The sequence below is a fragment of the Rhyacophila brunnea genome, unplaced genomic scaffold (assembly GCF_057557595.1).
Source record: "Rhyacophila brunnea isolate RB1 unplaced genomic scaffold, BYU_Rbru_1.0 scaffold_4, whole genome shotgun sequence".
NCBI classification, from domain to species: Eukaryota; Metazoa; Arthropoda; class Insecta; order Trichoptera; family Rhyacophilidae; genus Rhyacophila; species Rhyacophila brunnea.
The window spans coordinates 23168367-23220822 of record NW_028233068.1 but is presented as its reverse complement, the minus strand read 5'-3'; the positions used below and the strand labels follow the sequence as shown (position 1 = coordinate 23220822).

At 33.8% G+C, this 52456-nt stretch overlaps 2 protein-coding genes across 2 annotated transcripts; both read left to right on the top strand.

Annotated features, from left to right (window-relative positions):
* Positions 1-3815: 3815 nt before the first annotated feature.
* LOC147067102 (retinol dehydrogenase 12-like) lies at positions 3816-12950 on the top strand. Its single transcript, XM_085953924.1, has 6 exons — positions 3816-4182; positions 4622-4752; positions 5523-5721; positions 9912-10097; positions 10803-10909; positions 12486-12950. Exons 1-6 carry the CDS (start codon positions 4023-4025, stop codon positions 12699-12701), a joined length of 999 nt encoding a protein of 332 aa, XP_085810050.1. The 5' UTR covers positions 3816-4022; the 3' UTR covers positions 12702-12950.
* A 16122-nt stretch (positions 12951-29072) lies between these two features.
* Positions 29073-39903, top strand: LOC147067101 (retinol dehydrogenase 14-like). The gene is made up of 6 exons (XM_085954830.1): positions 29073-29157; positions 30643-30773; positions 31307-31505; positions 34670-34855; positions 37004-37113; positions 39709-39903. The coding sequence occupies exons 1-6, from the start codon at positions 29073-29075 to the stop codon at positions 39901-39903; spliced, it is 906 nt and encodes a 301-aa protein (XP_085810956.1).
* Positions 39904-52456: the final 12553 nt, after the last annotated feature.

The following is a 52456-nucleotide window of genomic DNA, read 5'->3' as shown; positions in this document are numbered from 1 at the left end:
ACAGAGATACAAAAGTGGGCGGTATTTATAAAAAGGTTGACTTCCCCTGCTTTATATATAGCATGTAAGCATTGCATAGTTTGTCTACCCCCACGAGAGAAAAACAGACGATTTCCCAACTGAATTTTGACAAAGTGTGAGATGTTTTGCGGGCAGTACAAATAAATTATTTATTCACAGTTTTGATCAATTCAACAATATTTTTATTATTAGAGCTAGGCAGCCTATAGGAAATATATTACATACAATTAAAACACCGGCGTAAGTAATTGTTCTCTGGGTCCCTACTCCTTATGTATGATCTACATTTTTTTTAATATGATAATAATATCACGGATGTAAACGTATTAAACTAACACGTATAATATATTCATAAAATCCAGAGCGTTGGAGCGGAGCTCAGAGCAGGAGCACGGAGCAGTGGGGTTTTACCCTTAGCAGGAGCGGAGCTGGAGCATTGAAAATTTGTGGTGCTCCACTGCTCCGGATGTTTTTTTAAATATTAAATTTTCGTTCTAAAATCTAATGAAAATCCTATATTTGCCACTTTGCAACACTGGAATTATTTGAAATACGGGTTGCCGTGTGATAAACAAACTCAAATTTTTGACAGAAGGGCAAATAATAAAAAAAGATTTGCTGTCGACAATTTTGTTCAATCGAATTAATAATGTAAAAGATGAATAATAAACTTTATTTCAAAACAACTTTTTTTTAAAATAATGTAGGTATTATACACTATAATACATATTAAATCTTTTTACCCGAATCGGAGCAATCCCTGTAGCGGAGCTGAAGCAAGTATTAGGTACCGGAGCGGAGCTGGAGAGAAGCAACTCAAAAAGGGTCTGCTCCAACCCTCTGATGAAATCATTCATTTTCGTTTCCCCAGTTAGTTGTGGGCTTTGAGACGTAGAGACATGATGTAGGTACTGAATAATTTTCAGGCCCCCACGATAAAAAATAAAGTAACATAAGTAAATTCTTTATCGTAAGTATCTCTTTCCTAGAACCACATCATTAAACTAATAATAATAATAAGATAACAAACTATTTTTTTATTCAACTAATAAATCATAGGATTTTAATATTAATTAAAAACATAACATTCTTTATTGAACATACTCTCTGCGGTGTTTCTCTGAGGAGTGAGGTGTTTTAAAAAATGTAGGTAACTTTGTGAAATAAGACGTGGTATATTTATTTTGTTGTGTATGTAATACGTATATTATGTTTTAGTGACTATATTTTATTATGTCTCACTTTAATGTTAGGTATATATTATGTTATGCATTGTGTAGGTAACATACTATTATACATATTTAATATGTGAAAAATACGTACCTATTTAATAATTATATGATTATAATTTATTAATTATATGATTGACTGGAGCTGTTTCGAGGTTCTCTATTAAGGCTATACTTCAGCTGAGGCATGGTCTAAAAAGATCGTGACTAGGCGATGCGCGGATTGTCATAAAAAATTTGTCATAAAAAATCAACATGCGTCCTTTTAATATTATGTTTATTATTATATTCGTAATAATAATAGTATATTCATTGACATGTTTTCTTTTTCAAGTACATGCGGTACGTTTTTTAGTCATCTTTACACGATTTAAGAATATATTCCTCCGACGCCATCACAGAACAAATTGACGTGCGAACAGGTCGACTATCGCTATCCGACTGGCGACGACTGCGAAATTTCGTTCCATATACTGTTGGAAATTATTTGCTGTTTCACTTATGTACGCTCTTCGATTGCGCCATTTGCGTCAAAGAAAATCACCGCTGCCCTCAGTGCTATATCCCAGCACGCTATTTCCCCTCTTTCATGACAGCCCTCCACCGACTCCTGTCCTGTAGTAACAAGGCCGATCCAAATATGATTATCGATGTAATAAATAAAACTACGCTGAGATTAAATCTACAGCGGTAAACAAAATTACCCTAGTAAGTGGCTATGGGTTTCTTTTTGTTATTATCTCGGTGAAAATCTCGTGCCGCATGTCGTGCGCGGTTCTTCGCTTGGTTGCTTCAGCTCTTTAGCATGAGTTCAGCCTTAGGAAGAAACCACAGGTGGCTAAGTACAGCGGCGCCTCACACGCGCGCAGCTCTGCCGCTTTTGGCTGCGAGTTGGGACCGGTGGCTGAGAACAACCACCGATGTTCGCCCATTATGTTTAACCATCCATTTATGACTTTATGCTATGTGCACTCACGTATAGTCATCACAGTGATGTCCTGTGGGGGTAAGCATGGCATGCGTTGCACAAGGGCGGCACATCATAATGGGTGGCGTATGAAGGAACAGATACAAATATGACAACTTTTGAGAACGGTTTTCAATGAAATAGACATACGGTCGCTTTATTTGAAAGTATCGACATTTTAGTTTAAAAACTATTCGAAGCATAAAAAATCTGAGAACATCACTATTTTTGTACTGTAATGGCGGTTTATTACACAGGCAAAATTTTCACAATGGTGCCTCTAATCCTGTCAGCGCCACAGGCCATGTACCCAAAGCCAACACTGTTTGAGAGTTAGTTTCGTGGAAAAGCTCTAATTATCAGTAGATGGTGTGTACCTATATCAATTTTACATTATTCAGTGTATTTGTCTGTTTAAGCTTAAAATAATTAATAAAATAGCTAACCTAATCTAACCTAACGAATTTGCAGACAATTTAAAACTAAAAATGAAAGGGAATGGCATTCTAAGTCTGCTTAAAGGCAGCACTTTGCCTAAAGACGTCACTGAGTCGTCATCAGGGAACACGACATTAACGGGTTAAGTAGGTTTCATTCCGGGCGAGGCTAAAACAAGGTTGAAGTCGAAGTCGAGTGTGAAGAAATATGGGATAAACTTAAACATATTGTCTTAAAATGTGTTGTTATAATAGTCACTCCTGTATGTATTAAAGGTAGTCACGTAAACGAAACGCGCATTCAATATTGGCAATATTATGGCATCATCGTTATTAAGCCATAGGCATAGATCAAATATCACTTCAAATTATTCGCCTGGTAGTACATTGGAAATCATCTCGATTGGGATATACTCATAAATCAAAACTGTGCGCAATGTTGCAACTTTCTTCCGTGCACATAGGCGAGGCCATGCCAGGACAGTGACATCACGCGGCTAGTCGAAATGATTGAAAAAGTATTGCACTTCTGCCGATGCGACATTTTGGTATTATATGCGCCCCATGTCCAGTGAAATTTGTTCCTTGCGTTTTTTACAAACTAACATGTCGTGTGTGTGCGGAGGTACATTAAATTACATGTGTTTTGTGAATACCAACAAAATCACATCGACATATTTGACGTATTGCAATCGAGACGAGTTTAGATGTGCGACACGGTTAAGTCTATGGCGACTGTCATCTTTTATTTTAATTTATATTTATTTATTAATCTGTAGTGATGTAGTGTGATCATGATGAATGTTGACGCCTTTTGTCACCATTTTGGATATCTTCTTTGTTATAAAAATTAATAACAAAACATAAATGCGAATGTCTTGAGTGCAAACAATACGTATAAATTACTACAAAAAATTGTATAAGAAAATATTAATATAGTCTGCACCATATGTTATCAACCACATTTATTGGTAAATGAGTCTGCAGTGGCACCATGAGTGTTGGAAAAACGATTTGTAGTTGCATTGGTATTGTTTGCTAGCATTGAAAAATACATTGTAGCAAATGATACGAATACACTTGCGAATCGCCTATAATGTCACTGTATAAATTTAATGATTTACAAACATTATCTATGCGCGCCTCATAGAAAAATACCTCATTGTTGGTCGCGTCTCGTTAGCGTTGCCTTCATTCGCCATTTCGGCCCACTGTGGTTTCAGCTTGACTTAATTACCGTACATTTTCATCGTGTAATTGTAATATTTTTGCAACAGGTGGAAGAGAAGTGGTTTAGTTATTTGTTTATTTTACGATGTGATGATATTCTATTTCGTTCATTAGTTAGCCGTCAATCAAAGAATTAATATGATCTTGGAACCAGTTTGGTCGATTGCCATGATTCTCCTGGGAATTGTTGGAGGACTATTGATTCTTTTAAAGGTTTACATCAAAACTTCAACAGCAATATACAAAGGGACCGAAAAACTTACTGGAAAAACTGTTGTGGTAACTGGCGCTAATTCAGGTAAGTTGGATCTATTATTTAGGTACTTACATTATTGTATATTACTATAAAACTGAAGACAATATGCGATATGTTTTTAGGCTGTCATGGTTCTATGACATAATATTATTGTTATCTCTTTATTGACAATTTTCATTTTAAATAATAAATATTAACATTTTATTATTATCAAAATTAAAATAATATAAACTTACAATTTTATTTTAAAAAAAAAACTATATAAAATGTGCGTTTATTCGAAGTCAGATTTGTGTTTACGCACTGCGATGCGTATTGGTTATCAGTAAAATGTTTTAAATTGCAATGCTTGCCAAATACATTACTCTCACCTTTAATTGGATACATATAATACTTCGATAAGTTTGAGTAGGTACTAAAGTCGTATATGGGAAGTTTTTGATAATTGAAACCTACATATTATTATGTTTTATTTTTTTAGGAATTGGATTTGAATCAGTAAAAGATTTCGCTAAAAGAGGAGCTAGACTCGTCATGGTTTGTAGAGATATGGAAAAAGGCGAAAGTGCAAAACAAATTATTTGTCGTGAGACTGGAAATAAGGATATTTCTGTAAGTATCACCATACAATCTAAATCATGATTTACTTATATTATGTTAAGTTTATGTTGAGTTTGTTTTAAATGCTATTGTTTTATTGAAACTTGTGAATCTTTGTTTATTTTATCACAATGAGGCGCAATTATTACTTTTAGTTAAAATTACATACATACCAGGAAATTAATATTATTTATATATACCCATATAGGTATGTTATTAGTTGCTCGTGCTGTAATTTTACTATTTACATACAAACATAATAGTAATATGTCATAATAAAACAATTTTCACTGTTTATAAATTAGCTACGAATTTTATGTTTAGCATTTTCTCATAATATTTAAATACTCGTACCTAATGATAAGTCAAAGTAAAATTTAAACAATCGTGAAGTAGTGTCTTTGCTACTGTAACGTATGTATATTATTTTAAATATTATAGAATGTTTTATATATGATATGGTCATAGGTATAGCTAGATTAATTAACAAGTCGACTTGGATTGTTGTCATTTAAACGGATATTTTGAGACATTGGCACATTATTATTCAAATATTTAATACAAAATTATGAAATTATTATAAGCAAATTAAATCTTAAAGTATTAAAAAATATTAGTGCTGAAATACAACGATATTAATATATTTCTTCGCTAAGTCCTCTTGGTTTCGCTATTTTTCTAATAGGTATGCGTTAGGTTAATTCACATTATTAATATTTGTGGACGTTTTAAAAGAATGATAGTTATAATTAATAAGCATGTAATAATAATTTATGTTATAGGTGGTACATGCGGATTTCGCGGTATTGTCCAGTGTAAGAAAATGCGCGGAGACAATCCTGAAAAGTGAAACAAGGATCGATGTTTTACTGAACAACGCAGGTTCTTGCTGGGAGGGTTCGAGGAACACGGAAGACGGGCTGGAGTACCTCATGCAGACAAATTATTTTGGACCGTTCCTTCTCACAAATCTTCTTCTAGGTTAGTCATTATTTTTCTCTCTCCAGTGTACAAAAGTCAGTAGGTACCTCGGGTTTCAAGTTCCGAAACCCGCCACTGCAGCTGGTTAATAAAATATAGTAGGTATTTTGGAATACAATTTAATACTTATAACAAAGGATTTTGTCACATTATGGATACAGACGATCATTGTGTAGGTACCTATATTATTATGTTTTGTGTTGGTTCGTATAATTATTATAATAGTTTCATAGTTTTTACGAAAAAAGAGTAAGGCATAGTGAGTGTGAGCCTTACTTAGCAAATTGTATTTTTTCAGAGTTTTCCAAATTTTCCTAGATTCCACTTGGGAACCACTGATTTATAACATTATTAAAATGTTATAGCCACTTCTATAACATGTTAATCTTATAAATTTAGTTCTGTGGCATATGTTGTCCCTTGGGATTTTTAATGAAGAAGTTGAACGGTTACCTGGAAATTATCCCACGGAATAATATTTTTATTATTTATGTCCTAGGACTAAATTGATATTTTTAACTTTGTATGCATTTAATATTGGCTTAAGTTTTAACCTTTACCATCAGCGATTTCATGGAATTTTTATGGCCGTTTTTTCAATACCGCCGGGGTATTATTTATTTTTCTCTTTTGCATTTATATCGTTTAATTATTTCTGTCATTTATGTATGTCAGAAGTTTTTAGGGATTTCGTTGTTTTAGGATTTAATTTGGAGTAATGTTCACAATAATAAAATTGTAATTTAATTATTGTTAAGAGGATTCCATAGATTAGCGAGGAAAGGTTCTGGAAAAATTGCTAAATATAACTTACGGTTTAAATGTCTTGTTGAACTTATTGAAAAATTTTCAAGGTCGAGATAATTATGTAAAGTCGATTTAAAAATACAAAATTAATAGTTTTTGAATATGCATTATAGATTTACTTAAGACAACTTTTTACTTTGAAGAAAAACAGGTTAAACTATTTTTATCATTCTATGAATAATTTACAAGATTTGAGAATGTAACATTTATTAAATTATTAGCAAGTGCAAGTAGGTTGGAGGAATCTTGACACTGGCTTTGTAGGTGTAGGTATATTGAAGATGTGGAAGACACTATCACGTGTGAGGGGGCCACTAATCATATATATTACATAATTACATACAATTCAGAAAAATATCTGAAACACCACGGGACAGGTAATTATTAGTACCTACCTTGATTGAAACCACAAACGCCTGTCGCGAATATTATCGAAATCTGTGTAGCGTTTCAGTTGCATGACTGTTGCATAACTACCCAATTTCGTTGTAATTAGGTAGAACGCAGGTGGATAAATAGGTCAAGCATAGGGATTGCAATACCGAATGAATATATTATTAATACCGGTATTTCGGTATTTCTTATTGAATATCGGTATTAATACCGGTATTCGTCAAAACTTATTATAGAAAAAAAGAAGTAAGTACCTATCAATAAATATAACTATTAAAATCTATTTGAAATACTATTTTTTTGCAATCTACCTACATTTATTATGTTGACCTTTATAAATATGTATAGATGATAATATTTTAGAACTGTTAATTTTTATAAAATACTAGTCCGGGTAGAGGAAAATCTCTCTGAAATACAACGTTTGTTGGATGTACTACGAGGGTGGGTCAATAATTCCTTAGAAAAAAGCATTAAAACAGTTTTTATTTTTGTATTTTTTTTTTATTTCTCAACATAATCTTCTTGGAGCTCAATACACTTGGTTAGACGTTTCTCAATTTTTTTTAAACCGTCAGAAAAATAAGTTTTCGGAAGGTCCTCAAAATAAGCATTTGTCCGATCGATGACTTCTTCATTTGAAAAAAAACGTTGTCCACTTAGCCATTTTTTTAAGTTTGGGAAAAGGAAAAAGTCACTGGGGGCTAAATCTGGCGAATACGGTGGGTGGTCGACCAATTCGAACTTCAATTCTTCAATTTTAGCCATTGATCGTAAACATGTGTGAGCACGGGCATTGTCCTGATGAAAGAGGATTTTTTTCCTGTTTAAATGAGGCCGTTTTTCTTCAATTTTGTTTTTTAGCTGGTCCAATAAAGATGCATAATAATCCCCTGTTATTGTTTTTCCTTTTTCCAAATAGTCAACGAAAATAATTTCACGTGCATCGCAAAATACAGTAGCCATAACCTTACCAGCTGATTTTACGGGTTTCGCCTTCTTTGGACATGGTTTGCCTTCGCAATCCACTGCTTTGACTGTTCTTTCGTCTCGGGAGTATAGTGGTGTATCCATGTTTCATCTACAGTCACAAAGCGACGAAAAAATTCATCCGGATTGCGTTGCATGAGCGACAACAGGGCTTTAGAGGCCACCACCCTATTGCGTTTATTGTCGACTGTGAGCAAACGCGGCACCCATCTTGCAGAAATATTTTTCATGCCCAATTTGTCATGTAAAATAGAAATGACGCTACCTTTTGAGATCCCTGTAACCTCAAATATCTCACTCAACTTTAATCTTCGGTCACTTAACACCATATCGTGGATTTTATTGATCATTTCTGGTGTAGTCACCTCTACAGGACGTCCTGAGCGTGGTTCATCCTTTGTTGATGTACGACCACGTTTAAATTCATTTAACCAGTTATAAATAGTTGCAAGTGAAGGAGCAGATATGCCGTGAACTAAATCCAACTCATTTTTTATTTCCTTTGCTGTTAACCCTTTTATATTAAAATGTTTAATAACAGCTCTAAACTCAATTTTCTCCATTTTCCATTTTTCCATTTTTTTTTTAAATGTACGAGAAACACACAACAACCCGACCAATCTGATTGAAACTTCGCAGCATACTGAATCGGTAGTGCCGCTGCATGAAAACAAACCGCTTACAGTACTAGTCGCGCCACCTGTCGGCTTTTCTAAGGACTTATTGACCCACCCTCGTATCAACGTTGGATCAATAGTTGTAGAATAATTGGAGACATTTGCCACAAATGCCATGATTTAATATTATGTCACTTTTATTGGTTTCAGTCAATATATTTGCGTTTTGGCAGCATACAATTTATACACTATATATTTATACAATATAGTAGTAAATAATGAAAAAATAACATTAATTCTTTTTCGAAAACATAAACGTGTATGCTTTCTTCATACCGAAAATACCGGTATTTCGGATTTTTGAAACCGGTATTTCGGTATCGATAAATAATTTAATACCGGTTTTGTAATACCGGTATTGCAATCCCTAGTCAAGTACATTGGCCGGAATCCGATGGATACAGGTTTGTGTAGCGTGCGTCATATTTTTTTTCAAGATTTTTATAATAGTTTATAAGATGTTTCCAAATTATGTATAAAACCAGATACTTGGTATAATCTCCTTAGAGAATAATACGTGTTTAGGACTTACCCACGAATAAATAAAGTTAACTCCACTACTCCGGATGTTTTTTTTTTATTATGAATTTTTCGTCCTAAAATCCAATGAAAATATCATATTTTGACACTTTGCATTGCATTTTTAACATGAATTATTATTCGAGATACAGCAACACTGCCGAATTCTGAATAACTTCACTTTTTTCGATAGAAGAGGCAGACAATGAAAGACGATTTGATGTCGGTATTTTGTTTAATAGAATTAATAATGAAAATGACGAATAATCAACATTATTTCAAAACTATATTATATACCTATTAAAACATGAAGACCCGGAGCGGAGCAGACCCTGGAGCGTAGCTGGAGCAGGTATTACGCCCCAGAGCGGAGCTGGAGCAGAGCAACTCAAAAAAGGATCTGCTCCAACCCTCTGGTTATATGTACCTACATCAAAGGTATATTCTATAGTGGGGAAACAATGGTTTGGATCAATGGTCAATAATTTGGAGCTTCACAACCTCTTTCGCGTCACGGCATATTATTATTAAAATATAAAAATTTTATGTCATACTGAAGACTATTTCATACCTATCTAAATATAATTATCAGAATCATAGTAAGATTTTTTCCGATGTTACGAGTAGAATATACTGAATAAAATTATTATATTTATAGACACGGTATCGACAACGTCTTCATCGTTTTATCTACTGGTTATACTAAGTAGGCAGCTGCTCAATGGTTGTTTGAGTTTCTTTTGATATTTGAATAGTTGAAATGTTTCAGAATGTGAAATCATTTCATTAATTTTTCTTTTACAGATCGCATAAAAAAATCAGCTCCCAGCAGGATCGTCAACGTGTCGTCACAGTGCCACAATCTTGAGAAATTGAATACGAAACGTCTGGATATGGCAAATGAAACTTCTGAAATGCGAATATACTGCAATACAACGTTTTGTACAGTTTTGTTCACAAAAGAATTGGCTAAGAATTTAAAAGGATCAGGTAAATCATCGGTTTCAACCAGGGATTGCTACTAGAGGTTGTGACCGAGAAATCTTTTTTTCAAGAATTCTCGAGAAATAATCAGGTGAATCTCGAATCTCGAGAATTTTCTAAAATTTCGAGAATTCTCATTTCTCGAAAATTTCATATAAGTTATTAATTAATAAATAATTTTAGGAATTTTCGGAGGATCGAATTATAAGAATCTCGATAATTGGAAAAATTGTTACTAGACAAAAATAAGAAAAGGAAGTTGAAAAGGAAAAAAAAGCAACTGGCCGGAACTGGTTTATAAAAAAAATCGCCGGTTAAACAATATAGACGGAATACCGGAAAGGAATTACTTACTTAATTTCATCGGTGATTTTTTTTGTCAAGACAAGCTGGAAAAATGTCTCGACTTTCACCCAGAACGAAATTTCGTAATTCCCCAATATTTTTTTTCCTTAAGGCGATGTCTGAAAAATACGAAGCTGAGACATTTTTAATTTAATTTTATAATTTTAATTAATAATTATGTACCTACCTATCTGAAAACATTAAAAAGAAAAATATTTTTTATTTTAAGTCAAAGATAAACTTAGAATAATTGTAAACTGTCTTCAATCTCTAAATATATATACAAAAAAAAATATTAGATTACTTATTAAATTTTATTAGGTAGGTACCTACCTTTTATTTTTCATGACCCATAATATTTTTCAGGTGTGACTGTAAATAGCCTTGATCCTGGATTCGTGCGAACTGCTTTTACAAAAAAAGCGCCATTATTGATGAAATTAGGATGGAATATAATTTCTCCAATCTTTAAGGTGACTTTTTTGTGATGGTTTTGAAATATTTTATGTTAATTTTGTAAAAAATAAATGTGTTTGATTTATTGTTATATGATGTTCCTGATGGCCACATTTTGAAGCGGGCCCCCAAGCCAGGATCTTTGGCGCCCTCCCTACCCATCGCTAGGGTTAAAGGCAGTCAGTGGGATGCTTTACAGAATCGTTTTCTAAATGTTGGTTCAAGTAAAATTAAGGGTATTAGGTGTATATTTAGCGATTTTTTTGTATTGTTGAATAAATATACTTGCATTATGTAGTTGTCGAATATCGCCACACAGTAATAAAAAATTGAATCACACAACTAGATATTTTTAAATGTTAAGACTCGATAAATAAAATAGCACCCGCAGGCGACTTTTCCCCATTAGAGAAAATCTGTGATATGTGTTTACCTCGCTAACCAGATCGACCCAACACGCCCCCCAGAGCCCTGTCAGCCCCCCCCCCTTGTGGGGGCCATGACCCACCTAGCTCAGACACTCAAATATTTTCACGAGAAAGAACGATAATCTCGGGCATTTCATCCACCGGAGCCATGCTCCTTTGCGCTCCAGTCAATTTCGAACCCTGTAAATTGGATGACAATAAGTAGATACTAATTTATAAATTTGTGATTGTCAAAAAAACATGTTACCCATATAAGATACAATTTATCGGAGTTATCGCTACATACTAATGTATGTATACTTATAACAATAATTATTCTGAAAATCTTAATAATATCATCACAAAATCTTAATTAAATTTTGGTACATATAAACAAATTTTGTTTATATGTACCAAAATTCTTTAATATGTATTTGAATATCGCGTATGTTCTTGAAACCAGATTTTAATGGATTTTTCACTTTGGCTAATATAAGAATAGAGATCCTCACAAATTTATCTAGCTCTACTATCCGTAGTTTCAAAAACAATGGTTAATAATGGTATCTAGCGTCAGACAACAAGCCGACATATATTTTAAAAATATATATACACCAAGAGATAGAGATACCTTCGTTGCTATGATTTTTTGGATGCGATGGATAATGGTTACAATAAAAATATTTTACTTATAGTATGGAATGGGTAGCGAATCCTTTTCATCACGTGAGTTAGTATTATACAAATATATAATATATTATATTAAATATTATATAACCGTGTCAGTATTGTGATAAAAACTCTTGAATTTAAATGCCAAAAGCTCCATTCCGAAAGACACAAGAGTTTTTTCTAAAAGCTCCGTACGAGCGTAAATCTCCTTCCAAATTCGGAGCTCGAAAGCTTTTTGTACTGTTTCTTTAGAAATTAATCCGTCTAAATTATGATTAGAGACCTGGTTCTTATTAGGTGTTTTTACCTACGGTTTCCCACTTTCACCATGTGCTGCGTATTGCATATTAACCCAGTATAACATTGAAAATCGTCTCGACTGGGATATAGTCATAAATCAAAATTAGGCGCAACTTTCTTTGCAACTGTCTTCCGCAGGGAACTCAGAATTAATATTTGTTCTCTGGTCTTTCGTGGCAAGGCCATATACAATAACCTTCTTATTCTTTTTCAGACTGCTGCGGAAGGAGCACAGACAAGTATTTATTTGTGCGTTTCGCCGGACGTGGAAAATGTGACCGGAGAATACTTTGCTGAATGCAAAAGGGCGACAATGGCAAAGAGATCCAACGACGCTGAAATGTCAAATATGCTTTGGATATTGAGTGAGGAGGCTGTCAAATTGAGGCGTGTCGAAGTTATGAGAAAACGTTACAATGCTGGAGGTTAATTTTATTCATAGCTAAACAATAATTATTTGTATGATATATGACGAGTAAACGCACCTACTATTGAAATAATTATATTTACGGTTATGAAAAGATATGAGAATGAAATTTGAATGGTGATAGTTAATATATTAGTCATTTAATTTTATTGTAGATTTAGGGTAGATAAATGTTAGTTATTTTCAATATGACGATGGGTTTTACTATTTTCTTGTGATAAATAAATAATAAAATACTAATTCAAACAGCATAAAATGTATTTTTGAACATACTGCACATATCTACCTACCTATTCCTTTCTCGAAAATAAAAGTGAAAAGTAAAAAAAAAACGTAGAATACAGAAGTCCCTCTGTCTTTTTTAAAAACTTTAATTCAGTGTCTAGTTATTTATACACCTAGCCTAATTGCTGTGCGTAATGATAAAGTAATTTGGATAAGTGCGTAAGCACTCTTTTATATTGTGTTTGATACTTTCACGTAGTTATGGTAATTTTCTTTTTGGGTTGTCATCGCGTGTCCTTCCTCCGTATTTCATCGACGTTTCGATCTCGTTGCAGATGCAATTCTTATGAAGCAGACGATGCGGTCGCTTCATTAGAAAGTATTGAAATCGTAGTTTAAAAATAATCGAAGCATACAAATCCTGAATCCGAATGTAACTATTATTGTAACCCGTTCCAACCCAGGCAAGATTTTCGCATGTGTGCCTCCAAACTTGACACTGCCACAGACCTCCACGTACTTAAAACCATTACTGTTTGAGAGTAGGTTTTGTGGAAATGCTGTAATGTTCAGTATCTAGTTAATGTGTATGCAAACTTAAGATATTTTGGTTTTGATTTGTTTAAGATAGACGAAAATATATAATAAAATAAGTAAGAAGGTAGATACGAGGGTGGGTCAATAAGTCCTTAGAAAAGCCGACAGGTAGCGCGAATTGTACTGTAAGCGGTTTGTTTTCATGCAGCGGCACTACCGATTCAGTATGCTGCGAAGTTTCAATTAGATCGGTCGGGTTGTTGTGTGTTTCTCGTATATTTAAAAAAAAAATTTGCTTGTGGAAAATGGAAAAATGGAAAATGGAGAAAATTGAGTTTAGAGCTGTTATTAAACATTTTAATATAAAAGGGTTAACAGCAAAGGAAATAAAAAAATGAGTTGGATTTAGTTCACGGCATATCTGCTCCTTCACTTGCAACTATTTATAACTGGTTAAATGAATTTAAACGTGGTCGTACATCAACAAAGGATGAACCACGCTCAGGACGTCCTGTAGAGGTGACTACACCAGAAATGATCAATAAAATCCACGATATGGTGTTAAGTGACCGAAGATTAAAGTTGAGTGAGATAATTGAGGTTACAGGGATCTCAAAAGGTAGCGTCATTTCTATTTTACATGACAAATTGGGCATGAAAAATATTTCTGCAAGATGGGTGCCGCGTTTGCTCACAGTCGACAATAAACGCAATAGGGTGGTGGCCTCTAAAGCCCTGTTGTCGCTCATGCAACGCAATCCGGATGAATTTTTTCGTCGCTTTGTGACTGTAGATGAAACATGGATACACCACTATACTCCCGAGACGAAAGAACAGTCAAAGCAGTGGATTGCGAAGGCAAACCATGTCCAAAGAAGGCGAAAACCGTAAAATCAGCTGGTAAGGTTATGGCTACTCTATTTTGGGATGCACGTGAAATTATTTTCGTTGACTATTTGGAAAAAGGAAAAACAATAACAGGGGATTATTATGCATCTTTATTGGACCAGCTAAAAAACAAAATTGAAGAAAAACGGCCTCATTTAAACAGGAAAAAAATCCTCTTTCATCAGGACAATGCCCGTGTTCACACATGTTTACGATCAATGGCTAAAATTGAAGAATTGAAGTTCGAATTGGTCGACCACCCACCGTATTCGCCAGATTTAGCCCCCAGTGACTTTTTCCTTTTCCCAAACTTAAAAAAATGGCTAAGTGGACAACGTTTTTTTTCAAATGAAGAAGTCATCGATCGGACAAATGCTTATTTTGAGGACCTTCCGAAAACTTATTTTTCTGACGGTTTAAAAAAAATTGAGAAACGTCTAACCAAGTGTATTGAGCTCCAAGGAGATTATGTTGAGAAATAAAAAAAAAATACAAAAATAAAAAGTGTTTTAATGCTTTTTTCTAAGGAATTATTGACCCACCCTCGTACCTAACAAATTTGCAGATATTTTGAAACTAAAAATAAAAGGAGATGATATTCTAAGTCGGTTTAAGGTGAATTATCTATCTACCAGGAGCACCTAGCGGAAGAAACCGAAGTTTGCAATTTGAGACATTTTTTAGATAATGTATGATATTTAAAATTGTTTTAATTAATGAATACGTTAACATTAATACGCACAATATTTTTTTTGTCTCAAGACAAATAATAATATAAGCGTATAATTTAATGAAAACGTTACAGAATGTGAATTCGTTGAAAGATCTCATTTAATTATTTTATGTTCATGTTTATTATTCAAATATTAAGTTTTCTGTAATGTACAGAAAGATTTTTGACCAATTATTCATAGTTTTAATGTTTTTTTAAAAACATCGATTTTTATAAAAATAAAAATGTGTAGGTAAGTATAATATGACGTATAACATGAAATTATTTTTATATAATATGTGACCATACCGAAATTAGACGGCCTCGGAGCCTGCTGTTTCGGAGCCTTTGATTCTCTGATACACTTTGTGTTTTATAATATAGATAATACCTATCGTCATAATATATATTATTATATAATTTATTCACGGTTGTGTAATATAATATAACACTACTGTAACAGTACTATGCAAATCCATTTTGTAAAATATTTCACACTACCTCTGGTAACTTTACCAAAACATACAATAAATTTTAGCCTGCAAAAAGGTAGATGGCAGTAAACAAAATAGATGGTTTTATAATAATTATGTCTTTGAGATAATATCGTATGAAAAAATAATACCGTCACTGTTACAGGCCAATTATTATGTAACCCTCAAATATCAAATTGTCCAGGAACTGAACAAAAACTGTGGGCATTGAATTTACTTATTATTTTATATAATACTAGCTGATCCGGCGAACTTCGTACCGTCTCAGAATCAATAATCGTGTGTTAACTTATTAGTTATTATAATTACTTATTTTTTATTAAGTTAAAATGAATAAGTTCAATAAATGTGGAAAAATCAAATCAAAATGAAAAGTATTTTAATTACATTGAACTGTACACACTGCACACCCACGATGCCCCCGTGGATTAAGCGCCGGTCTATAGTGTCGAGGGTCCCAGGTACGAATCCTGGGTCTGGCAAGTTCACATATTGTTTTTCAATTTGTGCATGAGTCAGAGTATGGTCCTAATTGGTTGAGCAAGTGGCTGACATCCATTTCTCGTAAAAATAAAATCTGTTAATAAAAACCTCCACTCTGTGGTGGTCCATATGATCCTATTAGGATTGGACATGGTCAAAAGAAAAAAAAGAATGTAATTCACGTGGCAGCAAGGCGTTTGCTTTATTGAAGCGAATCGAAATGATTCGCGTAGCATTGTCGCACTACTTTCTGTTAAACTATTTGCTGGATGGGTTGCACTCGGGTCGATTCCTTACATTGAAGCACCTTGTGATATATGACATTTTTTGTTTTGTTGTCAGGTGCGAAAACGAACAAAGCAGATGGTTTGCCGATCATGAACATACTACGTACAATTGACCGTGAGAGAAATATTCATTTTATAGATTCAGGCCACAAACACTCAAGCACGAAATGTTGGGCACACTACACCATTGACAGTTAGACATTTCGACTATCATTCTTTCTTTTGTTTGTTTGTTTGTTTGTTTCTTGTTTATTGTTTCTGTCATGTATCAGAGATGGCGTTGTATACGGATTTATTTTTTTGTGATTTTCTTACTTTTCGAATGCGCGAGGTTCATCGTTCAAATTCATCGATATCAGTCAAAAGCCGTTCCATACTAAATGTATGAGAAAATGAATTTTCTTCATAATTTAGTTTTTCCGTGATTTATCTGATGTTTTAATAGTTATTCTGATATTCGGGGCGGAGACAAATTCAACAAATCAAAGATCATAAAAATCGGTCCAGCCGTTCTTGAGTTATAAATGGTGTAACTAACCAGACTTATATATATATATATATAGATTTATTTATTATTTTATAATACAGGAATATTATTTCATTACAAATTGAGAATTTTCTTTTATTGACACACCAGTGGCTTGCGTTTTTTATTTATTTGGCTGTAATATTTTTTGTCATGTTACAAATGGCTTAAAAATAGTTTTGAATTATTTTGATATGAAATATTTTTTTGAGATTTATGATACTTGGCCAGTTAGTGTAAAAGTATGCAATACGTCCATTGCCATCCAAATGTCACTTTGGTGTAAAGTGAGGGCCTGTATAGTGACGATATATTAGGTATGTAAGGAACTTATATCGTCATCATCATCAGCTTGAATCTATCTACTGCTGGATGAAGGCCTCTTTAAGCTGCTTCCACGCCTCTCGGTCCTGTGCGTTGCGTTGCCACGTACTTTCGCAGAACTTTATCGTTTCCTCGATCCAGCGGCCTCTAGGTCTATCTAGCGGACGTTTTGTACCTCTTGGGTACTACTGGATGACTAAATGTATCCAACGATTGTCTCTTCTTCGGCTTATATAATAACATTGTACAGGTTTTCAACCTATATCACGGCGCGACCCCTTTTTATAATATCCAGTTAACTTGTGATCCACAGCCACATTTATATAAATAATATATATGTTATAGGGTTGAATTACACATTATGAATTACACAGAATGAAATACATTATATATTTGGGACTCTCTTCGAGGAAATGGTCTAATCATCAGTAGATAATATGATGACTAATAAAATAGGTCGGTAGGTACCCAACAAATTTGCATTCAATTTGTGGCTACAAATGGAGAGGGTTGGCATTCTAAGTCTAAGGGGAGGTACTAAGGTACCTTAGGACATCACTGTAGGTATATACTGACATTGACGATCCTAATAATTATTATGGTCGTTAGACACGCTCATTAGATAACCACTTGTGGATGTGACAGCTTGCAATAACTCGTAGGTGAGTGTCTGGTATGCGATAGGCGGAGTAAATGTGGAAGTCGGTGGTCCCTAAACCATGTATTTATCTGTGTGCGCATATCTGATACGCCTAAGATAAACATCAGTTTGTAGAGCCAATGAACAAAAAAATCTGACAGCCCTTATCTCCATGGGGCTACCGTACCAAGCTGGTATTGAGTCTGTCTCCAGAGATGATGTAAAATGGCGCAATTTTCATTGAAAATTATAGATATTAGTTGGAAAAAAGTTGGACAATCTTGCCCTTAGGCTGTGTATCATAATATATTTAATAAAGAAGTATAGAAATTCCGCATAGATATTCGACAAACTTTATAAGCGTTAAGGATTTATATAAATACCTACTATTGTATAGTATTTAAAGTGTAACCAAACATTTGAGAAATTTGGTACACAGGCACAAATGTGGTGATATATTATTATAGAAGAATATTTTTATCGATTATGGCTTGGCTTAGGCAGGGCCTAATGAATTTAACAAAAATAGCCAACACCATCTGAAATAATATGAAGTATTTAGAAACAAAAGTGGCAATTTCCGATCGCCCATAGATACCTAAACTATTATGTTTTGGTTTAGGCAGGGTTTAATTGATTTTTAAAACTAACCAACACCATCTGCAATTTGTATACATAGTTCAATGAAAACAAATAACCATGACTGAGAAAGTTTAATATGCACTATTTATGTCGGATTTGAATAGCCTACCTCCACCCCTCACCACTAATATATCATATGATCGCTCAAAATTCATCCCGCGATTTAAATGCTTGGTATAGTTGAATGGTGCATTAAGATGGTGCTGCTTTACGGTAGCTGACCTGGTACCTAGTGAAGATTCAAATAAAAACGGTATGTACCATGGAAAAGGGTTAAGTTGGACTGCAGAGGTAGTACCTTTGTTCTGAGTAAACCAGACACTGGTCCTCGCTGTCTTACAAGGCAAGTAGATGCGTAATATAGATCTAAAATAGATCATTAGCCTCTCCCTTACCGAGACCGTCTGTGCGTGGTGCCAGTACCACATCCTCCTAGAGGTGACCCTGGTATTGCAGAACACAGCGGATCTAGACTGGGAAGTCAATAAATATCCCTGGTATTTGGCAGCAGCAATTACCAGTACTGATGTAAGGTGGAGAGGATGGACTTCGGTACAGCTTACCTTTAGATAACTGAAGGCATGGTCGCAACGGCTTCAAAGGCGTTGACACTGCGATGTGGAAAGCAACGGGAAACTACCACATTAACTATATCCCTAGTAATCATCATGGCTGGAAAATCAAATTGCATGGCATTGCAGGCCTTAAATGGTCAGAGGGTGCTAAGAATCCCCGGGCCGGCTATGAAGATTGCGACCTGGAATGTGCGATCTATGTTTAAAAGTGGAAAATTGCAAAACGTTATTATGGAAATGAAACGGTTAAAATTAGACATCCTTGGTATCAGCGAAGTGAAGTGGAAGGGAAACGGCAGATTTAAAACTGACAACGCCACCTTATATTACTCGGGAAATGATGATAACCACCATCGAAATGGAGTGTGTATCATAGTGACCGATAAAATTAACAGATCGGTCAATAGTTCTGTCCCCTACTCTGACAGAGTAATGCTATTACAACTCAAATATGGATGGGTAATGTTAATATAATACAGGTGTACGCTCCAACTGCCGACAAAGATGACAATGTTATAAAAGAATTCTATCAACAGATAAATGAAATTCTAAAATCGACGAAAGATAATGAAGTTACCTTGTTTATAGGAGATTTCAACGCAAAGATTGGTAAAGGTAAAAGTGGAGAGTTAGTAGGAGAATTTGGCCTAGGACAAAGAAATGATCGAGGAGAAAGATTACTACAATTTTGCCAGGAACAGAGTATGGTTGTTTGTAACACATTATTCAAACTTCCAGCAAGGCGATTGTATACATGGAAACCCCCACAAGATGATGGCAATAACATTGTAAGAAATCAAATAGACTATAAATATTAATTCGCAATCGTTACAGAAATAGCGTAACATCTACTAAAACTTATCCAGGTACTGACATCTTATTTGACCACAATCCTGTTGTAGCTACAGTAAAAATTAGATTAAAAAGATTACTAAGGGAACCACGCGCAACCCAATGTGTTGACATTAATCAAGTGAAGGATCCCGAAGTCAAACAACAAGTAAAAAGTGCACTGAACACAGAAATAGAACAAATAAAAACTTCAGTCATTACATCCTCTGACATAACAGACAACTAGGACAGGATAAAAGATGTGTTATCCTCCATATCTAATAATCAATTAGAATATAAAAGAACAGCTAAGAAGCAAAAATGGATGACAGATGAGATGCTGTCTTTAATGGACGAAAGAAGAAAATGAAAAAATAAAAATGAAACTTAATATAGGAGAATTCATAATACCATAAAAAGTAAAATTCGTACAGCTAAAGAAGAATGGATGTCCGACCAATGCAAAGAAATTGAAAATCTCCAATGAAAATACGATTCCTTCAATATGCACAAGAAGATAAAGGAAACATTGGGAATTACGAAAGGAACCTCATCAACTATCTTGAAAGACGAAGATGGGCATATTATATTAGATATAGAAAAGAAGCTGACTCGTTGGAAGACATATATTGAAAATCTGTTTGATGATGATAGGGGACCTATTGGCTATACTTTTAATGAATGTGAACAAGCCCCATGCATAAATAGGGCAGAAATAATAAACGCAATACGAAATTCTAAAAATGGTAAAGCTGTCGGCCCTGATAATATTTACAACGAAATGATAAAATTATTAGAAGAAGATCAATTAGAAATTCTCGTTGATTTGTTTAATAAAATTTACGAAACGGGCATAATTCCCGATGATTGGTTGAAATCGATATTCATCACTCTACCAAAAAAGGCAAATGCAAAGGAGTGCAGCGAGTTTAGAACAATAAGTTTGATGAGCCACATGTTAAAAGTTTTATTAAAAATCATCCATAATAGGATTTTTCGAAAATGCGAAGAAGACATGGATGACACACAATTTGGCTTCAGAAGTGGTTTGAGCACTCGCGAAGCACTCTTCAGCTTGAATGTTCTAGTGCAAAGATGCCTAGATGCTGTTGATGTTTATATGTGTTTCATCGATTACGAGAAAGCATTCGATACTGTTAGGCATCCTAAACTTCTCGAACTCTTACAAGAGAAAGGCATCGATGCAAGAGACATTCAACTGATAGCTAACTTATATTGGAATCAAACAGCGAATATTAAGATTGAAAACGAAATCAGTGGAAAGGTAAAAAATCGTCGCGGTGGAAGACAGGGGTGTATATTGTCACCTTTGCTTTTTAACATGTACTATTTTAAGGAAGCTATTTTCAAGGAAGCCTTACAAGGTGAATCGGTGGGTATTATGGTTAATGGCAAACATATTAACAATATACGATATGCCGATGATACTGTGCTGATTGCTGATAGTTTAAAGAGTTTACATCAACTGGTAGAAAAGGTTAATGAGGTCAGTAATTCTAATGGTTTAAAAATGAACTTCAAGAAAACAAAACTATTACTAGTATCAAAAACAGCGACACTAGACACCAACACAAATTTTGTCATTAACAGCGAACCAATCGAACGTGTGACCCATTATAAATATTTAGGTACGAGTACATGGGTCAATGAGAAATGGGACCAGTCTCAGGAAATAAAAACTAGAATTGAGATCGCAAGGAGCGCCTTTCTCAAAATGAGACGCCTCTTTAGCAATAGAGATCTTAACCTAGGTCTGAGACTGCGTATGGTACGTTGTTATATTCTCTCAAATCTTTTCTATGGTATGGAAGTATCGACGCTAAACCAAAAGATGTTACGGAGACTTGAAGCTTTCGAGATGTGGCTGTATAGACGCATACTCAAAATTCCTTGGACTGACCGGGTGACAAATGTTGAAGTTCTCAATCGAATGGGGAAGGACCGAGAAGTTCTACGTAGTATCAAAACCAGGAAACTACAATACCTCAGCCACATTATGAGAGGACAAAAATACAGCATTCCCCAACTTGTCATTCAAGGAAAGATAAATGGGAAGCGTAGCAGAGGACGGCGCCGCATTTCATGGCTTAAGAACCTCCGTGATTGGTACGAGTGCAGCTCCACCGAACTGTTCCGGGTAGCAGACGACAAAGATAAGGTCGCCTTAATGGTGGCCGACCTCCGCTAGGGGATGGCACAATAAGAAGAAGACCATGAAAAACCGGAGCGTAGGCATTCGTTGAACATGGCCAAATGTCTAATAGATTCCCCAAGAAACTACCTCGCTAAGCTACCTCGCATTTTCTTCAAGCCAACCGGGTTCTGGTGTCCAGAAAGTAAAAAATATCATTCGCAAGCGTAAATAGCGGAGCTACTGATATGGAGATACTGGTGTGACCAGGGAGGAATCAAGATGACTGGTGAGTGTCATACATTCTCGGAGCCGTATCGTGGTTATGCCAATTGTTATGCTGCACCGCATGGCCGTAACAACTTTTTAAAATACTACAACAAATTGAACGACAGCTTACTGAAATGGGGGTAAGATAATGTTTGCCGATGTAGCAAACCGAAAAAACCGATATTTTTTCCCCGGTTCGGTTCAGGTTTTCGTTTCGACAAAAATAAAGGTTTTTCCGGTATTCGGTTCAGTTCCGGTTCGAATTCCTTGTCCGAATTCAGTATACATTTTGTATTATCCATCCAGTATATGAAACTCTAATTATTTTAAATATGATACCTATGTTGTATTCAGACGGTTAATTATCTCGGAAAGTTAACTTTACTGTCAGGCGTGATATTTTTTAACACAGCCAAATTCAAATGTCGGTGAGTAATACATATAACACGTATTACTTGATTCCAATTTTCATCAGATTGTAATCTCCAATTAGATAAAAAATCCAATTAAAGATTCTAATCGGATGTATTTGGAATCGAGTAAGACGTTATCAGTGTGGTGCGTTAATAAATTGTAATAACTGCCTTGTTTATGGAATTGTTCCGAGTAATATCGGTGTTATTTTGAAGCAATACAAATAACGAAAAACGTGTTACCATGGTAACTATTTAGAATAGCCCTGCAGGATAGTCGAATCCCAGTGGATGTAATTTGCATCGGGAAATAAGCACAAGCTCATAGAGCGTGCCACCACTTCTCAAAATTGAACGGGATCATCATAGTGGTCAGCAGTTAAAGCGGTAATCTCCGTTTGCTTAAACTCTAAATGGAAACTATGTTAAGTCAATTAATGAATGTATTGTGGTTAAAAACATCAATATAAATATTGTAGGGAAGATAAGAACTTTATTTAATTAAGGGCCCACATGCTCAGCGTAGGTCAAAATGGAGCTTTTATGGTATTTTCAGAGCATAACCCTGGACATTCTTTAATCGTTGTAGTTAATCTATTTACTTATATAATTTGGAAGCCTTATTATTCTTTATATTTATTTTAAACATTTGATGACTGCATAAAGTATTTTTATTACATAAAATAGTATTCTTTTAAACCTCTCGCTCTAATGTTTTAGAATATAGTCATATTTCAGTACGTCCATGTGCAGTGGTGTTAAGATTTTTTAGATTTATTAATTTTTAAACGCATTTACAAAACCATTAGTAAAATTAATGTTAACATTATATTATAGTGACATATTTACGATAAAAAATTATAATCAATAATCTTTGTGATCCATAATTTGACAAGAATAAGGCATTTTATTATTCAAAAATGGGCACGATTAACACATTTGAAGATTATTATAAAGACACTGATCATAAGCTATGTCTTTGATGACTATAAATGAAGTAGGGAGAAAGATCATGTTAACATTATTAGCCATTATATGTCATTATTATAAAGCAAACATTATTCGTAGGATGTTTATCACATTTGAGTGGTCAAAGACATAGCTTATAATCAGTATCTTTAGAATCATGTTCAAATGTGTTAATCGTGCCCATTTTTCAATAATAAAATACCTAATTCTTGTCAAATTTGGGATCACAAAGATTATTAAATATAATTTTTTATCGTAAATATGTCACTATATAATGTTAACATTAATTTTACTAATGGTTTTGTAAATGCGTTTAAAAATTAATAAATCGAAAATATTTTAACACCACTGCACATGGACGTACTGAAATATGACTATATTCTAAAACATTAGAGCGAGAGGTTTAAAGAATACTATTTTATGTAATAAAAATACTTTATGCAGTCATCAAATGTTTAAAATAAATATAAAGGATAACAAGGCTTCAAAATTATATAAATAGATTATCTATAACGTTTAAGGAATGTCCAGGGTTATGCTCTGAAAATACTATAAAAGCTCCATTTTGACCTACGCTGAGCATGTGGGCCGTTAAACGGTTGTGACCAAAGTACAAACATTCCCATACTATTAAGTTAAAAAAATGTTATTTGATTACCGTTAAACTGTCTATGGCCTTGAATACAGAGGAACCGGAAAGAAATTGAAAAGTTTTATGAATATTCAATTAATGTTGGTTACCTACATACGTTATGTCATTTTTTTCGATCGCGGAGAGACAAGATTTTATATAAGTATATTATTATTTTTAAGCTAACCCAATTTATTGTGTTATATCACTCACGTTGCCGTAAAGTTTATATGGGCAACGAGAATCGGTATTATGGTTAGTATGAACCGTGCAGTCAATCGTACGTGATATACCTGCGAGTGTTGTTATAAACAATAATAAAAAAACTTTGTTAAATTTAAAAAAATATTGTGATTATTTTTAGTAGGCGCAGTCAGCCTTTATACTAGTAAGTGACTATTTGTATTTTTTTTTTATTTTGAATGATGTACATAATATAGTATAGCCTTTTTATAAGTTTGAACAAGATCTAAGTTTTAAAACAATTGGTGATTTCCCAATTTTTTTAGTATAGTTGAATGGGTAACACTGACGCTTGGTAGTCTAAAGAAGATATCGGCCTGTTTTGATGTTTTTTTTTTTAATAATATTTACTGATATCTGCGATTTGTTGTGATGGATCACCACACAAAATATTTTAAACGGTTCACCGTGTATAAAATTTGTTATACGATTGTAACGTATGTTGTGTAGGTATCTCAGCGAAGTACTGATAAATAAATCCGTCAAAATAAAACTGTACTATTTACTATAAAAAATGAATTTATAATGCAAAATAACTTGCAGCAAATTTAATCATCAGCCTTAGTAAACTGGTTTCAGCATCAGTTTTATATTATTGAGGCTCAATATATTATAACGAATATGATTATCTGCATACATTATCTTCAGACCATCCTTATGCTTTAAACTAAACGCATTTGTCTAAAAAAGTTTAAGTATTTTATTACGACTAATAAATTATTAAATTTATTGGTTATCATGTAACAGATAAAAATGTTATCTCGGTTCGCTTATGATCTATGATAGGTCAGGGATTCTTAGCTGGATGGATAGAATTCATACGTACTTTTATCAACTAATATGTAAAAAAAAACAAGACAAGAGCTCAAAGGGTTGACCGATTATAGTACAATAAGTCTGTTACGATTTGTCCCTATGGAGGTCCACATTAAGTCCTGTATTTCAATGAACCATATGATTTACTAAAGCGGAAGTGATTTCGCATTGCAGATTAATTTGTAATAAGTTCACACTGTTGTTTTTGATATTTATATGCCTGCGCTGCACTGAAATACAACCATGTTACAAATTTTATGCAATGCATCATCATTATTTCGATAACCGTTCACAATATAATCATTCAGTCATACGTGTAGTACTGTGGTATAATAAACGTCAAAACAAGCCGGCATCTTAATATTACGCTAAAATCTTTCAACGTTAGGTATTACTTCACATACAATTATTATTTCTACACCCGCAATTAAACAGATTCGTATAAATTTGGATGTGCAGCTAATTGATCGCCGATGAAAAATAACCGGAATTGTTTTATCATTTTTTCTTTATTCTAACCATAGAGAACATTTTTCAGCAGTTAATAAAAAGAATAATCTACCAGCGTAACTCGATAGACTGTACACTCGAATTGTTGAAAATTATAAAGGGGACAATCTAATGAAATACGTTGTCAAAATAATAAATATTGTTTTGGAGGTAATGTCAGTGAAAATTATTTTTCTTCAATATCGCAGTGAATGGGTAATTAGGAATCTCCATAAAGTGTCGTAAAACAAAAAGGTCAAACGAATCCCTTATATAGAAAAATACAAACTTATAATGAATAGGTATATATTACCATACTTTTATGACGTGTACAATATATTAATTATATAAATGTATTTTTTGTGATTCTTAAATTTTCCATATCCCCAGTTCTCTGTTGTACATAATGTAATCTAAAGTAGGTCTAAGTTTTACATTAACTACCTAATAAAAAAAAAATAGTAGAAGAATAGGTAATTTAAAAAAATATCAATTATTAAAATCACGAAATAATGATAACTAATTACATACTGACGAATTTGAAGTTTATAGATTTAAAAAATTCACAACAATATAGTATATGGTCATATTGTATTGGGTAGGAAAAATAAAAAAAAACCCACAATAAGTTATTATTGCTGATGTGAAACATTTCATGTTGACAGGAAAACAAATCAGTTTTTCTGAAAAGAGAGATTGTCAAATTTTGCAGTTTGAAAAATACACATAGGTACTAATTTTGCGCTTATAAATAAATTAATTAAAGATCAGATATACATATGCGTGTATTATAGCCATGTAGGTAGTTAGCTGGAATGATTGAAACATAATTAAATTATTATTCTTTTCAGCGAGCTTAATCACAAGTGTCTATATTTATATTAATTTATAAATAACACATGGCTATTAGAATGAGACATAATAAAGCTTTTTACCATTATTAAGAATGCCTTGAATAAACCTAAAAAAATAAAAATAGAAAAATAGTGAAAGTACAGTAGATTAATAATAACATATTACAATTGTATTATTTGATAATGTCAGAAACATAAAAGTTTTCATTTGAAAAAAAAAGATGAATAAGATATTATAAAAACAGACTGAATATTCAACAAAAACTTTCATTTAAAGCATGGAGTATTGAACATGGCAATACCATTTGAAAAGGAATGAATCCCTGGTATTGAAGAATGCATTGATAAGTTTGATTTGATGTGACATGGATCACAATGTCTAGTGGGGAGACGAAACGGGATCATACCCAAGAGTTAGGGCCAGCAAAACGTTTAGAAATTTATAGCTTTAAGGTCAGGGCTCGAAATGGACCGGAACGCACCGAAGCGCCGTTCCGGTTCATAAAATCTCCAAAATCATCGTTCCGTCTCGTGGAAATATTAATTTGACTGTCTGAGCTAGATATAGATATTATAATAAAAAAACGAAGACACTTATTATTAATATTAATACTATCGACCGAAGGTACTTGATGGAATTCGGGTCGCAAAAAATGACACAAATGGAATAGTACCAAACTTAAATCTATTAGAACACTTATTTTTATAAAATACATACACAATTAATATACTTAGTATTATACTCATATAGTTAACATTTTCGTAAAATTATCGAGCGCTCCGGTTCGTAAAAAAATCCATTTCGAGCGCTGTTTAATGTTAACCAAAAGATCAGCTGTTTTTCGCCTAAATTTAGCGTGGATTGATCATATAACTTTTAACTAATTACTGCATTCTTTATAATGTTATTATTTATTTATAAAATGTATGTCTAATAATATACAGACAATAAAATTATACTCAACATTAAAATCATACATGCATGCATAATATACATTAAATTAGCTGTAAAATAAAGTATATACATATTACGCTTAGACAAAGAGTGCATAATTGGAAGTCAAGATATAATTAAACTATAAATCCATAAATACCTTGTTACGTCTTTTGAATTAGAAAGTGGTTTTGGAAATTACTAGCACCACAGCCGAAAAATGTGTACCGAACGATTACATTTTATGAGCAAAAGAATTCGTCAGTTTAAAATTTATTCTGATAATATGTAATAAGGATGTAGTTATTATTTAAAATTTTACCTATAGGAAGTTTTTTTTTTTTTACATCAATGTAAATTTTGTAAATAGTGTAGGGAACAGAAACAATGCCGTTTTATTTAAACAAAATTTAAAATGCGTACGTAAAATATCGGTAAAAATACGATACACATAGGTACCTGATTAAATATTATCTATTCTGTAATATAAATCGTTTTCATTGATGGTATCGATCTGAAATCTTCACCTATTGATTCAGTTGAATTTCGAGAAAATGCTTTCGATGTCTGATGTTTATATTTATAACGGTTTATTAGAAACATTATAATATACGTACCATGTATGTACTTTAATTAATGATCACTGTTAAATTGTATGTTAAGCTAACTTAACCTAACGGAATACTGCTGTACGTCTTAAAATATACACGCATCGTAAATATATCATTATCATAATATCTAAAGACATTGTATTTAGAAATAACTAATAATTACGTGTTTAGTTTTTAGTTTTTATTACTAGGTATTTACTTATTCCACAATAAATTATTATGATCCTCAGACCAGTTCGCACCGTGAGTGTAAAACCAAGGCATCTGCAAATTTTTCAATTTTGAGATTAAATGCAAAACAACTGCAAAAGTCGTGAACTTGATAATGTAAAAGTGAAGTAACTGAAAGAACATGAAATATAATGTAGATATAAACCAAATATTATGGGTTTTTTTAGAAACTCTATTTCTCCTAACAAAACGAAGACTTCAAACCATAATAAAAATATCCAAAATATGTATTTGTCCTTGGTTTTACAGCCACGGTGCGAGTTATATCCTGACGGAATAATTAATTGATATCAATTATTGGATTTGACGTTTGTTTATTGTATCAGTATAAACCAAATATTATCATTTATCATATTATTGTAAAGTTATTTAGGATATTTTGGATTATTTTGGATAACTTTAGAATTGAATAGTTTTTTGAACACCTCACCTTTTTTAAAACTTGTTGTCAATATAATTAAATTAAACAAGATTTTTATTGTTATTGAAGGTCCACCAGAAATAAATTGAAAGTCTATCAGGATGATCATCGTGCTGATCGTCTGTGTTTGCTTGATTATTCTGATAGTCACAGCATTATTGTTGGTAGCCCTGAAGATGATTCTTAAACTCGGAATACGGACATATAAAGGCACTGAGAGATTAGACGGAAAGACTTTTGTTGTAACTGGAGCTAATTCAGGTAAAGTGATATGCTGCAGCGCCCGGTAACCTATGCCACTTTGATTTTTGATGGCACGCCTCGAATGTGACGATTTATTAAAATTTTCGGTAGTTACTTTAAAAACTGTACCGTAATATTATGTGATGATACACTTTTGAACATTGAGTACGTAACTATGTTGATTTAGAGTTCATTAAATAATTAAACAACTCTGAAATTTGGAAATTAAACTTCAAAACTGCCAATGATGAAATTATGAAAAACGAAGACAATTAATTATCTTGACATGATATCCAATACGTGGAATGAACTTCCAGACAGATTTCATTGTATGAAAAAAGTCGCATTCGCTCTTTCAAGTGTTTTCGGTATAACGTACTACTGTGAGCAAATATTCTCGGTTATGAAAAAAAATATTATAAACCCATATCGAAATCGTTTAACTGAAAAAAAAATCGGATATGTGCATAAAATTAAAAACTTTAAACTATTAACCATTGAGGTATTATTTTCTAAAATTGAACCTCAAAAGATGTTTTTTGATGGAATTTGTATGATGTTTTTATGCGTGTATTATTATAGTCTAATGTATTATTATAGCCAAATTACAATAGATTTACTAGTTTTATTTCAGTGGCACGTTGAGTGTCCAGTACTTTGAATTACCTGTTTTGTGGAACGCCAATGCATTTGGGTTGCCGACCGCTGTGCTATAGAAACATCAGGAGAGTCTCCACCTTGACTGTCATCTTATTTCAATCGACAGGATTCTGGCATACAGCAGGGCTATTCCAAGATATCACTTAATTAGAGAAAAGTGAAAAACGTGCTTTGTCGTATCCGAGAGTCAATTATCTCGGGATATGAACAGTGGGGTGTGACGGTATTTAATATGGGCCCGCACAGCCGCGCTACTGGTTAGAGCAAGATAGAGGACGACAATTTATTACATCTTCGGATGTGGTGATTTGAAAGCGTCATCGCACCACGTGTCAAGCTAGAGTTTTCGCATTACACGCCTGTAAGATGACAAATATCATTGATTACGCGAAATATGTTTAATAAATTGCAAAGTCAATTTATTTGTATATTGTCGAATATTATAATATAATAAATTTTAATGCCACAACAATAATTACTAGTTGGTAGGTATATAGCACACATATAATTCCAGTTTTTTTGTTCGGTTAAAGGTTAAAAAAAACATTAAATTGAGAAAATAAAAATATACAATGGGATGGCGCACACGCCAAGCTAAAGCTTGCAGTTGTCTCTTGTACAGAATTAACCCGAGTGGTATTCGTGTTATTTCGGATCAAAATAAATAAGGGTGTAACTAGTTGGAATAGCCTTAGTAGAAGGCCATATACAGGTTCTATCTGACTGATATTGAAATACCTTAGAAATTTAATAATATACTTTGTAAGTGTAATTTGGTATACGTATGCGTTCCACTTGACCAAACTTATAAAAAAATGGAATATATTGGTGTAATGTTTATAGGGATCGGACTGGAGTCAGTAAAAGATTTTGCAAGAAGAGGGGCTAAAGTTGTAATGGTTTGTAGAGATATGGATAAAGCCGAACATATAAGAAAACGTATTCTATATGAGACTGGAAGTACGAATATGTCCGTAAGTATTTTTTCCCTTCTCAATTCAAACAAAAGATGAAAGATTTTATTTATAATCTATAAATTCACAAAAATTTTCATCAACTTATAAGTAAAGAATAATTAAAACAAGAAATTCAAATTCAAAAAGATTCGATTATATTATCATGATTGAGTTTTTAAATATTACTACACACTTTTAATTACACCAAATTGTCGATGTACCTATTACGTAAGTAGAATGTTTCAGAAGATGTTTAAAACCTAAAATTTATTTAATAAAATTCAAGTAATTCAGTAACTAGTAAGTATAACTAGTACTACAGTAAGTAGTATTTAATTTACTGGTGGTTTACATAATATAATTATCAGCCATTTATTAACTGATATTTTTTAATACCGATTTGAAGCTTCGTATAAAGAAGATAAAGTCGTTGTACTTAGTAAATTAATGTAGATAAATGGACTCTGCTTGTGTGCACGGAAAATGTTACGCATAATAACGGGAGGTGCCGCAGGAATGATGGTATTAAATAATATTGTTTGAAATTTTAGTTGGTGCACGTGGACTTTTCCGATTTGTCCAGCGTGAGAAAGTGCGCCAAAGAGATCTTGGACAGAGAACCCAGGATTGACGTATTACTGAACAACGCAGGTGCTGCTGGGGTGGGTTTGAGAAAGACAGTCGATGGACTGGAACACCTGATGCAAACAAATCATTTTGGACCTTTCCTATTAACAAATCTTCTTCTTGGTTAGTTGTCTTCCTTCTTTTTTTAACGATGTAGTTCTATATTTTCCTTTTCAAAATGATCCGATTGGAGATTTTAATCGGATGCATTTGGAATCAAGTACGACCCTGCGTTGACGCACGCCAATTGCAGTGTCATGTGTCTGAGGCCTTACTGATACTTTACATCTTAAAGTGTTTTAATATGTTTTATAGATGTGCCTAGTGATATAAATCTATCAATATATATATAAAACAAAGTCGGGTTAGTTACACCATTTATAACTCAAGAACGGCTGGACCGATTTTTATGATCTTTGATTTGTTGGATTTGCCTCCGCCACGAATAGCAGAATAACTATTAAAACATCGGATAAATCACGGAAAAAATAAATTATGAAGAAAATTCATTTTCTCATACATTTTGTATGGAACGGCTTTTGACTGATATCGATGAATTTGAACGATAAACCTCGCACATTTGAAAAGTAAGAAAATCACAAAAAAAAATCCGTATACAACGCCATCTCTGATACATGACAGAAACAATAAATAAGAAACAAACAAACAAAAGAAAGAATGATAGTCGAAATGTATAACTGTTAATGGTGTAGTATGCCCAACATTTCGTGCTTCATGTCAACAGCTCAATTTGCTTGAAAACGATACACATCAGACACGCACATTATTTGCTATCATTATTTCAACATTCTTCCCATCGAATCCACCTGAACTGTGGAACAAGTACAAGGATGACATGTCAGAATACATTTTACATCGAATTCATGTCAGTTCAGGGAATCCCGGTCTCGAGGTGAATGAGGAGATACATAACCAGGCTTTGATTATGATCGAATACATGTGTTACGTCATGTGCGGCAGTTTGTTAGTCAAGTTAGGAATGCCAACGCCACATCGTGGAATGAACGACGCTTTCAATCGAGAATTGGAACGTGAACGTGAATATGATCGAGATGCATTGAACCAATCAGTTCGAACGAATGTACCACTGTTGAGCCCCCAACAGAAAGAAGTGTACGATACGTTAATGAAGGCAATTGATAATGGAAATGGTGGCTAATTTTTCCTCGACGCGCCCGGTGGAACTTCCTCATGTCATTGATTTTGGCTAGTGTTCGTGCGAGATCCGAAAATGCTATAGCAGTTGCTTCTTCTGAGATAGCGGCCACGTTGCTAGAAGGATGCCGAACGTCTCATTCAACGTTGAAATTGCCCTTAAACCTTGAAACGACTGAAAAACCGACATGCAATATTGCGAAACACTCAGCAATGGCCAAAGTTTTGGTAGCAAGTATAATCATCATCTGGGATGAATGCACAATGGCGCACAAGCGCGCATTGAAAGCACTCAAATCGAACTATGAAAGATCTGGGCAATGACTCAAGAAGTTTTGGAAGCGCAATGATTCTACTATCTGGCGATTTCCGCTAAACACTACCAGTCATTCCAAGATCGACCGCTGCCGATGAAATAAATGCTTGGCTTAAATCATCGACTCTGTGCTGCTATGTGAAGAAACTTCAGCTGACGACAAACATGCGAGTTGCATTGCTAAACGATCCATCTGCCGAAGACTTCTCCAAGCAATTGCTGACTATCGGTAACGGCGTGTTCCTGTCGATGAATCGAACGGATTGATTTCGTTTCCGCTGAATTTTTGCAATTTCGTCTCAACTAAGGACGAACTCATCAACAAAGTGTTCCCGAACATCATTGCTGACCACAAAAATCACAATTGGTTGAGTGAACGAGCATTTTTGTGGCAAAGAACAAAGATGTGGATCACTTAAACTTCATAATTCAAAATAAAATCGTTGGTATACTGCATTCCTTCAAATTTATCGACTGTGTAACAAACAAAGACGAAGCAACCAACTATCCAACTGAATTTTTAAACTCATTGGATCTGCTTGGCTTACCACCGCACAATTTACAACTGAAGATTGGCTCGGTAGTCATCATGCTTTGAAATCTGAACCAACCAAAACTGTGTAACGGAATGCGTTTGGTGGTGAGAAAACTCATGGGCAATGTGATTCACGCGACGATAATCAAAGGAATGTTCAAAGGTGAGGAAGTTCTCATTCCGAGAATTTCGATGATCCCAACCGATATGCCGTTTGAGTTTAAACGAATTCAATTTTCAATTCGTCTTGCATTCGGTATGACGATCAACAAATTACAAGACCAATCCTTGAGTGTTTGTGGCCTGAATCTATAAAATGAATGTTTCTCTCACGGTCAATAAAATTGTACGTAACATGTTCATGTGTCGGCAAACCATCTGCTTTGTTCGTTTTCGAACCTGACAACAAAACGAAAAATGTTGTATATTACAAAGTGCTTCAATGAAGGGAATCGACCCGAGTGCAACCCATCCAGCAAATAGTTTAACAGAAAGTAGTGCAACAATGCTACGCGAATCATTTCGATTCGCTTCAATAAAGCAAATGCCTTGCTGCCACGTGAATTACATTCTTTTTTTCTTTTGACCATGTCCGATCCTAATCGGATCATATAGGCCTCCACAGAGTAGAGGTTTGTATTACCAGATTTTATTTTTACGAGAAATGGATGTCAGCCACTTGCTCAACCTATTAGGACCATACTCTGACTCATGCACAAATTGAAAAACAATATGTGAACTTGCCAGACCCAGGATTCGAACCTGGGACCCTCGACACTATAGACCGGCGCTTAATCCACGCGGTCATCGTGTGTGTACAGTGTGTACAGTTAAATGTAATTAAAATACTTTTCATTTTGATTTGATTTTTGCACATTTATTGAACTTATTCATTTTGAGTATTCATTTTAACCTAATAAAAAACTGAATTTAATTCAGCTAATAAGGTAACACAAGATTATTGATTCTGAGGCGGTACGAAGTTCGCCGGGTCAGCTAGTCTGATATAAATCAAAACAGCTGGTATATGTAGCTGAAAGAAAAAGGGATTTTTTGCCGCGACATAGGCACCATAGGTCATAAAAGTTAAAAATATAAATTATTATATACGTAATTCATTCTTTATTTTATTCACATTCTCCTGTATCGCTACAATTAATTAATTAATTGAATTATTCAAATTGAGTTAGATAGGTAGCATTTATTCTATATTATTAACAAATTAAAATACTATTATTAAATATGGTGTTTATTTTCCAGATCGTATCAAAAAGTCAGCACCAAGCCGAATCGTAAACGTGTCTTCGGCTGCACACAAGTATTATCCTTTAGATTTGAAAAATCTCGCCATGAATAATGTTATGTCAGAGATTAAAATTTACGCCAATACCAAACTCTGCAACGTTTTGTTCGCGAACGAATTGGCTTCAAGATTACAAGGAACAGGTAAATGGTAAAACATGATTTATGTGGTCTTGTTGTTATAAACTAGTGGGTTACAAACTGCTATGTTTGATGGCATCCTTTGTTTAAAGATTATTTCAAGACGTAGGTATATTGTGAGTTGTCGTTCGGAAGTCAAGGTAATGTTTGCGAAAAGAGAATAAAATTTTAAATTTTGTTATCGCATGAAGGAAACATCCTACGAATTGCCGTGTTTATGAATCAGCATTAACTTTATAGCTTATGGACTTTTTTCAGAACCTGTTTCTTCTTTAAGTATTATACTAATAGACTACCTATTAGCACTGCACATTATGTGTCTTGGTTAATCAGGATTCAAATCCGAGGTGGATAATATTTCCAATTTTTGCCATATAATTAGTACCTAGGTTCCTAGGTACGCACCGATTGTGTGAATTAGATTGAGATAAACATAAAAGATTCAACTAACGTTTTTAGGTATTTTGAGTAGTGCATGGAAACTAGTCCTAAATATTTCAAATTTCAATTTGCTAAAGTAATCCACGTTACGTTCGGTATAGTTCCCATTTTATTTACTTAAATTATTACTAATATTATTAAATTTCTGTTATGAAAAGGGAACCAACTGAAAAGTATCTGTCATAGGCAGTATTAAAGTATGAAAGTATCAGAAGAGGCAAGAGGTCAAGGCTTCTTTGATGATATGGAGTATATACTCTATCTTTACCTAAAGTTATTAAAGATATACAAATATTTATTTGCAGTTTGATATTTTATGATAGATAAATAGTTAACCACTTTGCAAGTAGTGTGGAATAATATAAAAGAGAATCATTTGTTGGTTCCTTTATGGGAAATAGTTTCTAGTGATTGTTTGTATGGAAAATATCATAAAGTAAAAAGGAACCAACTGTATTATTGATTAATATAGCTATATTACCTACTGTATTTTATATTAATTTTATAGTAATAGAGATGTATCGATACTAGTCACAAGATTATTATTTATAAGAATAGTTTTAATGTTCACAATATTAACATAAAGTATTTAAAAATATGTATATACTATGAAGCTCAATGTCTCCATTCAGCAATTTTTCAGTTGGGTCCTTTGTGTGTGTTTATCTCAATCTAATTGTGATATTAACCGTTTTCTATGAGCTACAGAATGACTTCGATATCAACCAGAAACCAACAGCTTAATATTTGCAAAGAGAGAAATGTATTTTCCGACAGAGGCTGTGTTTTTATGGTAGATTTTTGACCGCAACCAGCTCCTTTTTGTAACTCACGGGACTCACGTATATAATGCGAAAACTTTACGGTGATAGGCGGCGGTTTCGAGAACTACATGGCCTCTTCTCGCGTTTCAGTACTCTCAATACTTCGAAATCGAAAACCATAGACAAGATCTCTACGAGCGCCGCCGCCAGTTCTCACGTTAAAGATTTAGCAGTCTACTAACTGGTATTCTACAATAATTTCATGATGGGTGCAGAAAAAGCGATATGCAATTATAATAGGTATCGTCAGCTAGCATTAAAACAGTAGGTACCAATACTAATACCACTGTGAATTGTTTATGCCGTACCTATGATGCCATTGATTTCACTATAAGCTCATATTAATATAATAGAATGGGTTTAGTGGCTTGATTTGGACTTCCACCGAATAAATAATATTATTTAATAATTACTAATGAATAAAACACAATATAATACCACCACAAAAAATCACTTAGATCAAGATTGACTTGAAGATTCACATACCTAACGTTAACAGTTGGTACGTATTAATACCGAGATGAAAGGTGAAAGTGATTGAGTTACTTTTTCAAGCGAGATAGAAAAAAGGTAATTTCGTTTTGCATTTATTGGGCGATAAATATGGCTGTGTTGTGTATTAAATTATGACATAACGATATGTATTCCGAATGAAATTGGGTCCATTTTAAACGAGTTTTTTGCATTACCAAAAAGTTTTTTTTGGATTATGTGGGTCATGTTAACCCTCTCTCTCGTGTACGGAAATGTGTTGTAATATGTTCACACTGCGGAAGTCATATCCGATGTATTAGTCAATATTATAATACAATTACAGTATTCATAATATGTAATTAATTTACTACCTACCAGTAAAGTTAATCGATACCCATTTGACTTTTTACAGGTGTCACTGCAAACAGCCTTCATCCAGGTATTGTAACAACTGATATGGTAAGGGAAGCTCCACTTCCCATACAAATTGCCTGGAAGGCAGTTATCGCTTTATTCTTCAAGGTGATTTTAATTAATTATTTTGTTGTTATTTAGAGAAAAGTTTCCCGAGTTTACCAGAATTTTTCCACGGTACGCAAAACCCGAATCTAAAGACCACTTGTTTTCTTTCAGTAAAGATATTTGAATAAGGGCTACTCTGTAAACCACTGTGGTGGATGCTTTATTAGTAACCCAATTAGAAACTTTGCAACCAAAATAAAAAAGGAAACGGATTCAATTTCTGATTGATTGTAAAATATTTCAACATAATATTATTAACAAATATTATTATTAACAAGTGTGCTAATTATTTAATATTATTTATGCCCACTGATTCCCAACCGGGGGTCGGCGAGCTGCGTCAGGATCTCCGTGAGAATTCTCTAAAGCTTGCGAAAAAAGTAAACTTAAAACCATTTTGGTTACAGAGAAAAAATATGTAACGTGACCTATTTTAAAGAATGAAGCATTTTAAATATAATATATTTTGGTTAGATATCGTGTCATAAATATTACTGCAGTACTTACTTAGTGGAAGTATAACTGGTGAGGGAAATTTTGAAACAGTAAGGAATAAAGGGATTCGGTTTTCTGTAATGACTGAGCCGCCTACTACGCACTGCTCGTTTTATTTTTAACAGTTTAAGCAAAGCATGCATTTTTTCTACAACATGTGTGATATATTGGGCTGTTAATTTTTTTTCGACCATATCCGATCCTAATAAGATCATAATATGAGCCTCTACAGAGTACAGGTTTGTATTAACAGATTTTGTTTTTTACGAGAAATGGATGTCAGCCACTTGCTCAACCTATTAGGGTTATTACATACCCTGACTCACACACAAATTGAAAAACAATATGTGTACTTGCCAGACCCAGGATTCGAACCTGGGACCCACGGCGTGATAGTCCAACGCTTAAGCCGCGCGGCCACCGTCGGCGTCGAAATGGGCTGCTCATTAATTTTGGGTAAATAATATGCCAACACAACCGGTGTATCAAAATTTTCGCTTGCATCGTATTAAATAATTTGTGACTATATTAAAAATAATTTATGCATACTGTTTAATAGGTACGTATTCTATAGGTATGTTTTTTCATCTGGACTTTAATATATGTGTGACCAGGTAGGGGTTCCCGATTTTTTTATCTATCTATCTAGGGTGTATAATTATTATGTGAATAATTGAAACCCTATCTGCAGAATCTCTATACGAATTTATCATAACCTTGCTGTCCTGTTTCATTGCTAGAAGTCGCACCTAAGTTATAATATTGCTCTGAGTTATAAACAAAGACGCAAACCTTACTCGTAAGCTGCAGTGTAGTGGTTTCCAAACATTATGTTACTACGCCTCCCTTTAAAAAATTACAAATAAGTAAAACAAAAAATGAAAAAAACTTACCCAATTGACAAAATAATAACAAGGTTTTACTATATTTTTAATGCGATGGACGTGCTTGTTTATTAGCACACAAATATAAAAAAAATCTAGGTGTCATTGAGGAGAGTGCCACTAAGAGCTCTTTTTCTACTAATAAACGGGTTCGATATTTGGATTTCATTGCAGCTAATGCAGAAAATCCCGTTTCGCGTACATAATAATATGATGTTATGAATGGAAGCAGTACTTGGATTACTTTGCTTGATATTAGATTCTTATAATAGGTAGTTAGTGTTATATTAGTATCATATTCTTCACTTCAATTCAACCGAAATTTTACTATGGTTTCACTCTGAATTTTTTATTTCAATGAAGTACCTATCGCAAGATAATTCAATCAATTTTTCTTTTTAAATAGTAACCAATCCAAATTCATCTTGCTAATTGACAAATGGATTCTGTATCCACGCGAACTTTGTAAAATCGTGATTGAATCGAACTGATTTTTTTGTAATTTTGATTTTCATAGCTCCAATTTTTTATGGATGCTTTCACTTTGTATTTTTGAAACAGTGAATGCATTTGTGGTCCTTGTAGTGATTTATTCAAAACACACAATTATCTAAAAACAAAATCAACCAAATAGGGAACTTTAACATTAAAGTTATCGTTCCTAAACAGATTTGCCTCTTTATTATGATTGTCATCAAGACAAATTGCAACCTTTTAGAGTTCAAACACCCTTTGAACCACTTTTGCATGAGACAGCCAGCGCACTTCACAATCGTATATAAGTATCTATAATTAGCTTCCATATCTTCACACAGCTTTGCAAACAAGCTAAATTTTAAAGGACTCTTTTTTTAACTAACAAGCGGCCGTTTTATGAATTATGCACGGGCAAACTGCAAACTTGTGGTTACATTTCTGTTTAAGTTTACGTGCCTCCCTTTGCACTAGCCCGCGCCCCAGTTTGGAAATCGCTGCTGTAGTGTAATATTTACTAGCGACATCTGCTGACGATATTACGAGACATGAAATATTAAAAAAAACAGTTTAATAAACAATTAATAATTACTTTCGATTGAACATAAGTGGGTTTAGTACATTTTTTTTAAAAGTGCAAATATAGGTTGGTACATAATGTTATATTATACACCTTTTGTTTTATGATGGATGATACGTTTGTGTAAAAGGTAATTAATTTACTGTATTAATGTGTTAACAGACTGCATGGGAAGGAGCACAGACGAATATATATTTGTGTGTTTCACCGGACTTAAAAAATGTATCTGGAGAATACTTTGCGGACTGCAAAAGAGCCAGAATGTCTTGGAGAGCTAGGGATGCCGAAACAGCAATGAAGCTCTGGGCTCTAAGCGAAGAGGCTGTCAAATTGCAACCACATGAAAAACATTACTGAGTGCCATTTGAAGAAGACAAAGTTTGTTTGTAATATTTATAAGATGAAAATGCTGTAGGTAGTTAATTTTATTTGCTGTTACTTATAGTAAAATATAATTTATAACAACACAACTATTGTTGTTGTCTATTTTTATTGCCTTTTTCACATATTATTGTATAAGAAATGAACAATATCGGTTTCGTCCATATATTTCAACTAATCTTGATTAGTTGAAAAATATATCTTACCAGATTGGTTATTTCTTAAAAAAAAGGAAAAGAAAATATGATAACGATAATAATATGTGTGGTGATTTATGTTAACAAAGATGTTATTAGAAAATGTCTCCATTTATTTACTAGAATGTGATACGTTGTGGTTATGTCATATGTGGGTACCTATATCAAGTAGGTATCTTAGTTCTCTGAATCATTCATCTGAATCCTGTCACATTCGAATAAAAAATGTTATTTTACATATATTGGAATATTTTTTTCAATATTGTTGTGTTATACTATACTATAATATAAACGTAAGAAAACCTTAGTTACGTGTATATCAAATGCTGTCTTTTCATTTAAAAAAACATACTCGAACTAAGAAAATTCTATAGATATGTACAAATATAATATTATTATTTAATGTGTAAAGTTGTAACTATATACTAATACAATAAATAAATTTAACATTGTATATAACGTTGTATAGGCTCGACATTTAGATATTAGTTAAATCGAGCACTGTTATAATTGTTATAATGCACTTTTTGAAATGCAACAGTCAATTTAACACGTACCTACCTACCTAATAATTATGTTACTTGTTAATCGATATATTTGTTATGTTAGATATTTTGTATTTTGTTTAATTAAATATTTAAATAGATATCGTATGAGTGAAATGTGAATATTGTAAGTATATACATATTAATAAATAGTTTATAAATGTTAATAAAATAATACAAAAGCGGATTGTTTTATATTATCGTCATTGTGTCATAATAACATTGTAACCTATCAGAGTATTGCTATATTCAATTTGGCTGTAGCTTAATCAAACGGCATATAATAATATGTATATACACCGGATCCTCTTTTTGCACGGGGGATACGTTCCAAAGACTACCGTGCAAAACAAAACCGTGTAAAAAAAGTAAAGGTGCCCATACAAAAATGGTAGATAGGTTCCATTACTTAAAATCAACTCAAAATACGAAATTCTTGAACTCAAAAATAAATCAAATTTATTTATTATTTATACATTAAAATATTTATACATATAAATACATAGTGCCCGTTTACTGCTGTTTTTTCTAGTGAAAAATCACTCTCGTCGCTGAAAATATTTAATGACGCTGACGCCGAAGCACGCGGCGCGTCTCTTGTATAGAACCCAAAGTGACTGAATAGTGGCGCCATGTATGTATGTATGTATGTCTGGGCGGCATTCGGTGAAAACATATGTATGCACCAGTGGCGTGCGGTCCATTGCAAAGCATTTTTTTTGATGAATATGTACATACATACGTATTTTTATTCATTTTAGTTTTTTTAAACCGTGTTGAAACAAAAAAAACAATGTAAATAAAAGATAATAAAATATAATCGGTACTTTTCGTGTTATTTCGAAACCGTGCAAAAAAAATCCGTGCAAAAAGAGGATCGGGTGTACTCGTATATAGTACTTGCACAAAGTTGCTCATATATACTATATAATAATGTAAACTTGTAAACCATCAGGTTACCTAACTGAAATATTAATACAGATATTATTTTCCTTCAATAATAATAATACAATTAAAAAAAGTCATGAGAAGCTTTATTACTTATACTTATACTATTAACTCACTATCTTCTATATTTAATATCTGAAAGTTTTTCATCGCAGTTTATCCGGACTAAATGCTCCGAGCCGACACACAGATTAATGTCGATCAATGCAAAATAAATGAGATTAATTTGTAGTTTAATTCACGACAAAATGTGAGCATTTGAAGTTCTCTATACATTGTCATATATATAAATAAATACAATGCAATGGAATAAAATAGATAAATTGATTTTTTACATAATTCTGTTGCATTCCTTTACCAACCGGTAACATTGGTAACGGAACAACAAAATTGTCCGAACACGACTTCAAAAATATCTCGATTTTAATTCGAAATTCATCGATAAAATCTACATTTTTAACAAATCATCTGATAGTGGTGACGATAGTCTTAAAATGGGAGGGATCGACCTCATTATCAGAAATCTAAGATCACGAAAATACGGCTCTGAATTGATAGCATTATGAGCGGCCAAATTGTCCATGTTGGTGATTTTTGATAAAACATTGCCATTCATTCCAAAAGATTACACGATCCATAAGATTAATTAATTATCTATGCATCAAGTTGTCTCATTTTGTCCAAAATCGTATAAATAACTTAACATAATTCCAAATCGTTTTGAGACATAATCAAAGACTCACTTTTATAAAATATTAAATCTTACAATGACGACAGGTATTTTTCCGAAAAGTAGAAGATGCCAAAGTTATCTCCAATTCATAAGAGTAGCATAGACTCATCGTTGGAGAGTTACAAGCTATATGCATAATCTTACAATGGAGACGGGTATCTTTCCAAAAATATGGAAGATGTCAAAGGTAATCCCAGTTAATAAGAGTGGTACCTACAGAGTCACAAGGGGATAGCTACATGCTGGTAACTATTATCTCTGTCCTAGAAAAATTTCTTGGCATGATCATGTACATCTTGATTTATTCAAAATCTGAGTCATTTATAACGAATGAACAGCATGGATTTAAAGAAGGCCTAATAATGAAAACTTACATGGTGGTAACCAGGAATGTGTTTGATCCCATAATTCCATTGATTCCAAGCAATTTGCATATGCCCTCAAACGGTATCATTTCTTAATGGGCTTTGATTTTGCTATAAAAATAACTTACAATGTGAATTTTAATGTGAAAAGAGATAATTTTAGCAATGATTGTTTCTCCCATGATTGATTTTGTGGCTCAACATAATGAGCGATAATTCATAAACCTACTGGCAGACGACAGTAATTTCAAAAAGAGATTTTCTATATCAAAGGCTGAGAGATTATCTTCGAGTAAAAGCGTGTAATTTACGCAAGCAAATGCACTCTTAACACATTGGCACTCCGGACAGGAGAACAAACAGCAAATTCATTATTTTATTTTTCGTTAAGCATTTAAATAATTTAAAAAAAGATTTGTAATTTAAGAAAGGTTGCATTGTGGAACAGTTGACATACACAAATGCCAAAAAAATCGTAAGCTGGAAAAAGCTGGGTACATACGTTAGTATTATATATTGCAGACAATAGTTCCACTTCACTCAATGTGGTCCAAAGAAGTCAAATATCAAATGGTTGGACATAATATTACGATCTAATAATTATAATTCTATATATTTTTAGCATGGATACATGCTTTTGCCTTGACCTCCCGGGCGGATTCGTTACAAAAAATTGCACAGGCGTAATGAAAAATCATGTCACAATTGTAGCGCGGCCGTTAGAGACGCCAGTCAGCCGCGAGCGGTATTAAATTTCAAGCTGAGAAGTTACGCGGCCGTTAGAGACTCCAGTCGGCCGCGAGCGGTATTAAGTATTAACAAATTTCAAGCTGTTCTATAATTTTTCTTTAAATCTTAACGGCCCACATGCTCAGCGTAGGTCAAAATGAAGTTTTTAAGGTATTTTCAGAGCATAACCCTGGACATTCCTTAAAAGTTGAAGATAATCTATTTATATAATTTTGAAGCCTTATTATCCTTTATATTTATTTTAAACATTTGATGACTGCGTGAAGTATTTTCATTATATAAAATAGTATTCTTTTAAACCTCTCGCTGTAATGTTTTAGAATATTGTCATATTTCAGTACGTCCATGTGCAGTGGTGTTAAAATTTTTTCGATTTATTAATTTTTAAACGCATTTACAAAACCATTAGTAAAATTAATGTTAACAATATATGGTGACATATTTACGATAAAAAAATATATTTTATAAACTTTGTGATCCCAAATTTGACAAGAATTAGGCATTTTAGTATTCAAAAAATGGACACGATTAACACATTTGAAAATAAGTCTAAATTGTCATATTTCAGTACGTCCATGTGCAGTGGTGTTAAAATTTTTTCAATTTAATAATTTTTAAACGCGTTTACAAAACCATTAGTAAAATTATTGTTAACAATATATGGTGACATATTTACGATAAAAAAAAATATTTTATAATCTTTGTGATCCCAAATTTGACAAGAATTAGGCATTTTAGTATTCAAAAAATCGACACGAATAACACATTTGAAAATAAGTCCAAAGATACTAATTATAAGCTATGGATTTGACCATTTAAATGTGATAAACAACCTACGAATAATGTTTGCTTTATAATAATTATTGACCTAAGAATAAGGTAGTATTTTTTTGAAATACGCAATTTCTATTGGCATTTCCCAGTGGCTAAGCTACAACATACGGCCGTAGTAATAAATTGACACACGATAAATGAAATAGGGAGTAAGATCATGTTAACACGCGTGTTTGAACATGCACCTAACCAATTTTTTTTAAACGGTACGTAACGTACAGTGGTAAAGTCGTTTATTTTTGTAGCCTTGATAATGTGCATGAGCAGTTTTTATTAGGTATGTAAGGTAAGTTCTCTTCGTCAAGATGGTTTTCCGATATTCCATCTGAGAATAATGTACTTACTCTTATAGTTAAAAATTTAAAAAAATATATTTCCACCTTCAACACGTTTAGAATTTTTTTTATGATAAATGTAGAGTTGTCACTTCATAACTTTGCACTCCGATGAAATCGTATCCTATCCTGATGAAAAAGTGGAAGAGTTTTACGAGGAAATAACTTCCTTGAAAAATAAAAGTAAATGCCACTTCAACATCATAATGGGAGATTTCAATGCACGTATTGGATCATACCAAAGAGATGACGTAGCGGTCGGACATTTCGGACATGGCTCAAGGGATGGTAGAGGGGACATGCTTGTGGAGTTTGCTGAAACCAACAATCTTCACATCATGAATTCCTTTTTTCAACATAAACCTACACGTAAATGGACGTGGATAAGCCCGACAGGAAAGACCAGCGAAATCGATTACATCATCACTGACAGAAAATATACATTTTTAAACTGTAAGGTGATCAATCAGTTTAACACCGGCAGTGATCACCGGATGGTGAGATGTAAGATATGATTGAACGTCAAATCAGAAAGATCCAAACTGCAGAAGAAGTCAAATGCTCGCGTATACCTGCAGAACAATACTGAATTCCAAAATGAACTCAAAAATGCACTATCGGCTTTCTTAGATGAGAACGAAACCGTTTCCCTATCCAACGCGGAGGATATAACGAATATTATTCTAAAATGTGCAGAAAAAATAGGCGTAAAAAGCTCAGAAGTTACACCTTCCACCAAGCTTTCGAAGGCAACATTGAATCTTATGGAGCAGAGAAGGAAAACCAAGAGCGATAGACAGGCACAAAACGATATAGAGTTTTCATCACTTTGCAAAACCCTCCGAAGGAAGATTAGAGAAGACCTTCGTAAATTCAATGTAAACCTCATACAAGCAATTGTGAAAGCAAGCAGAAGTTTAAACAAAAACAAGCAATGCTTGTCGATAGGAAAACGTCAAATCACAGCACTAAAAGTAAAAGATGGTTCTATCGTCAGAAATTGGGAACACTTGTTAAGCCGAGTTGAAAAGTTCTACAGCGATCCCTACAGTGATGACACTGACAATACGACTATAGACTTAGATCTTCAGAGGAATGGAAATTCGGAAAACCATACTCCCGAAATTACATCCTGGGAAGTAACCCATGCTTTAAATTACATGAAAAGTGGGAAAGCCCCCGGGGAAGACGGCTTAACGATAGATATCCTCAAAAAAGCAGGAAAGGATGCACATGAAGTACTTGCACAATTGTTCACAGCCTGCATATGCAAAGAGGATGTCCCAGAGGTATGGAAAAATGCCAGCATTGTCATTCTTCACAAAAAAGGTGACAGAGAAGACCTAGCAAATTATCGTCCAATAAGTCTACTCCCTATTCTCTACAAGACGTTCACAAAAATTCTCTCAAACCGTCTGCAAAATGTACTAGACGAGAACCAACCGAGAGAACAAGCCGGATTTAGAGGAGGATACAGAACTATGGACCATATCCAAGTCGTCAGAGAAATCATAGAGCGGTACCAGGAATACAAACTGCCACTATGCATGGGTTTTATAGACTATGAGAAGGCGTTTGATTCGATAAAGAAATGTTCAATACTCGACGCACTCAGAAAACAAGGAATCCCTGGACGCTATATAAATATTTTCAATAATATATACAGTAGCGCAACAGCATCTGTAAATCTCCATAAACCATCGCGCAGATTTCCTATCAGCAAAGGAGTCCGACAAGGTGATACAATCTCACCTAAACTATTTACAGCTACCCTTGAAGACTTATTCAGGCAACTTGACTGGAATGACAAAGGGATCCCCATAAATGGAGAATACCTGAGTCATCTGCGCTTTGCCGATGACATAGTAATTTTCTTGCAAGACTCAGAAGACCTCCAAAGCAGAATGCAGGAACTCGCTGAAGTAAGCAACAAAGTAGGTTTGAAAATAAATGTAACAAAGACGAAAGTCATGTTCAACTGCTTTGCAGGCCAAAAAGAGATCCTCATCAATGGCACTCAGCTCGAACAGGTGAAAAGCTACATCTATCTGGGACAACAAGTATCTATAGATGGATGTATATTTGATGAAATTGTTCGCAGAGTAAAGCTAGGCTGGAGTGCTTTTGGCCGCCTGAATAATGTCTTCAAAAGTGACCTTCCACTGTGCCTAAAGCGCAAAGTGTTCAACCAGTGTGTGCTTCCCGTGATGACATATGCGTGTGAAACATGGACCCTAAGTAAAAGAGAGATCCAGAAACTTAGAGTAGCACAACGTGGTATGGAGAGGTGCATGCTGGGCATAACGCGAAAGGACAAAAAGAGGAATGAGTGGATAAGGAAGCAGACAAGGGTTTGCGATGTAATAGAGTTTATTAAAAGCCTTAAATGGAGATGGGCTGGACACATAGCTCGAAAAAGAGACAATCGTTGGACAAATCTAGTCATCCAGTGGTATCCAAGAAGTACAAAACGTCCACAAGGTAGACCTAGAGGCCGCTGGATCGATGAAATGATAAAGTTCTGCGGAAGTACGTGGCAACGCAATGCACAGGACCGAGAGAAGTGGAAGCAACTTGAAGAGGCTTTCATCCAGCAGTGGATTGATTCAGGCTGATGATGATGATGATGATATTAATACAAGTGAATATCATATTTTTGATCTAATTTAATGTGAGGTAATAAGTCGAAGAGGCGTATCAGTGCAGTAAAAAAGTGAAAAAAGAAAACCAACACTAGCACTAACAAAAACCAACCAAATTGATACTATACTATTATAATGCTACTTCTTCACAAAGGCATAAGCCAGGCGAATGTTGTTGCCCTTTGATGCGTGTTGAAACACCGACACTGTGTCGATAGACGAAGAATATTTGCCGGCCAACGCGTTAGTCGCCCTCTTCATAATGGTAAGCACCACAAGACTACTAATGTTTGCATGACTTTAGCAATTGTGAAGACCCAGCATAATATGTTTAAGATTAAATTAATAGGGTATTCAATAATTCATCTAATTTTTATTTTTTAAACTATTACTTTGAAAATTACGAAAAATGGCAGCCTCCATAGCTAATTGGTAGTGCTACACTGATAAATGGTGGTAATGAGTTTGAATCCCGGTTTGATTAAAGATTATTGTTTCTCAATAATGATGTAGGTAGGTAAGTATAATTTTAAGTTTACGTTCTCCTCTTCTCACTTCCCATGATACCAAAATAAAAACTAGCAACACCTGTTTTTGTATCAAACGAAAGTATCAATAAGTCTACCTTTAACGTAGGTATCGATACTGATTCCGTATCAAAAAGTATATAATTTTGATATTCCTGAAAAGGAGGTTTCCCGGCGCATCGTATCCCGTCCGTATGCATAGAATAATTGCGTCACCTTACAAATAGTAATCTATATATATATATATAAAACAAGTCGGGTTAGTTACACCGTTTATAACTCAAGAACTGCTGGACCGATTTTTATGATCTTTGATTTGTTGGATTTGTCTCCGCCCCGAATATCAGAATAACTATTAAAACACCGGATAAATTACGGAAAAAATAAATTATGAAGAAAAATCATTTTCTCATACATTTTGTATGGAACGGCTTTTGACCTTAGACTATAGATACATCTAGACGCCACCCGTTGCATTGCTAAATGAAGCCGCGTGCCTTGCGTTTGGTTCGTGAGCGAGCGAACGCATTCGTCTACAAATGTTCGAGACCATAGACAATTTTGCTAGTGCTCGCCCAAAGTGCTCGCACTAGACGCTCAGAATTAAAATATAATTTTCTATTTTTTTACGTTATATAGTATTTTTAAGCCCTCAAAATGCAAACATTAGATAAAGATATCCATAATTTAAGTTATTTTAAAGAAACACTACGTCACTGATATTAAAATACAAATAAATTATCACGAACATGTATCAACTTACTTATGAAACGTAATACCATCTTCTTGCTTATCAGTACGGCTACCACATTTTAAGACAACACACAGAACCATCTTTTCTACTTAATTAACCAAACATATTTACCACTGACTTTATGTTTAACACAAAAAATATCAATTTTAGCAACACGAGCTAGCAAGTTATCGACGCTATGTGAAGCGTTTCGCCCCGATTTGATGGCGATACTTTTGGAAACTGGCTTGTAGCTGGTAGACCTTTTATCTTACTCTAGCGCGTGTCGCAGCGATTGTAAGGGTGCCGAATACTTTCTCACTCGCACTCATGCATCGTTTTTGTTCAGGCCATGCTTTTGACCGATATTGATGAATTTGAAAAGTAAGAAAATCACAAAAAAATTAAATCTGTATACAACGCCATCATACATGACAGAAACAATAAACAAGAAACAAACAAACAAAAGATTCTTTCTGATAGTCGAAATGTCTAACTGTCAATGGTGTAGTGTGCCCAACATTTCGTGCTTCATGTCAGCAGCTCAATTTGCTTAAAAACGATACTCTTTGGGATATGACTCCTCGAAACCACCTGAACTGTGGAACAAGTACAAGGATGACATGTCAGAAGACATTTTACATCGAATTCGTGTCAGTTCAAGGAATCCCGATCTTGAGGTGAATGAGGAGATACATAACCAGGCTTTGCTTTTGATCGAATACATGTGTTACCTCATGTGCGGCAGTTTGTTAGACAAGTTAGGAATGCCAACGCCACATCGTGGAATGAACGACGCTTTCAATCGAAAATTGGAACGTGAACGTGAATATGATCGAGATGCATTGAACCAATCAGTTCGAATGGATGTAGGTACCACTGTTGAACCCCCAACAGAAAGAAGTGTACGATACGTTAATGAAGGCAATTGATGATGGAAATGGTGGCTTATTTTTCCTCGACGCGCCCAGTGGAACTGGGAAGACATTCCTCATGTCATTGATTTTGGCTACTGTTCGTGCGAGATCCGACAATGCTACAGCAGTTGCTTCTTCTGGGATAGCAGCTACGTTGATAGAAGGATGCCGAACGTCTCATTCAACGTTGAAATTGCCCTTAAACCTTCAAACGACTGAAAAACCGAAAAGTCGGCCAACCATCTGCTTTGTTCGTTTTCGCACCTGACAACAAAACGAAAAATGTCGTATATCACAAGGTGATTAAATGAAGGGATAATGGGTTGCACTCGGGTTGATTACCCGAGTGCAACCCATCCAGCAAATAGTTTAACAGAAAGTAGTGCGACAATGCTACGCGAATCATTTCGATTCGCTTCAATAAAGCAAATGCCTTGCTGCCACGTGAATTACATTCTTTTTTTTCTTTTAACCATGTCCGATCCTAATAGGATCATATGGGCCTCCACAGAGAGGAGGAATGTATTAATAGATTTTAATTTTACGAGAAATGGATGTCAGCCACTTGCTCAACCATTTAGGTCCATACTCTGACTCATGCACAAATTGAAAAACAATATATGAACTTGCCAGACCCAGGATTCAAACCTGGGACCCTCGATACTATAGACCGGCGCTTAATCCACGGGGCCATCGTGGGTGTGCAGTGTGTACAGTTCAATGTAATTAAAATACTTTTAATTTTGATTTGATTTTTGCACATTTATTGAACTTATTCATTTTGAGTATTCATTTTAACTTAATAAAAAACTGAATTTAATTCAGCTAATAAGTTAACACAAGATTATTGATTCTGAGGCGGTACGAAGTTTGCCGGGTCAGCTAGTATAATATATAATATATTACCATTTTTTGTAGGTCGAAGTAATTATTTTAAATCGCACTGTACCTACATATTTTAACCAATTTTACTGCAGTTTTTCTTCATAACCGTTGTTATGGGCGACTAGAATTTTTACGATTAGTACGCACCGTACACTCAACCATATACTTACACGATAACAAAATTGCGAGTATTACTGAAATAGTAATATTAGATATCTGGAGTATAAGCTCAAGTGATTTAGATAAATATAATTTTAAAGAAAATAAATAGTGTCTATTGTTAGTCGGCATAGATAACTGTAAGTTAAGTTTCACTAACTAAGTAACTATTATTAAGTTATAATTAATTCAGACTGTATTAATTATGAAATAGAAAAGATGTGTCATACGAAGAAGACGTGAAATTTATCGACATTAGTAAATTAAAAATTACCACGGCTAAAAATATCGCATCGCCAACATTAATTTGATTGTAGGAGTGAACTAGTAGGTTTCGAATAACTCGGTACTGTGATAGCAAACGGTTATAACTAGTATTTTTGTACACAATTTAACAGGAGAGAAAAAACAAAGTTCTGAAATCAGTCTGATAAGTTTGTTCATAAGATATTAATAAAAATAAGCGGGATTAGCATCCCAACACAAGCCTTTGATCATTTCTTTTAAACAGATTAAAGTTTTATTGTTATTTTTAATTTTAAGCAAATGTATTTTTTTTTGCCATATCAACTTTTTTCACATTTGGTCAGATGCAGATATATTTTGACGTCATGTACTTAAATGGAATAAAACCTAAAGAGTGAAAAAAACTGCAGTTATAAACGTCTGCCATCACAGTATCGAACTATTTTTTCCGACCATTTCCGATTCTGATAAGATGATATGTACCTCCACGGAGTGGAGGTTTGTATTATCAGATTTTGTTTTTACGAGAAATGGATGTCAGCCACTTGCTCAACCTATTAGGTCCATACTCTGACTCATATTAACATATATTTGAAAAACAATATGTGTACTTGTCAGACCCAGGATTCGAACCTGGGAACCACGTCGCTATAGGCCGACGCTTAAACCGCGCGGCCATCGTGGGTATACGTACAATAAATACCCTTATGAGCCCCTAAAATATTTTCACAAAAATAACGAATTGTATTTAAAATTAACAACAAAGGTTTACCATAAACTTCTTGTGTTATTTGACGGATACATTATATAATATCCCCGCGTATTCTCTGATAAAAAAAACGAGTAGAATTCTCTTCTACTTTTGGTGCTGTTCTCTATAGAATGTTGGCAACCATCTTGCAGTACACTACCCTTATCCTAGGCCAGTTGTACCAGATCTCCTTTGCTTTGAACAATAAGTCATTTAAATGGTTAGTTCAATTTTTGGAAACGACTTGAAAAATACTGTGAGCAACATACATTAATAACAAATAATAGGAATTTTAATATATAATTGAATAATCGAATATAATATAAATATAAGTTGCGAAGAGTGGAAGTTGGTTGTTAAAATTCGATAAAGATAGTGCACACTAAACATTATCAGTCATACTTATTTGTTTCCATTGAACTAAGAATACAATTTACAGATTGTGCCGGTTAGTTATTAAAATTTAATAAAACCCTGTCTAAACCAAACCATAACAGTGTAAGTATGCTATAGGCGATCCGACAAAAATAGTGCTCATTTTTTCAGTCATACTTATTTGTTTTCGTTGAATTAACAATAGGTACGTATTACAGAGGGTGTGGGTTAGTTTTTTTTTAAATTCATTAAGCGTTGCCCAAATCAAACCGTGATAGATGATAAATATTCTTCTATCTATAAAATATCTAAAATATGTATGGTTTAACTACATAATTTTGGATGTTTTATAGATAAATGAATATTTTTTGACGTAATTCAATTTCCAAAACTAACAAACACTATCAGATCAACACATTGTGGTATTAGTTCAATGAAAACAAATACATTTGACTGTTTAACAAAGCTTAGTGTGGACTATTTATATCGGATCTTAACAGCCTACCTCCACCACTGGTAAATAATATATAGTAGTTAATATATACGAAAATAATAAACGTCAAAATATAATTCACAAAAAATATACA

What these genes read in the sequence shown, in the direction of transcription:
- LOC147067102 (XM_085953924.1), top strand. Translation starts at nt 4,023, where the DNA reads ATGATCTTGGAACCAGTTTGGTCGATTGCCATGATTCTCCTGGGAATT. An exon ending in CTGGAAATAAGGATATTTCT is followed by an intron (nt 4,753 to 5,522) that starts GTAAGTATCACC and finishes TTTATGTTATAG; the next exon opens with GTGGTACATGCGGATTTCGC. An exon ending in TAATTTCTCCAATCTTTAAG is followed by an intron (nt 10,910 to 12,485) that starts GTGACTTTTTTG and finishes ATTCTTTTTCAG; the next exon opens with ACTGCTGCGGAAGGAGCACA.
- LOC147067101 (XM_085954830.1), top strand. Translation starts at nt 29,073, where the DNA reads ATGATTCTTAAACTCGGAATACGGACATATAAAGGCACTGAGAGATTA. An exon ending in TGTAACTGGAGCTAATTCAG is followed by an intron (nt 29,158 to 30,642) that starts GTAAAGTGATAT and finishes TAATGTTTATAG; the next exon opens with GGATCGGACTGGAGTCAGTA. An exon ending in TTCAAGATTACAAGGAACAG is followed by an intron (nt 34,856 to 37,003) that starts GTAAATGGTAAA and finishes GACTTTTTACAG; the next exon opens with GTGTCACTGCAAACAGCCTT.